Raw genomic sequence first — 72,089 nt, 5'->3', positions numbered from 1 at the left:
ACCCTTCCAATCATACTGATCTTACTGAAGAGCTTATCGGACTGTTGGCTAATTTTCCCTTTTAGGGTTATGTTTTACATGATTCATTACTTGTTATGAGAATGAACAGCTGATGAAACTTTCTGCGAAACGTGGCTTATAATCTAGACAACGCGTCCCTGCTGTTTCCTGCTTTGCGTGCTGTGGATTGTATTCCCAGCCATCTATCATTTGGACTGTGCAATTTTTCCTTGTCCTGAAAAGAGAAATTTATTATTATTATATACTATAAGAATGTTACAATTTTTCTCATTCTGACTTACCTTGGATAATTGTATTTTTGTCCTTTTGTGTGTTCTTGTTTGTTGTTCATGATATGTTGTTTGTGTATTAATTATCATCACCTTTTCACTTTGCACTTTTCATTATATTTATATTGCATTTATATTGTGTGTGCTGGTTTTTGATTTCTATCAGTACCTGGAGGTTGGCAGCCCTACTGTGGAGGTATTTGATTGTGCATTTAGTCTGCATTATGAGCTGTGCCAGTTTTGGGGGGCAGTGTGGGAAGTGTTGAGGCAGTCATTTTTTCCCTCTGCATAGGCCACTATGCGATTGAACTATGCCAGTGCTTCTGATAGTGCAGTTCTGTTCTGGTATTGGGGCGTATCTGAGGCTGGAAGGGTTTAGGAAAACTAAGCCAACTAAGCCAACTAACTCCACCTACAGCATACCCCTGACACAGTTCAGTTCTTTCCTGGCATAGCGGCCAGCACCGTTGGAGCTTACTGTCAGTATATAGGCTTACAGCGCATTCCTGAGTCGCTCCGGCAGCCAGGACAAAAGGCCTTTGGAGGCCGGCAAAGGCCTGGGCTGGTGGAAGGGCCCGCAGCGCCGCATCTGGGCGGCATACACCGGCATTTGTGGCCCCAGCGCCGGCGGGGCCGAAACCTCCTTTGGAGGCAACACCGGTGCGTTGCCTCCAAACAGCAGCGCAGGCATTCCGCTCAGGAATGCACGGTTAGTTACCATCCTGAGCCCTTTTGGGCCAGGGTTTAGGGTGGGGCTCGTACCTTTGTAATGTATATGACTTAAAATGTTGCTTAAGCACAGTGACTGAATTAGTAGAGGAGCTTTGGTCTTTCTAAAAAAATAATGTTGACAAGCTTAGATATAAACAACTTTTCTGCAGGCTGTGTATTTATCTTCTGATGGTTCACAAAGGTTCTTTAAAAACCAACACGTTTTGAAGTTTTGCCTTTAATAAGACCATTTGACAGATACTTATAAATTTCTTTCTCCATGAGTTGAGTTTTGTGATTTTTTTTTTAATGTCAAGCAGAGTGAATGAGTACCTTAGTTGGAGAAGGTCACTGACTTGCCTAACATGCCATATAAGCTTTCAAAACCATTATTCATGCCTTTTCGTATAGTGAGGTCACAGAAAGTAGCAATTTCTCATATAATTGATTTTTTTGGCAGACAGTTGAATGTCCATAAGTAAACAGGCACAAGTTCATGTACAGTTTATTAACAAAATGTTAATCAGAGAATTTCAGTGTGATCAAAACTCAGCCAAAAGAGAATGCAATTCATTCTATCCCGACAAGATTTCTAAAATATTTTTTGGTTAGAAATATTGTTCATGTAATTCATTTGCAGAAGTTACAGTGCACATAGCAGAAATTCTTTTAGACACTGGTTGCCACATTTGTCTATGAGGAATTCTAGCAGGAAAAGTAGGGTTGCCAGGTCCCTCTTCACCACTGGTGGGAGGTTTTTGGGGTGGAGCCTGAGGAGGGCGGGGTTTGGGGAGGGACTTCACTGCTATAGAGTCCAAATGCCAAAGCAGCCATTTTCTCCAGGTGAACGGATCTCTATCGGCTGGAGGTCAGTTGTAATAGCAGGAGATCTCCAGCTAGTACCTGGAGGTTGGCAACCCTAAGGAGAAGTAAATCTTGCCTGGTAATCCCCTAAATGAGGGAATGTGTGTGAACGATCCCAGTGCTGCTCTGAGTGCCGTTTGCCTTTAAAAAAAAATGCATGTGGCAGAATTTAGCAATGTTCATTGACATTTTTGGGGTGGTGCACTGAGTATATTACACTTGGTCCACTGTCTGAGGGCCAAATTGGATGTGAGGTTTTAAACATACCAGCTGTGGGGAAACTAATTTTTAAAGAACAACAGGGGCCAATTTGGATTGAGACCACAGAGCTGAACAAACATGTAGCACATTTAAGAAAGGAATATAGAAAACATAAGAAAAGTCATGCTGGATCAGACCAAGGCCCATCAAGTCCAGCAGCTGTGTTCACACAGTGGCCAACCAGGTGCCTCTAGGAAGCCCACAAGCAAGACGACTGCAGCACCATTATCCTGCCTGTGTTCCACAACACCTAATATAGTAGGCATGCTCCTCTGATACTGGAGAGAATAGGTATGCATCATGACCAGTATCCATTTTGACTAATAGCCACGGATAGCCCTCTCCTCCATAAACATGTCCACTCCCCTTTTAAAGCCTTCCAAGTTGGCAGCCATCACCACATCCTGGGGCAGGGAGTTCCACAATTTAACTCTTGTAAAAACTCAGAATATCAGCTTTTGATTCTATTTGGGGGGGGGGCACTTTCTGCCTGCTAGATGAACTCTGTACAGGTAGACCTTTGGACATTTAGGACCTTGGCAATACTTTTTTTATATATATTTGGAAGCTAGACTGGGTTGGTCCTGGTTAGTATTTGGATTGGAGACCACCAAAGAATTCCAGGGTCGCTATGCCGAGCCAGGCAATGACAAACCACCTCTGAATGTCTCTTGCCTGGAAAACCCTACAGGGTCACCATAAGTGGGCTGCAACTTGATGACACTTTACACTTTATATACATATATAGAAGTCTATTCAATTGACCACAACAATGGCTATTAGAATATTAGTCTACCAATACAACTGGTTGGATCCAAACTCTACTCCTGCAAGTGTGTGGATGAGGAAATTTGTGCCCAACCCTCCTCATTGCTTCAAGTCCTTCCCCTCTCATGTCACTTACTGTTTAGTTTGGGAGGATCCCTGATCCTTGCCAATGGTTTTTCAAAGGGTGTAGGGGGCTGCTGCAGCCCTGGTTAGTATTTGGATGGGAGACCACCAAGGAATACCAGGGTTGCTGTGCAGAGGAAGGCACTGGCAAACCACCTCTTGCCATGAAAACCCCATAAGGGGTCGCCATAAGTCAGCTGCGACTTGATGGCACTTTACACATACACAGTGGGCTGCTGAGGTAAGGGGAAGGTAGAAAAGATCTGCTTCTGTGAACTTTTCCCATTCACAGGAATCTGGATGCAAATTACAATTTTAAAGGAATAACTGGTATCTAGATATTCTTTTCTGTAGTTCTCTCTTTTTTCTTGAGATCTGAGGGGAAAGAACTACATTGTACCCTGTGTTCTCCGAAGTGAAATCTGGGAGAGCAAGGAACAGAGTTGTTTTTCCACTGCTGCACCCACACTGGGGGAAAAAAATTCCTCAAGGAGATCTTCCTGGATACTCTCTTCATGTCATTTTGCCAGGAACTAAACACTGCCTTGTTTTTAAAGACTTTTGTGGTGGCTGAGTAGAAATTCTGATGGATGGTTGGCTGCCGTAGTTGCTGTATAGGAGTGTTCTTGTTTACTCCTGATATTTCCATTGATTTTTATTGGATTTAATGTATTGTTTTTTTCATGTCTGCAATTTAGAGTGACTTGGAAGCCTTTCTCACCTGAATGGGGAAATACAGGACCCTGTTATTCTTGTAGGTGAGAAAGCAGATGGGAAGGAGGGAGTATGTTGATAAGAAAAATGGATTGAAGGGAATGGCGTAGGCTCTCCCGTTGCTCAGATCATCAGAGCCATAGCCTCCGCAACTGCATTGGGACAATATCCTCCCATGTCATTATATACATTACTGTCCTCACAATAACTTTCTTCCAGGGGTGGTTCTCAAACTTGTGGTGGGAGTGCCCAAGGGTAATAGAATTTTGGAATAAAATATTTAGTAAAATTAGAGAATTGTTTAAGATTAGACTTCAAGTAACTGTAGACCTGATGTTTATGGGAATTATGGGGTGTGAGAAGGTAGAAAAGAGTAAACAAGAGACGTTTAAAGCAATGATATTAGCGGCTCACGCAGTTATAGCTTTTGGATGGAAAGATAAAACAAAGTGGACTATGGACAGGTAGAATAACTATGTGTTTGAATGTGTGCAAACAGATGTGCTGGGATACTTAAAACAACAGACTATGGGAGAAACAGAAGAAATGGAGTTGAAGACTAAGCGGAACCCATACATTAATTGGGTGAAAAGTGGAGAAGCCAACAAAGAGACTTCAGTAAAACTAAAAAGGCTATGCTCATGGCTGAAAATATGATATTATGGATTGGTCCGTGGGGGGAGGGAAAGGGGGAAAATTTGTATTGGAAGAAGGAAAGTGTAAATTGTAATTATAAAGGTATGGAGATGTAAAATGACCTCCAATGCAATAATAATAATAAAAAATAACTCTCTTCCCACCCAGCCACCTCCACCTCTAGCGTTGCCAGCTCTGGATTGGGAAATACCTGGAGATTTTGGGGGTGGAGCCTGAGGAGGGTGGGGTTTGGGGAGGGGAGGGACTTCAATGCCATAGAGTCCAATTGCCAAAGCAGCCATTTACTCCAGGGGAACTGATCTCTATCGGCTGGAGATCAGTTGTAATAGCAGGAAATCTCCAGCCAATACCTGGAGGTTGGCAACCCTATCTATCTCATGGGGGGAAAATACTCTAAAACATTCTTTTGCCTTAAGGTATTTAGAAATCGGAACAAGCTACGCTTATTTAAATTACATAAATGTGTTTGATTAATCTAACTATACTATACCTAATTGACATAATTTATTCTGATCACACAATTTGGACTTCTCCGATACTATATTATTCATATTCTAATATAGCTGTGGGAAATGTTTTTCACTTACTCACATCCTTTACTAAAAAAATTAATGATCATACTGAACCCACAGTAGTTCTTGAGGGTAAAATATTAATAAATAGAGGACCATTTTCTACTCTAACAGAGCAATTGGTGTCTGCTGCATTACTTAAGGGACCTCTGTATAGCAAATCTGTAGCAATAACACCACAGATTGGAATCTTAATTGCACAGGTCTTTCTGATTTGACATGGCAAGCAGCAAGGCATGAAGAAAATTTGTGTCCCTTGCTTAAGTCAGTTAGGAAACTATTGACAAACATTAAATTCGAAACGCAGAGAAGGGCTTCAGTTGTGATAAATTAGAAATGGTATGTTTCTCTAAAAGCTTTTGAAGAGACAGAAATGTAGCATCTCCTAAAGCTACAGCAATGACATGGCAGCTGTAGGGATGAGAACTTTGAGAATAATTTTGTAGGGACTATGGTGAGGGTCCCCAAACTTTTTGAGCCTGAGGACACTTCTGTAATTCTGACACCGCGTGGTGGACACAGCCACAAATGGCTGCCATAAAATGGCTGCTGCAGAATGTGGAGCCAGCTACAAAATGGCTGCCCCAGCTTACCTTCAGTCACACAGTGAAGAAGGTCATAAAGGTGACAGCCATTCCTTGTTGTTTATTCCTAGAATAGATTACAGAGGGATATTACTTCTCTTGCATCAGGTATCATTTAGAATAATGGCTAATAAACCTAGTCTTTATTAATTTCTCTAATTCTTTTATACGATGCATCTAAGCCAGGGGTCGCAAAAGCGCGGCTCCTGAGCCGCAAGTGGCTCTTTGGGCCCCTGAGTGCGGCTGTTCCCACGTGCGGAAGCAGCGCCCTAGGCCGGCCAAAGCAGCGGGAGGGTCTCCGAGAGAGGAAGGAGTGGCCCTTCCTCCTTCTCGCCCCAGCGCCGTCCCCGCCTCCCACCATTGCGGCGGCGGCCGGAGAACGACAAGAGCCCCTCAGCTGCCACCCCCCGTCTTTTCTTGCAGCCTGGCTGCGCGCCTTGGTTTGGCAGAGAGGGGGCTCCTCCCTCCCTCCCTCCTCCCTTCCTTCTCTCCACTGTGAGGAGTGAGGTGTGGCTGTCTGGTCCTCGTTTCGGCCACCTCCGCCTTCCCTCCTCTGTCTCTATGGGTGACCAGAGCTGGGGGACCTCTCACCCCCCACCTCCTCCTCCTCCTGCTGGCTCTGCCTGGCCCCGGGTGAGGAAGGCAACAATGCTTCCTGGGCCAGGACCAAGCTCGCTTCGCCCTCCCCACGCCTCAGACTGAGAGTTTGGAGCTGGTCCGCCGCATCGCTTTCCCGCCCCCCACGCAGGCCGCGTCTTGCCCGGCCGGGATCTTGAGGGGGAACTTCCAGTGCGGGGGGCGGATTTTGCGCCTTAACCATCGGCCCACTTGGAAGGGGTAAACTCTCCTCCTCACCGCCTTCCTCCTCCTCTTCCCCCTCAGGCGGCTCCCAAAAGTCCAGCTCCAGGCTGCCTTTCTTCCCCAGTTCCTTCCTTCTCTTTCCTTTCCCAGTTCCTTCCTTTCTTTCTGTCCCTCCCTCACTCTTCCTTCCTTCCATCCTTCCTCCCTTTCATCCTTTCTTCCCCAGTTCCTTCCTTCTCTTTCCTTTCCCAGTTCCTTCCTTTCTTTCTGTCCCTCCCCCACTCTTCCTTCCTTCCATCCTTCCTCCCTTTCATCCTTTCTTCCCCAGTTCCTTCCTTCTCTTTCCTTTCACCCTTCCTTCCTTTCTTTCTCTCTGTCACTCCCCCCACTCTTCCTTCCTTCCTTCCTTCCTTCCTTCCTTCCTTCCTTCCTTCCTTCCTTCCTTCCTTCCTTCCTTCCTTCCTTCCTTCCTTCCTTCCTTCCTTCCTTCCTTCCTTCCTTCCTTCCTTCCTTCCTTCCTCCCTTCCTCCCTTTCATCCTTTCTTCCCCAGTTCCTTCCTTCTCTTTCCTTTCCCAGTTCCTTCCTTCTTCTTTCTTTCTCCATCCCTCCCCCCTTTCTTCCTTCCTTCTTTCCTTTCCCAGTTCCTTCCTTCCTTTCTCCATTCCTCCCCCCTCCCTTCCTCTACTAGCGTTTACTGTTCTTTCCCTTTTCGGTTCTACATATTCATGCAAACAATGTTTTTCAAGCATGAACCTTATCAAGAGTAAATTGAGAAGTCGTCTTATTGATGAGAACCTGGAATCATGCCTAAAATTTAAAACAACAACATACAAACCTGATTTACCCAAACTTTCCAAGGAGATGCAAGGCCATTGTTCACATTAAGTGTTTGTCAGTCATTGTCATGATTTAATTTTATGGATACCTTACTTACAATTTAATTTTTATCAATAAATAAGATCATTATTAAGTATGATATCAAGTTTTATTGAGTGTACCGATAGTTTAATTAAGGCTTAAAACTTTAATTAAAGTTTATTAAATTAATAAACAGTGTACCTACCTATATAGTTTAAGTTTAAGAAATTTGGCTCTCAAAAGAAATCTCAATGGTTGTACTGGCTCTCTTGACTAATGAGTTTGCCAACCACTGATCTAAGCATTTGACCATATTGTATCTTGACCATTATTGTATCTTGTGGTAGCCAGTTCCATACATTAGTTAGATGTTGTATAATCATCTTTATTGTGACCAACTCATATTATTATGAGACATGAAGCATGAAACAGTGGAAAAACATTATGCTGATAAACTCATCTGAGTTTTCAGCTCTGAAGTGGTAGGGTCACAAGGTATCTGTTGTGGGGAGAGGAAGAGAAGGCGATTGTAACCCGGTTTGAGACTCCTTAAAGGTAGAGAAAATCAGGGTATAAAAACCAACTCCTCCTCCTCCTCTTCCTCACCTTTGTCAGCAAGTACGAATACAAAGCCTTTATTGGCATTAGTTATACAACATCTATATAAACATGTTTATATAGATGTCAGCAAGTACATGGAACCCCGTTGCTGCCATTCTGATGATAATATCTTTCAATGTAGTGGGGTTGGATTGGAATGACTATTTTAAAACTAACAGTGGGTGAGATTCCACATCCCCAACTTACCCATATCAAAACTATTTCTTCTAACTGTGAAAATATTGGGCATGATATAGGCACTCGTAAGCCCAATTGATTGAGTTTAAAACATATGCTAAACTGTCCTGTTGGGAGCATGGAAATTTTGCTCGTCCCTACTTTCTGATACAATCAGTCACACAATCTTCATCATTTTTGGTAAGATAAATTTGGGTCTGAAGCAAACCTTTTAAAGGTTGAATCTCCTGTCTGAGAACTCATGTTGAGTGACATTTCTTTTATGCCTTTCACCTTTATCGCTAACAATATCCTATGCTAACAACTTGACTGTCCTCTTTATGCCTTGCTAGCCAGGTGGGCTTGAATACTGTAGGAATATGCTAGTTACCACAGTTTTACGGTCCAAGTTCAAGACCTAGGAAACATGGCTAGGTAAAGATTTCTTTATATAGCCATAAATAATGTATTATTAATTTCAAGAGGAAAAAAATGTTACATTATTCAGTAATACCCAGATAAACTGTGCATTGCCTTAATCAAATGCTATTCTGGTGAAGAACCAGAGGGTGTCATCACTAGGAGCATAAAAATTAACACAAGCTGTTTATTAGGAAGCCCATTATTTCTTGCATAGCATGTTTTCCAGTTAAAATTCAGATTTTCCTCTTTGGTACCTAAAATGAAGCAAATGCAAAGGATGAAATGTAATAGAATGGTAATACATTCATATCTATTTCAGGATGAATAAATTTCTGGGAGTTGCAATCTTGTATTTGTTGAAATCAGCAGTAAGGCATACATTCATACAGAAATTTTCTCAAATGTTTGAATCAAATGTCTTTTCTTGGAAGAAAGATCAAATTTAGCAGAAGTTTCTGGAGAGAATGATCAGGTAACCTGATAATATTGTGATTTCAAAGCTGAGACAGATTTGCATCACATATAGGTTTATGGCCTAACTACATGTTATGGATTTGCCAGGGACATCCCCAGAGTGGGTGGGGAAGTAACACGCTTCCCAGGTACATGTGGGGTTGATTGAGATTTGGACTATGTTGCACAGAAAAAAGGGGCTTAGACCTTTGCCCTCATACCATTTTTCCAACCTGAAATGCCCATGGGGGTGCTGTTTGCCCAGCTGTGGAAACTTAGCTTGTAGCTCATTGGTATATGTGGGGGCAAATAGCACCCCTCAGCAGTTTCAATTTGGGAAAATGGCATGTGGGAAAGGTCTAAACCCCCTGCTTCATGTGCCATGGCTCTGGTCCAAATTGGGCTTGTGTGTATCTGCAAAATGGAGAACATCCCCCATCCCAAAGATTTCCTCTGGGAAAACTGAACATATGGTTAACCTCTTAGTGACTACAGAATAGTTTTAGTTGGGCAGGAGATCCATTAATTCATTTCCCATTCCTTGAGAGATCCTCTGTCTTTCCAGCTAACTTTGGAGAATTATTCATTGCAGAAATGTATGCAAGTATTTTTCTGTACAATTTACTACATTTTAATGTAGTATAAATATCAGATGAGCATATGCATCTTTTAAAGCATACTAAACATATTACATAAGAACTGTTTGATATAAACATGACCACGTGATATGTACACATTAGCAAAATATTCTATAACTCTCCCCACCCTAATAGTATGTTCCCTGATGAAATGCCAACAAAAGTATCTAGATTTTTTTTTTAAAGAGAAATTATTTATGGGTGGAAAGAAAAGGAAAGAATTTGGAGACCGAAGTCTGTGTTATCTGTAAGTCATTCCAGAAAAGAATGCCAAGTTTAAATAAAGGTTGCATTTTTAACATCTAGCTATGATTATGCTATTGTTGTGCAAATCACACAAGACAGTTATTGCTATGCCCTCAGTCTGTGACTGAAAACCATCAATTGAAATAACCATAACCCACTACCTTCGGACCAGCCGACCCTATATGCAACACAGTCCAGTTCACAAAATATATGAAGGGCCACATTCTGATAGACTTTTGGAAAGTTGCGTGGCACTCACGGAGGTGTCACTACAGAGCTTTCTTTCCACCCATTCCTCCCAAAATGTGTACAAATGTATGCAAAAGTGTTCCACAACAGTCTCTCACACAATCAATCATCCCCTTCAATCAAACACAAAATCACTCACTCACTCTCACACGCCACCCACCATTTCCAAACCTTTTCCTGACAGAGGTCTCTGCGGTTTCCAGCCAAACCTGATGGCTGTAATAGGGCAGGACCGTAAAAGTTGATCAAACTTTTCTTCCTCTGATTGCAGAGGGCACCAGAACTGAACTAAAAAACCCTTTCCTGATTCTCACCTGCCTTCTGTGATCTCCTCTGGAGGTGCTGGGCTGGTTCTTGCGATCCTGTTGGGTTCCAACAACACCCTACCAGGGTGAGTGAGGCCAGGGTGTCCATGCGTAACTCTCTCAACCAAAAAAGGTCGTGCCGGCAGAAAGGACTCAAAGGCACCCTGGCCCAGCACCCCGAGCCGGGTGGGTAAGAGGGGGGCAACACCCCATCTCTCCCCCCTTCATGAGTCACGGCACCAGAAATGTTGTGGTAAACGGGGGTTCGTGGGGGGAGAGAGAGACCCGAGATCGTTATCAAGAAAAACAGTTTATTTGCAGCTGCTGACTCAGATGCCCTAGTGGGCAGAAATCTCTGAGTCCCTATCATACTGAGGAAGGGATATTTATCCAAATTCAAGATATGGCAACCCATCAACATTCAGGGTAAAGCTGATAGCACTACAGACATAGAGGCGGCTCAGTACAGTTGCAGTTTCATCCAGTTTCTCCTATCATTGTTTATAGTTCACTCTGACACTCCATGACTCTTAACCCACTTACTTAAAGCACACAGAGAGCAAGCCTGTATCTATGTAGACATTCCTTCCCCCAGCTTCCCTAGCAGTCTGGATGCCAATTATTACCAAGAAATCTTTTGGGCCACTGTTACACTATCATAGTTTTCTTGCCAGTGCTGCATATTCAGATAGCATTCCATGCTGGTGTGGAAAAGGCCTATGTGGCAATGGGAAGCATGTGGTGTCTGCCATCAGAAGTTATACAAGTGGTAGAACCCCACAGGGAAGTGTCTGAGGGCAGAGCAATCCTGGGAATTGCACCGGCCGGGGACTGCATGGCTACTGCGCCTACACAGACACTTCCCAGCCGCCCTGGTGGTGGGGGGGGGAAGGGTTTAAATACAAAAAGAACCTAAAATGGCAGGGGGGGAGGCCCTATTGCAAACAGTGATGCTGCGCCCCCCAAAATGAAAGTGCAGCAACGCAGTTGCGTCAGGGGCGTTCCCAGCACAAACAGGGTTAGGAAGCTGCCTAAAGGAAGCTCCGGGCCCCAGAATGCCCTGGGAATGCCTCCTGGGATGCCAGCATGGGGACTTGCACCACACCAGTGTCCAAGGGCCGTGCTGCAACCGCAGTTCAAGGGAGCCGCCATATTTGGCCTAATCTGACGTCCATGGCAGTTTACACAGTGCAAGTGGCACAGATGCTGGCTTAGGAGTCATGCCGGCTCCTAAGAGCATTGCCCCTTTCAGGACTTCACAATAAGGGTACTTTCACAAATCCTGAATAATGCACTTTCAATCTACTTTCAATGCACTTTAACTATTGTTTGCATGTGGATTTTGCCATTTCACACAGTGAAATGCAGCTACAAAGTGCATTGAGAGTGGTTTGAAAGTGCATTATTCAGGATGTATGAACGCTTCCTAATAGATTAGCATACAGACTGACTAAAATTCCTTCAAGTGCAGGGTGAAGATAGCAGGTCAGACAAAACTGGCATGCAGGAGGAGGGAAGGGAGAACTAGGCCTGAGAGAAGGAAGGCTTCTTCAGGGTTACTCTTAAGCCATTGTGGGAACTGGTCTGTTGACTGCTTTGTTGGGTGAAACAAATCATGGTTGGGATAGGGTTGCCAGGTTCCTCTTCACTACCGGTGGGACGTTTTTGGGGCGGAGCCTGAGTAGGGCATGGTTTGGGGAGGGGAGGGACTGCAAAGCCGTAGAGTCTAATGGCCAAAGCAGCCATTTTCTCCATGTCATCTGAACTCTATCGGCTGGACATCAGTTGTAATAGCAGGAGATTTCCAGCTATTACCTGGAGGTTGGCAACCCTAGGTTGGGATATAAACTATATGAACTGGATACTTACAGTGTCTATGCAGTAAGAAATGATGGGAGAGGATACTGCTGGTTTGAATGGCAGGATTTCCTGGAGCAATTCAGTGCATATCTCTGACGCACTGCCTCGCGGGCCCCTCCCTCCGGCGGGTCCACTTCGCCTTACGGCCCCAGCGGGCATCAGCTTCCCTGGCCTCAGAATCGGAGGTTAGAAGTGAGGATGCTTTCCCCACCTTCTTCTCCCAGCACTGGGTGTTTTTGGCTGCTGCCTAGCACACCCTACGTGCCCCCTGTTCCTCCTCGGCCTCAGCGTCAGCTGCCGCTTTATGGGCCCTCCTCCCCTCCAATCCTCCGTCAGCCCCGCCCCCTGCAGGCCTTCCGTTCAGCCCTCCCCATTTCCCACGGTCGTGCGGCTGTGCCTGACCGCCTATCCCTTCTCGAGGGCTTTTTCCCTTACCCCCGCCCTCTTCCTCCTTGTCCCCTCCTCCCTTCTCCGGTCCGCCCCGGGATCCACCTCCAGCCGCCCCGGGCCCCCACCCCCTCGCCGGAGCCTGACGCAGTGCTCCAGCTGCAGCCGGCGTCTCTGGCTGTGGGGTTCCCGCGGCTTGGGGAGGAACCGCCTCTGACGCGCTGCGCGGCCCCGCGCTCGCCGGACTGGGCCGGCGCAACCCCCTCCCCGTCGGGGAATTGGTCTCCTGTCTTCTCCTGCTCTTCCTGCCGGCCCCACCTCCCGGCGCGTCGCCCGGCCAACCGGCCGCCCGCACCTCCTCCTCTTCTCCCGCCGGTGAGTGGGGTTGATCCTCCGGGGCTCGGGCCGCTCCCGGCGGCCCGGGGAATCTGCGGGGTGGGGGCGCAGTCCCGAGAGCCGGCCCCAGGCCGCGGGCTCGGGACAATATCATATATAAGCAGAAAACTACAGATGGAAAAATTCCTAAGGCATGAATCAGAAAAGGCCTGACAATTTACAAGTAACAATGGGGAACCCTTAGGAAAAAATATGGTTTTTCCCCCCCCTGGGAGGTCTTTGTTAATCTGTAGGTTTTCAGGACAGGAACAAAGACTACAGTCCACAATAGCCATGCAGATTAGTTTTGGATTTCACAAATTAACAGATCACTTCAGGATACAATGGTTCTATATTAACATACCACACCCTCATTAGCACATTATCTTGATACTTACAGGACAATGATTAGCACATTACCTTTGATACTTTTTGCAGGACAATGATTCAGCTCAACCCAACCCCTTTCTGACTATATATTACTCTTCCTACACACTTGACACTGAGAGAGACTGTCCTTCAGTGTTACTCCTCTGAAGATGCCTGCCACAGCTGCTGGCGAAACGTCAGGAAAGAAAATACCAAGACCACGGTCACACAGCCCGGATAACCTACAAGAACCAATGAACTCTGACCGTGAAAGCCTTCGACAATAGCTTCTGAATATTTGGAGAAGGGGTGGGGGTAAAATGGGAGAGGCTGCTTGGCTGGCTGTTGCTGCCATCCTGTAGCAGTTCAAGGTAAGGGGAGGGGAAGGGAGTTCTTCTCTGATTCAGATATACTTTCATTAGGTATTTCTTATGTGACATCAGCACTGACAGAGAGAACATTAAGAGCCGACTTCAGCCCTGTATCATTGAGGGCAAAGTCACTTACGCTGCCATTTAGAATTCCAGAACCAAGATGAGATAATTCAATGCACTGGAACATCCATTAATCACATACCTTGGAAACATAAATTTGCCTACCCTAGAAATGGCCATAAATCTTATAGTTGTATGGTACTGAGAAATATTAAAGAGAATTTTAAAAGACAGAGCTGACAGTCCTTAAGCACCAACCACAAGTCCCAGTTTATGGCAAGAGTTAAGAGTTTATTCTAAGTGAGTTTTTCTAGTTGGGAAATGAGCATTACAGCATCCAGAAGAGGGTCTGTAAAGAAGGAAGAAGAGGGATGAGTCAGGGAAGGTGAAAGAGAAGTAGTCAGGTGAGATTTTGAAATCACAATACCATCGGCTCATGATATGGTGATAGGGTAGTTAGCACTCTCCAGGAAGAAAATTGTATTGATATAGATAAAGTTCTTTGTAGGAGGAATTAGCCATTGAAAGGTCCTCTTCTAGACTCCCCTCTAGTACTATCATTGTTTACACACATAGACCTACAGCTGGTGAGAGTTATAAAACAGCAGCTCACTCTTCTGTATCAGTGAAGAGTAGATAATATAGCCAAGTTGCACTATGAAATCTAAGATGGAGTTAAGGATTAATTCACTGAACTAAAAGTATAAACAGATAGACTAGCACAGTACAGAAGTCAACTCCAAATTAAGCTGTTATGCCCAACGATGATATGGCTTTTCTGGGAAAAACTGAATTGGAAAATTATCAGATGTCTTAAATAGAGCGTGGTCTGATGTAGTATGTCTGTTTTGACTTGTGTTTCTCTTTTTTTGCCATCAAGTCACAGCTGACTTATGGTGACCTGGTAGGGTTTTCAAGGCAAAGCAAACAAAAATTTAAAAGTACCACATGTTAATTTTGTGTCCCAAAAGCAACAAATGCCTGAACAAAAATGTATGATTAGTCGGGGAAGCGTGGTTGAAATGTTCAAACAAATTCAAAGCATTGCTTTGTGAAGAAATTATTTTTAATGGAATAACATGTGTAAAAATTTAAAGACAATATAGCATGTTTTTCCCTTGCATTGTTTAAATGTATAGAAAACTTGAAGGCATGGAAAGTTGTCTAAAGACCTGTGGCATGTTATGTGCCATGGATGTCTGCCCATCCATTTGGACAGAATTTAACTCTTCCATGGAGGTCACTGGGGCACTTCAATTTCACTGCCTCTCCCCACAGCATCACGTATTACTTGCAGGGTTGCCAGGTCCCTCTTTGCCACCAGTGGGAGGTTTTTGGGGCAGAGCCTGAGAAGGGCGGGGTTTGGGGAGGGGAGGGACTTCAATGCCATAGAGTCCAATTGCCAAAGCAGCCATTTTCTCCAGGTGAACTGATCTCTATTGGCTGGAGATCAGTCGTAATAGCAGGAGTTCTCCGGCTACTACCTGGTGGTTGGTAACCCTAACGACTTGTCCCTTGCATATCAGATGGGTGATTAAAATATCTCTTCCATATTGTGAGAGGAGACATAAATAAGAATGCTTGCTTTCTTTGTTTTTGTTTGACTCGCATAGCAGTAATTTTTAAAATTAGGATTATATGCATTAGTGATCCCTCCCCATTTAAAAACCAATAAAACATACATATACTTTGTCCTGAGACCCCCATACACATGGGCGTCTCCGGACTCTGCCACGCTCCCCCACCTCCTCCTCCACTCCGGGAGGAACAACGAGGAGAGCTGCTCGGGACGCCCCAACGTGCAGCAGCGGAGACCGGGCCGGCGGCGGAGTGGCCGTGCGGAGCGGATAGGGGCGGGGCGCACAGGGAGGGGGCCGACCATGACAACGCCTCACCTGCACACCCGATCTCCTCCACAGGCAGCCCCAAGCAACTCCGGGGGCTGGGTACCCCGGAGGACGGCGGAGGTGGCAGAGACGGGGATGGCCGGCGGCAAGGAGACGGCCCAGCTGACAAGCAGCGGGTGGGACGGCCCGCAGGACAGCTGCTAGTCGGGCGGGGGCACCGGGGAAAGGGGCAGGGATGCCCAACGCCGGAGGGGGAAGGGGCAGAATGGCGGCAGGAAGCTCTCCCGGGCGGCAGCTGAGGGGAAGAGCCAGGATTGGGAAGGGCGGAGGGCGGCACCTTGGGGAGGAGGATAAAAGGTCGGGGGAAGCAGAGGCCAGGGAGGAAGGAAGCCTGGTGGGTCGGCTGAGCAGGACGCGTAGAGATCCTGGCTTCTTCTGAAAGAGTGCAGTTCAGACTCGCCCTCAGAATGGTCTGAGGCCGAGGAGGCTCCCCTGACCCGACCTCCTCCTCTGCCGGTGGGAGGCGTCACAAGTCCGAGGGGGTCAGAGCGCCTCACATACTTTTACACAATTCTGAGGGATAATCACTTGAACATTAATTACAACTTTGAAGCAGACAAGGTTGCCTCATACTGCATTGGCAAAAGTATCCATTCATTGTTGTTAATTTTATAAAACAACAAATTTTACAAATGTAAAAATGTCTTTGTAAAAATAAAGCACTGGAAAATGTTTCTGCCCACCCATCCCTGATTAATGCCTACAGCTTCCATATATTGAAATACACACCTGTCTTCGCAGCCACACAGAAAGGATGCTGCCTTTCTTTTGGCCCTTATCCTGTATCTTTAATAGCAGCCAAACAGAAAAAAAGCAGATGAAATGAATGCATAGCGTACATTTTAAGTGGTGGGAAAAGCCTTACCTCCTTAATTTCTGAACAGGGCTAAGAGTAAAAATTGACAACTCTCCAACTCAGTTATGGGACTTCATGATGTGTACAACATAATTTTCGGGCAGGGAGAGGCTCTGTTCAAGAGTGAAAAGTTTTCACAAAGCGGTTGAGGCACTTTTAAATGTGCAGTTATTTATGGTTAGTCTTTTCTGGAAGAGGTTCCCTAAGAGACTCACACCACAACCACTGCAAGCCTGAATAGCTGTTCTTGCAAGTGTTTGAAGTTTCACCAGGGATTGCTATTTAAAGTCCACTGAGTCCAAGCTCAACATGTGTTTTAACTTTACAAATGCAAGTGGTCTGGTCAACCAGCCTCCACACAGCAGTGTGATCTGTAGAAGAGGCTGCTCACTGTTACTGTCAAGTTTGCATCCAGTTTTGCTGTCTTTAAGGACTATTCAAGTTCTGTTTTTCTTTGCTAATTTAAACTAACATTGTATTTTGTAGGTTTGCTTTATGAGTGAATGTACTTTTAGATAACAGCGTCATAAACTCTTGTAAATCATCACTGTAACAATCTTGCTGTTTTATGTGGGTAACTTCTCCCAATTATCTGGAATTGTCAGGACCATATTATACCTTCACAAGCATGGGACCCACAAGGACTTTCAGGAAGCATCTTGTTTAACCTTCCCCCTCTGACCCTTCCTTGGCAGCCCCCATAGCATCTCCCATTTTCCTGTTTTCTTCTCTCATTCCCACCCTCCAGCCAACCTACTTTATCTGCCCTCCTGTATTCTGTTTACCCTCCTTCCCTCTCTCTGGCAGCCTTTACCCCAGGAAACTCTGGCCAAGTTGCACAGTACCAGCTGAGCTGGGCCCAGTAGCATAGTGGGGATTCTGCAAGGACTTGCAGGGGCACCTTATTTTCCTCCTCAAGCTATTTCCTCTTTCCCTCCTCCTAGCATCCCCCATATTCTCACCTTTCTTTGCCTCCTTCTCTCCTTCCCACCCACCTCCCAACAGACCATTTATTTCCCCCTCATTTTCAGCTACATTTATTATTTCATTTAAACCCCACCTTTTTCTACAAGGGGGACCCAAAGCAGCTTACACCATTGTTTCATCCTCTGTTTTATCCTCAAAAACCTCTGAGGTAGGGTAGGTTGAGAGTGTGTAACTGGTCCAAGATCACCCAGTGAGCTTCTGCGGCAGAGTGTGGATTTGAACCTGAATCTTCCAAATCCTACTCTGAAACTCTAAACACCACACTGACTTTCATGGGGTGGCTGCTGTTAAACAGTAGCAAGCAGACGAGCCTGGGTTAGTCATACAAGTCAGCTGAAAGCAAGTCACCTGGTGGTGTTGCCATGCCTGGCCTCTCCCTCAAAAGTCAAAACAGCCCGGGAAAGGTCCCTGCCCCCCTTGTCTTTTACTGACAGAAATTAAGGCTTGAATGCGTGAAATATTGTTGTAGTTGCCTAGTAACAGCCACTGAAGACATTAATTTCCTAAATCCTTTATCATTTGGGGGGTTATGAACCCCCCAAGGGTTGGTAATATTGGTTTTATTTGTTTACTTATTGAATTATTAATTAAGTTTACTTACTGAATTATTAATTAAACATTTGTACACTGTCCCTTTTTTGCTCATGTTTGAAGCCTTCTTCCACCCTCTAAGGAGCCATCTTCAAATGAATAGCCTCATCCATTGGAGGAAGACTACTTGGAGGATGGTTAGATCTATCCCAGAAGCTCCAGTTCTGTGCGCACACAAAGCTCCAAGAGTTCTTTCCTGTATTCTTTACTAGATAAAAAGTTAATATCATGCTCAGATAACATCAGTTTTCTCTTGAACTCTTGAAATACCCCGTTTTTGCTATCTGAACTTTTCTCTGTAATCATTTAATGTGCTTCTTAGGGTGAGACAATATGTTTTATTGATCTCCAAAAATAAGGGACATTCAATTAACTCATCTCCAGAGGTGTTTCTAGTTTGCCGAGCAATTGCTAATGATCTTTCTGTTGCTGAGGTTAATAATTAATATGCACAGGCAGGAACTGGAAATGGAAAGGAATTTTATTTATGAGTAATTCCTAAGGTACCATATTATCACCACACTTTCCAGAGATTCATCTCTTTGTAAGAATCTCTAGGAGTTCGTGTAAATGTGGTCCTGCTTTCCCTTTCAGAAGGGCGTCCCTTAAGACTGTCTGTTGCTCCTCAAATGCTGTCAATTAGTATTTCCCTCCATAGCTTTCACTCAGACCACTGTTGCTGCTTTCTTTCTCAACAGCTTTCTTGTCCTAAAAGTTTTTTGCAAGATAATTTTAGCCTTTTGTACCACAATTGTTTGGGTTTGCCAGTTTCCCATACCTTTGTCCTCCCATATTTCTCCACTATCTTACTCCCAACAAGAATCCATTTCCTCTTTCATTTTAGCAAAGAAATCTCAACCAATGCTAACATTTCAGCCATTGGTAGTCCTTTGTTTTAAAAAACAATTAGTGTTTTGATAGAAATGCCAGGCAGCCATATTCATTCTGTCCCTTTTTTTTCTTTTTTCAGGTTTAACAACAAAACCTTCCAAACTGATGTTAAAAAGATGAAGATTTCCAAAGAGTTTTTCTGTCTTGGAAACTGCATGTAAAAGGAACTTATTTAAACCTCAAAAGACTATTCTTCTTAAATTTATTACATTTGGAACCATCCGAGGACAATGAATTCATTTTGTTTTGTATGTCTCTTTACTTGGTACAGTGAAATCCCATTCATTACATTTTGCTCAATGGGAAAAACCTGAACAGGATTTCATTTGTCTTTTTAACTTGCTCCCATTGAGCCAATTCTTACAAATATGTCCCGACTACATTTTATTTATACCTAAGACACAGCCACATATATTTTTTTTAAATCTGTTTTGGATGTCAGCGATCTTTTTACACGGCAATCGTCTTTATCTGACTGCGCGAGGTATTCATGATTATTTCTTTTGGAAATTACTTTCATCCGTCTGAACTTCTTTCCTGACTACTGCAAATGGCACATATCACCAGTATTTTAATGGTATGAAGCATTGCATGCGTTGTTGCATAGCACTGTTACCAAATGACTTGCACAAATGCTGTTCCAGGTGCCGAGGGCCAGGTCACAATAACAAAAATTGTCACCTTTGCAAAAGAGAAAATAAAGTTCTGTTGCGCTTGGATAGCAAACAGATGAACTTGCTTGCAGTTCTGGAAGTAAGGACTGATCACAGTGAGAGCTGGGCTGGACTGTTTCGACTGAAGAAAGGGAAGCTGTGCAGCTTAATGTTTGGATTGTTGATAATGATGCTAGTAATGGCGTCTTATATACTGACTGGAGCCAAACATGGCCTCTTGCTGATACTGCCCACATTCCATTATGGAGCTTTTGCTAGCAATTCAAACTTAATGGACAGTGAGACTCTCTGTGATGTGAAAGATCATTACCAAACATCTAAAATGAATATTTCATATGCCAAGGATTATCCAAGTATTAAAGTAATTATTGACAGTATTACATCAAATATTGAATTCATACCCAGACATTATCCACACTTAGAAGATCTGAAGAAACAAGAGTTACATGTGAGTATAAGAAAAGAAAGACTCTTTGACTTTGTTCGCGGTGTTGGCATTGATACTTCTTAACATTGATAGAGTCATGTCATTGTATGTATGAACTAGTGTCTGGTGGGTCTTATTATATGTTGAAAATAGGGTTGCCAACCTCCGGGTGGGGCCTAGAGATCTACTGATTACAGCTGATCTCCAGACAATAGACATCAGTTTCCCAGGGGAAAATGGCTGCTTAGTTGACTCTATGGCATTGTACCCTTCCCTCCCCACTTCTTCCCATTGAGAGCCAGCATGGTATAGTGGTTAAGAGCGGTGGTTTGGAGTGGTGGACTCTAATCTGGAGAACCAGGTTTGATTCCCCACTCCTCCACATGAGCGGCGGATGCTAATCTGGTGAACCGGGCTGGTTTCTCCGCTTTTCCACGTGAAGCCAGCTGGGTGACCTTGGGCTAGTCACAGCTCTCTTAGAGTTCTCTCAGAGCCACCTACCTCACAGGGTGTCTGTCATGGAAAGGGGAAGGGAAGGTGATTGTCAGCCAGTTTGATTCTCCTTTAAGTGGTAGAGAAAGTTGGCATATAAAAACCTGTCTTGGAAGTGTTACAATAAAATATGCAGATGATTTATCTTCCAAATTAAACCAGAACATTAATTTGATCTGCTTATTTTATCTCCATTTAAACCTATGTTTTCTAATTATTGTTCCTTGCAAGCTCATTTTCCAGATTTCTTAATTCAGTTGCATATTTCAGTACACTTCAGTTAGATTTTCTTGTGGGATTTGTTCATTGAGCTGCTGTGCATGTTCACTTGTTGAAATTTGAATGCTATATCCCTAATACTGTGAGAAAGAAATTTTTGGTTTGGTTGCATGGGAGTTTGAAGTGGTCTATACCTGGTTTTTATACTGAAGCCATTTACTCTGAAGTAGCCATAAGAGCTACCTGGTGCCTGAGAGTTTTGTTGAAACCTTTGTTTTTGAAAATTCGTCTTCATTTCCTCATAAGAGGCCTGTTGGATCATCTAGTCCACAATCTTTTTTTCTTTTAGTGGCTAGCTATATGTCTCTTGGAAATGTACTAGTAAGCAATTCAGTTATTTTTTATTTATTTATTTATTACTTTATATATACCCTGCCTTTCTCCCCAATGGGGATCCAAAGCAACTTACATCATCTCCTTTGCTTCATTTTATCTTTACAACAACCCTGTGAGGTAGGTTAGGCTGAGAATGTGACTGGCCCAGGGTCACCTGGCAAGCTTCCATGACAACGCTGGGATTTGAACCTGCATCTCCCAGATACTAGTCCAACACACTAACCACTGCATCATACCGGCTGTCAATGAAAGCAATCCCTTTCCTCCACTGTTGCTTCATTCACACCTCATTCCTTAACTTCTTTGTTAATCATAATGTTTTAATATTAATAGAATCATTGGTATGAGTTCTAAATTCTGATAATCTATGCCATTTGCAGTAGGATGCCTGCCTGTCCATATGCACAGAATAAAGTATAGACAGGGACCTCTGTGGAGTCCTCCCTAGAATGTTTCTAAAACATTTTGGCAGTAGAATTACTTGGTGACATCGCAAAACTCTTTGTAGTACTTTTGGATTTGTACATGGATTCATCTGTGCTGAAAACAGCAATGAATTATGTATTGCTTCCAGAATGGCTAACCTCCAGTGTAAACTAGTGGTAGACATGGAACGGCAGAGGCACTCTAAAAAGTAGAAGCTGTGTTGACCAGGCTGCTTTAATGTCTGGTAAACCGGACTGCATTGGGAATTATCCTCAACCTGAATTGCCCACTCTTCACCTCTACCATGCTTTCTCCACTGCATATTCAGTGGCTGCTAGCATGAAGACTTCTCATAGTCACAGAAGTTTCAAACTTGAGACCTTTGCAAGGGGGAAGGGTAGAATATAAATATTTTGATAAATATAATAGTATAAATTCTAATGTTAGGGTCCCTATATGGAGGGGTGGCCATGTAGAAGCATTTTGATTGTCCTCTTGTGTGGTGTGTCAGAATTGACATTCAGTGTTTTTTTCTGCTAGGGCTTAATAATTCTCTGTTGTATGGAGGATTCATGCTAAGAAAGGCTGTTTGAGTTTTACAATTAGACCTTCCTTTTCACTGTCGTTAGGAGCCCAGTGAAAAGGAAGCTAATTTTAAAACTCAAACAGTATTTCTTAGCATGAATCCTCCATACAACAAAGAGTTATGAGTTTTTTTTTAATTAGAGCGTCCTTTTCACTGTTGTTAGGAGCCCCGTGGCACAGAGTGGGAAGCTTCAGTACTGCAGTCCAAGCCGTGCTCACGACCTGAGTTCGATCCCAATGGAAGTTAGTTTCAGGTAGCTGGCTAAAGGTTGACTCAGTCTTCCATCCTTCCGAGGTCGGTAAAATTAGTACCCAGCTTGCTGGGGTAAAGGGAAGATGACTGGGGAAGGCACCGGCAAACCATCCCGTAAACGAAGTCTACCTAGTAAACGTCGGGATGTGACGTCACCCCATGGGTCAGGAATGACCCGGTGCTTGCACAGGGGACCTTTACTTTTACCATTTTTCACTGTCAGCTCTGCACATTCCCCAGGTGTTGTATCTGTATAGCAGCATGGAGCAGCTAAGCATTCAAAAGACTAGAATGTGCAAACACTGGGATTATTGTAACTGCAAATGGAAACATGTTTTTTGTTTGTTGCTCTTTACTAAAGTGTTTGTTCTCTGTATTGCAGATGTTCTCAATAATTCCTAACAAGTTTCTTCCAAACAGCAAGAGTCCTTGTTGGTATGAAGAATACAGTGGAAACATGACCACAGATCCCTATGCTACAAACTCCTATGCATTGTATTCCAAACGTTTTCGGGCAGTATTTGATTATCTCAGAAAGGTATTTTGGAACCATTTGTACCATTACAAGGACAAGCACTATCGGCTGCGCTGTCTTCCCCATTTCTACATCATAGGCCAGCCAAAGTGTGGAACAACAGATCTTTATGACAGGCTCAGGTTACATCCTGATGTGAGATTCTCAGCAATTAAGGAGCCTCACTGGTGGACAAGAAAGCGGTTTGGTGAGTAAACATGCAGACTGATGTTTCAGTGTTGTGTTTCCTGAACTGAATGCTTAACTCTCTAGAAAACAGTATCAGTTTTGAAGTGTTCAGTTCTCCAGGCGGCATTACAAGGAATGCTAGGAATCAAGAGATCAGGCTTCATTGTCTGGCTATGCTGTGGCTCCATCTTTAAATCACATAACAAATTCCCATAGCCAACAGCCTAACACAGAGAAACACTTCAGCTAGAAATGCTGTAGGTACATATTTGTATTGATTTGTATTATTTATAGTCTGCCTTTCTCACTGAGACTCAAGGCAGTTTATACAGTGTAAGTCAATGCAATCAATAGGATAGGATATCCACTAAGCAGGTAATAGGATTAGGACTGGCAAAATCTAAAACCAAGAAGAGAATCTAAAGCAAAGCTAAAGCAAAGCAGAAGTATTAACAGTACATGTTACAGATGCAGAAATTACATAATAGGATAAATACATACACTAATAAGTAGTACTTACTATATATAGTAGTCCCTTGATTTCCCTTTATTAAAGCATTTTCCTGAATCATTCCATTACAGTGTGGCTGTATTGTGTGTAAAGTGCTGTCAAGTCAAAGCCGACCTATGGCAACCCCTTAGGTGTTTCAAGGCAAGAGACCAACAAAGGTGGTTTCCCATTGCCTTCCTCTGCGCAGCGACCCTGGCATTCCTTGGTGGTCTCCCATCCAAATACTAACTAATGCCAGCCCTGCTTAGCTTCTGAAATCTCAGTAAAAATGCTCTCCTGAATAATTCAGTTTTGCATAGTTTGCAGAATGCCAGAAGAGTAGAAGACTTCCTGATTTCATAGGGCAGGCCATTCTGTAAGGTGGAAGCCACAATAGAGAATGCACACATACAGGCCTTTGTTGATGTTGCCCATTTGCAGGGTGGCACCTGCAGATCTTCTCAGATGAGAAAAGCTGGTGTGGTGGAGCATATGAGTAGAGGCAGTCTTGCAAAATATGAGGGTCCAAGGCCATGAAGGGGCTTTTATATGTGATAGCCAATACTTTGAATTGAACCCGGTAACTGATGGGCAGCCAATGGGAGTAATTTGCTTGCTCTGCCTAGCTCTTGATAATAACTGAGCTGCAGCATTCTGCATCAGCTGGAATCCCCAAGTTGACTTTGAGGGGAGACCTATGTACAGTGCATTATCTGTAGCCCAGGTAAAGATTGCCCCCAGAATCACTAAGAAATCCCCCATATTTGGCATGTTACCATCCACGGAGATGCCATCCAGCAGTCCAGTGCTACAGTCTTGGTGGCTAAACATTAGCGCTGACCAATGTTTAGGGCTCCGTATAAACAAACATCCATGCTGTGATGACTGATTTTTCTGATTTTCTCTGTATATCCCAGGACACAAGGGAACAGTAGAGCCCCTGTGAGTTTGAATGCCAGTATTTTTAGTTATTGTTAAAGCTGTAAATGTGCTAGGTGGCTAAGGTTTACACCACTAACAGGGACAGGCATAGATTTCCATTATGCATGCTTGTTTGTTTTTTATACAAAAATCAAAGCAAATATATGCTTGTTTGTCAAGCAGGAATTAAACAGAAAGTTGGCTTGAAACTGGTTTTTGCAGATTCAGTTCATCTTTAGTATTGCTGTTCAGCCGCTAATGAACTGTGGCAAACTGAACTGCACCTGAATTTTTGTTTGAAGGCAACTGAGGTAGCAAACTCAATAAAAGTGAGCTGAACTAAATTCAGTGGGATTTTAATTGGCATGCGGTGTTCTTCCCAGCATCTCTGCCTTCATCAATACTTTGAGTGTCTCTGATGTACATTAGGGTTCTATAGTTTACCCAGTAAACTATTTCTCAGATTTAAAATATATGTTAATTATAATGTGGTTTGTTGTTTGTTTTGTTTTTTTTAAAAAAAACATTTGCCACTCTGCCTTGAGGATAAAGCCAAAGAAGGGTCTGGAAGCACAGGGTGTACTTCCATCTTTCAAGCCCACAAAGTTTGGGCTTGTCCCCTGAATGGGAAATTGTCTGGGTCCCTAGGTGGGCTGCTCTGAGGGAAGGGTGAAATGCAGACAAAACAAGTCATAAGCAACAGTAGAAGAAGAATCCCCAGAACCTAACCTTACCCAAACTGTCTCCTGAAGGATGTAAAGATCATGCTTTATCAAAGGTTCTGTCAAATCGAAGAAGCCGTCATCTTCTGATAAAAGGCATAAGAGAGTTTATTGGAGAGAGGCATTGTTGGAACATTTCAGCTAAGGCTTTTGCTTCAGGTTCAGGTTCAGGGTTCAGGTTCACCCACAGAGCCAATTCGGATTCATCACAGGTTGATGTATGCACATCTGGAAGCAGTGTTCATTTTGCATCAGATTATGTGAGCAACTGTCCGTGTGGCAAGGCCCACAGCTTGGGTTAAGAATTTATATCAAGCCACACAAAATATTAGATAAAAATATTTATAAGGTTTATTTCCTGATGTGTGTTTTTTATAACTTTATGTATTTATGACCACTGAGGAAGGCCTATTCAGGCCGAAACGCATCTGTTCGAGCATTGGTCATTTACATTGTGTATCAACTGTGCATAAAATTTTTATAACTGGTTTTTTTATATGCAGCCTGCATCCCAGGCCCTGTGTTTTTAAACCATTTCACTGCGTACACCTTGCAATAAATGTAATTTTTTTGTTATATTGTATAATTTCTATATGTTAGCATACAACAGCTGTCAGACATGCTTTAGAATAGTATTAACTCCCAGTCTTTTTATTGTGGCTCCACAGAATTGTTCTGCAGAGTTGCAATTACATAGTAAGTAAGGTTGCCTTCACATTTTGAAGATATCCAGAATTTAGTTATGGGTTTTGAGTACCAATAGGGCAGAATGCGCTATGGAGTTTCGGGATGTTTCCCTGACTTTCAAGGCATGTTCTGTCTAAACCCAGTGGTGCACTTAAGTATGCCATATTCCACTAAGCTTGCCTGGAGCTGTAGCCTTTTGAGGTCTTGATGATGGCATTGTGTGTCAACACTTAGAAGCATGCTCTCAGATCATACATGCTCCTGCTGTGAGGTTGCAGCCTGCTCTAATTATATCAGGCGCTCTTCATCTCCTTCTCCCCTTGGATGACCCCAGAGCCAAATCCACACTATCTAGGCCACAGCAGGAGCAGCACCCACTAGGTCTTGCTGATGTCATCAGCATGTGCTAACACAGGTTACTTTAGCATGCCAGAGCAGCTAACAAATTGTAGTAAATTCTTGTAAAGATCCTGTTTCAGTAAAACTCTTGTGGCATCTTAAAGACTAACTTTTATTCTTGCATAAGTTTTTGTGGACTGGATCCCACTTCATCCAATGCAGGTAGTCCATGAAGGCTTATGTGAGAATAAGAACATCCTAGTCCTTAAAGCATCACAACATGCCTATGTTTCTGCTGCAACAAACTAACTCTGGTATTCCTTTGGAGCCATTTCAGCAAAGAATCCAGGGGGTTTTCCCTACAAAATTCTGTAGAATTGTCTTGAATGAATTCTCTTGGATGGATTCTCTTGAATGAATTCTCTTGGATGGATTCCCTGGATCTCTTCCCTCACAAATTTTCATAGGTCTCTGCAATCTATTAATGTTCCCCTTGCTCATTTCTACAGAATCAGGCTGTCCTAATTGTAGGGGATGCTAGGCGGTTTTCTTTGGCTCAGTTTTTTTCATGCCCTTTTCTGCCTAATGAAAGACACATTCTTCCAAGAAAAAGGTCCGCTTGTTTATTGGAGTATTCAAGTAAAATATTTTTATTGTGGCCTGCATGTTGTGTGTGTGTGTGAAGTGCTGTCAAGTCGCAGCCGACTTATGGCGACCCCTTTTGGGGTTTTAATGGCAAGAGACTAACAGAGGTGGTTTGCCAGTGCCATCCTCTGCACAGCAACCCTGGACTTCCTTGGTGGTCTCCCATCCAAATACTAACCAGGGCTGACCCTGCTTAGCTTCTGAGATCTGACAAGATCAAGCTAGCCTGGGCCATCCAGGTCAGGGCAGCCTGCATGTTACTGGCCTACTTTTATAAAGCAAACTTGGTGCTAACTAGCTCTCCTATATTTAGCTTATCCTACTACAGTCCTCTTGTTAAGCCATCACACCATTTAGATATATTAATAAGAGCTTCACTCTGCCAGTATCAAGGGGAAATCTGTTACCGTGTGACTAGTTTGTTCATCCACCATGACTTGAGTATCGCGATTGATTTAGTTAAATCTCAAGATGCTACTGGAGCACAATCTGGTCCTCGTTGCATGGATGAATTTCAGTTGGTAAGGCTTGAAGTGGACAAGCTGCTTAGATGTATGTGCCCCAGCACATATACACTCGACCCTTGCCCTTCATGGATGTTGGCATCAAACCAGTCTGGTTTGTTGGGACACATCTTTGCAAGGTTCCTGCAGCCTTGAAAGAGCCAGTCATGAGACCTCTGCCTGATGTCCTAAGCAACTACCATCTGGTGGCTAGACAACTTCAGGTGGTCTTGGAGGCAACTAACTATCTCACGCCATTTCAATTCAGATCCAGTCTTGGATGTGGGATGCGATCAGTCTTGATCACCCTGACTAATGATCTTTTCCTGGAGAATGAGAGGGGAATGCATACCTGTTACTTGTCCTGGACCTATTAGCAGCATTTGATGCCATCAACCATTGCATCCTTCTTGAGAAGCTGGCTGGAGTAGGGGCTACCATGTTTCAGCAGCACTGCTGTTACTTGACTGACCATATTGTCTAGTCCACCAGCTGAGATTCTCTTTTCAGGCCCTGCTCTCCATGCCCCCAGTTGCAGAGGTAAGGTGCGTGGCAACCAGAGACTTTTTCAGTGGAGGCACCTCATTTTTTGGAATGCCCTTACCCTTGAAGCTCTCCTGGCACCAACTTTATTCTCCTTTTAGGTGCCAAGCCAAAGCATTTCTCTTTATCCAGTCTTGTACCTAAGGGTTTCCATATTTTTAGATGGTGTACTCCTAGCTGTTAATTTGGTCCTCTGAAGCAGGAAGACCTAGACTCTTAACATGTTACTGATATGAATTAATCGGTTTATTAGAAGGCACTGAAGAGCTTCAGTCACTAGTCCAGCTGTTTCACCAGCCACTTCACCAGTAACAGGGACATCTGTAGCTGCAAAGATGGCTAAAAAACCTGATGCTACCCTGAACTCTTTACAAGAACTCTTGACCAAAACACTCCAGGAGGTGACATCAGTAAAAAAAGAGGTGGCAGAAGTTAAACAAGAAGTGGTCTCAGTTAAGCAAGAGAAGGAAAAATTTAAATATTAACTCCTGCCTCCCGAGCTAAGAGGAAAAGGAAACACCCATCTTGAAGATGCCCTTTGTCCCTCTGAGCAGAAGAAGCCTTCACGGTAAGTAGCCAAGGCTCTTTTCCCTTGGGGAAGGGCAGGACCATGGCGACCTACTCATCATAGTAGGAGACGGAGGCGTGGAATTAATTTCCCCCTGATTCATAGTTTGCTTTGGCACCCAGGGGACAGGAAAATCCCATACCCGTAACTTCTTCTTCCAGTAAACCAAAACAGTATGCTGGTCAGAGTGCGTATCAGTCATGGGACCGATCTTGTTTGTCAGAGCTCTGCAGCTGTGCACTTGTGACCTGGGGACTTCCAGCTTTCCCAGCAATCAGCGGTGTATTCTGGGGACTGTTCAAAGATGGAAGCTGTAACTTGTACGATCCAGGACAAAAAAATGTACTGGATTAATACTAGACTGAGGACAGTTTTGTCAATATCATTTTAGACTGGTCAGTTTTATGTGCTGTTACAGCCTGAATTGTTTTTACTGGCATGATTTTTTTTTTTTTTTAGTAACTCAGCTTGTTTTATTGATATGTGGTACTGGTATTTGTTTTTATGGCTTTCACTGTGTTTCACACACATATACACACACATGTATACATAGTTGTGAGCCACCTCAAACAGGTTTGCGGAGGAGAGAGATGGAGTTTCTAAATAAATCAAATACATAAGTCCCCCCGTCTCATATGTGTGCACACAATTCTGTATGCACAATAAATGACAGTGACATGGTCATGTGTAACGAGCATAGCTATCAGTATCACTTTGTCCACATATGCATGTTCAAACATGATTATGTAAACATGGATTGCATCCAGTTTCCTACATAGAACTGATAATGTAGAATTTTATCATGCAGATAGAATTTAGGCTGTATTTTAGTGTCTCAGGCGCTTTCACACACACTGAATAATGCACTTCCAATCCACTTTCATGGCACTTTGCAGCTGGATTTGACTGTGTGAAATGGCAAAATCCACTTGCAAACAATTGCTGTAGTACACTGAAAGTGAATTGTAAGTGCATTATTTACTGTGTGTGAAAGATTTATCATCATATTTGGACCACCATCTTCCATTTCAAATCAGTATTTCACCAAAACAACTGCGGACTGTTTTCAGGTTACTTACTACCCATTTTCCGTTTCATTCTTGTTTTCAGGGATAATTCGTCTGAGAGATGGATTCCATGATCGCTACCCAGTGGAAGACTACCTAGATCTGTTTGATTTGGCCGCCCATCAGATTCAGAGTGTGCTACAAGGTGATGCTGCAAAAGACTATAGCAACAAGATGAACAACATCATTATTGGTACAGAAACTTTTTCTTTCGGGGTACATGTTGATGGTATTAGATTTGCTATAATAATGTTTGTGGCTATTTGTGTCTAGATAAGAGGTCACTGATATCCACTTTGCAGTGCAAGCTCAGATAACAAAAATACGGATAAGATGGTAGCATTTACTGGAACAGTTTCTGCTGGTAAAATGGAAAGCAGGCTTTTCAGCCTCATAAAATCTTGTCTTTAGCCAGTAATTAAAAATTAAAAGATGTATGCTGGGAAGAACAGCTTAAGTATCCTTCAAGTTTGCATTTTATTATTTTTTTCTGTATCAATAAGTCCTATTAAAATTACCTACTTTATTTACACATTTGTTTATAAAATTTTATTAGCAATTTTTCAAACAATAAGCATTCTAAGTGATAATCTAGCAACCATTATACAAAACAATTTTAGGTAAATATGACAATGCTAACCAAATGAATTCTCTGAGCAGAATCTGGCAGTAGCTTTCAAAAATAAAAATAGCTTCATTTGCTGGTGGAAAAGGTCTACCCCATTTTGTCCCATCCTTCAAGCAAGTCTGAAGATTGAAACAAAATGTTATTCTTTCCCCTATGTTTCCTTTTCCATTTATTTCTGTACCTTATAAAAACCCAATAACAATTATTTAAAAAGCAAGTCTGGGTGCCTTACTTCTACCCGTTTTTATCCCATAACAACCCTGATGCTTTGAGACAATAACTTTTTGTTCTTCGTAACAAATAAATCAGTTTTTTTGGGAGGAGGTTCTGATCAAAATGACTGAAGGTGGGAATGGACTGAATGAGGGCCAATAAACTGATATTCTATCTAAATAATAAATAATCTATGCTCTGATCACATCTGGGTTATATTACCAAACATCTGTCAGCCTCAAAAGCTACAACTAATACGAAATTCAGCTGCCAGATTATTTATGGGTGTGGGTTAGAGTATGCATCACTCCATTTCAGTTCCAGTTTAGACTATTGGTTTTTGCCTTTAATGCCCTAAACAACCTAGGACCAGGGAACATGAAGAACTGTCTTCTCCCATATAAACATACCCACCAGTTAAGATTTGTCATTTCAAACCCTCAGCTATGTACCCAGGTCCTGTAAGAGACAGGGCTTTTTCACCTGTGGATTCTCATTTATGGAATGCTGTCCCCACATAGGGTCAACCAGCACCTAGTTTATTGTACTTTTGGAATGAGGAGAAGATAATTTTATTTGCTTTACCTTAGGTTTTATCATGTTCCAGTTTTCCTTTGTGTGCACATGCACTTTATTTCAGTGGGTCCCATTTTATGATCCATTATGCTTCTTGTGGGGTAGTTTTTGTGCTAAATACAGAAGACAGTCTCTAATGCTGTGCTGTTGTATGAAAGTATTTTAAGATGTTTTCTGTAATACTTGCTTGATTTTACTGCAGCTGTTGTTTTGATTTCTATTGTGGGTTATTTCAAGCAGATATATGAAGAGGCAGCTAATAATCTGAACAAATATATACATTTGAGTTTTTAGTAACAAGACCGCTTGAAACACAGGTTTGGTCTGTTTCATAGTTAGATATAGCTTCTTTGGGGAAACAGTAATTTAAATTGACAATGTGTGTGTTTTTCCCCAGCAGCTGCCTTCTGTCATAGTTTTTCAGGGAGGCAAAATTTTCACATGGGAAATGTTTACATTAGCTCCTCATCTCAGATTTCCAGGAGGAAAAAAAAATCTGGATTAATATGCTCATTATATGAAACTTGTTTATTACCTTGTTAAAAATACAATTTAGTCAAGAGAGCATCAAAAGGATATATGAAAACCCAAAATTCTCTTAGGGAGCCATTTTATTGAACTTCAGATGATTAAAATGGGAAGATATAATTAAAACTATAAACATTCCTCTAACTTTATCAGGCAGTGTAATTTTCCAATCAAAACCATCTCTGAATCAAATATTTTATTGGGTTATAATTATATTTTGTCAGATGGAGCAGTGGATGCTTTCAGAAGCTCTACCGAAGACACTGTGTTTATGGCTCCAGGCACTCTAGACAGGATGTATTTATTTATGATCATTACTATGATAAATTCCACAGACTGTTTTATGAAAACACAACATGATTTTTATTCCATTAATCTTGGGATAAGGACATTATACATCAGTCTGCTAATGAAGGAAGGCAGTTTAATCATATGTTATGTGCTTTTAGCTTATATTAAAAATTGGAATATGTTGAACTGTGCTGCTGTAATTTGATATATAAATGTAACAGTGGTTAATTTATTAAAAGTTGAATATGGCTTCATCCTAGCAAAGATGAAATCAAAATTGGGATGTCAAAAGGAAGATGCCAGGACCAGTCAGAAAAGTACTGCCATAGCTAAAGTATTAACATTTGGGGGAAGCTAGCAAAGAGCAGCATTAATCTAGTTGTAATAGTCCTCTTACATGAAAGAGTTGATGTCCAAACAAAAGCTATGGCAAAATAAATAGGGGAATGCCACTTTTCTGATAAGCTAGTGAAGGGAACACAATGCATGAACATATCCTTTGCCCATTGTGTATGTTGGAATCTGATTTTCCTCCTGGATGTTTCACTAGCGCACACAAATGGACTAGCCACACACACCCTCTGTTGTGCTAGTATAAATAGCACATATTCTGTACAAGTGATTTAACTGGGCAGAGAGTTGGAGAAGTTCACAGTATTAATCCTTCATTAATCCTTCCTCTTTTTTATAGACTATTAAATGGCATAAGTAGTAAAGAGATTCGACGGTATTGACTCTCCCAGCATTTTATGTGCAAAACAGACAATAATGAAAATTATTGCAATTTGATGCTGTTATGGTCTCTAAAATGTAGAAATTCTTTACGCAGACTCAAGGGGGAAAATCTAAAACTAATGGAATGAGAACTGTGTGCCTTACATTATCAGAACCAAGACTGCAGTGTTCTTTTATAGAAACCATGCAGATAAACAACTTCAGTTGCCGTTTTGTGCTAACACACACAAATCCCCCAAAATCTTGAAGTTGCCTAGTAAATGGCATTGAATATTCTGGTTCTGCATAGTCTTTATAACAATTCTCAGATCCAGCTACCTGGAATGAAGGATAACAACATATGTTTTTTGTTTTTTATTATTTCTAGGAGAAGCCAGTGCATCAACAATGTGGGACAACAATGCTTGGATTTTCTTCTATGACAACAGTACAGATGGAGAGCCTCCATTTTTAATACAGGACTTTATCCATGCCTTCCAGCCAAATGCGAAGCTGATTGTGATGCTTAGGGATCCTGTTGAGAGGTTAGCCAAAATATTTCAGGACAGTCAAAGAAGCACATAATGAAATTGGTTGCAGTTGTTTACTTTTCAAAAGTGCTAGTTTTTAATATCGATGACTCAGCCCTTTAAAACTAGTAAGTTTTTGGCATCAGTGTTAAATCTCCAGGAAGCTCTTGAATGTGTCTGTATTTATGGCCTTATTACTATTCTAGTAACAGTATTTGGAAGATGTATTTAAGTCGGTGACATTTTGAATATCTTTATTTCCTTGGCACAATCTTCTAATGAGTTGATTCAGTGTTTGGCGACAGAAAAAATTATAATATTGAGCATCTAGTATTGCATGCCAACATAACAGGAGCTTGCTTGGTTAGACCAGTGGTTCTCAACCTGGGGCCATATGGCCCCCTGGGGGGACCCAGGATATTCCAAGGGGGCCACAGGTGAAAATTGCTTAAATGGGGAGCCACGGCACGAGACTAGGGGGCCACAGAGGGAAGTGAGAAGTGAAGAAAACAGAGAAGTGACCAAGAAAACAGAAAACAGAAAGTGTTGGATGCAAAAAGCCAGGCCCCACTCACTGGTACAGATTTTCACCAAGAATGGGGCGACTCAGTTCTTTAGAAGCAAGAGGTAATTTATTATGCCGGCAGGGAGAGTGTGTCTCTTGTCATAAAACCACACCTCCAAATTTCCATACAAAATCTAGGAATATTTATACAATTTTGGAGTTCTTTGTTCAAGTTTCATCTTGACGCAATCTGTATATGCCCCGTGATGTATTCTGTGCCCGCCTCTTACTGTAGTCATCCCAATTAACTTAATTGATGCTACTCTTCGGCCTCTGGCCTTATCTCTACTATATCTTTATTTCTGTGCCAGTCTATACCTTAGAAATTTGCCAGATACCCAAACTTAGCTCCTCTTGCTTTTGATAGGCCTACCTTCCACTCTCAACTTGGCATACATCTTCCAATTAAGCTCTTGGCATACCTTTACCCTGTGTTCTAATTCTTGGAGTGAACTTCTGTCCTTCTAATGAACTCCTGTGTTTGTGCTGATTTTTACCTTTTGAACTTCTATCTACTCTTTTTCCCCCCCCTCTATGCAGCTAGCTAGATACATTCTGGCCTATGTGGATTTCTAAGGCTCATACATATATTCTTCTAAGTGTTTAACATATCTCAGTGAAATAATAATATCCATATGGTGATATCTTCATAATATATGTGTGCTCATAAAGTCATAAGGTTACCCTATGGTGAATAACTTGTCCTTTCTACAAACTAAGTTTTCAGTTTATGTGCTTATAAACTGCAGCTTGTGTGTTTATAAACTGGGATTCTTGCTTGTGCTTAATAGATTCTAGTCTATGTGTTTACTCAACTCATAACTATTGTGATACCCAGTGAAAGCCATACATATTGAGATTTTACACTTCCTTCAGAAGTAGAGCGAACAAAGAAGTGAACGTGCTTCCCAGTGGATAGATCGCCATGTGCACTTTGCGGCAACATTGCTTCCACTCTTTCTCCCTCCCACTTCCGCTCTCCACTGCTGCGCACACCAAGCTGTCCGCATCTCATTTGTCACGGGCAAGGTGCATGGCTGTAGCAGTATCAGTGTGTGGGGTGCTGTTTCTTCATGACTTTCTTCATTGCACTTCTATGCATCGTTTGCAACTGTGGATTTTTGTATTGCTGTAATCTTGTGCAACGGTGGTAGAGGCTTTGTACTCCCTTGCATGTGAACATTGTTGTTTATTAGCCTGTTGTATTCCCTTTTTGTGGGGTATTTTTTTTTGTAAATTTCAGTTTCCCAATAAGAACTGCATGTGTGCCTTTTGTGTGGCTGTTTATGCTTCTTTGTTCCTTGGCTATTTACAAACAAAACATTTAAATAGCTACCTTTCTACTGGTAGGACAGGGGGGCCACAGGAAGAAAACAAAGTCAGAAGGGGGCCACGGTCGGAAAAAGGTTGAGAACCACTGGGTTAGACCAAAGGTCCAGCATACTTTTTTACAGCTGGAAAAAAAAGAATTTAAAATGCCTTTTTACAAAAACCCTGTGAAACTCTCCCATTGAGTTTCACGGGACTGCGCCAGCTATTTTGCTGGAGTAGCATCACTGCAGCATAGAGGGGTTTAGGAATGCCCAGGAGAGCACCCCCTGGAGAGCCCCCCCCCCAATGCTGGCACTGCAGCAGCAGTATTGGAAGCCCATGTTGCTGCATCGCTCCTCAGCGCTGGCATAAGTGCCCCCCGGGCCAGCGTCCATGCCACTTATTGCGGCGAAGTGGCACGAACACTGGCGCAGGGTCACGCCAGCTCCTGTGGCACTTCGCTCCCCCCTTCAGGAAAGAGGACAAAAGCCTTTTTCTGCTGTTACCCTCCAGCAGCTGTCATTCAGTTGGATAGTGCCTCTATTTAGTCATCTTATTGATAGACATATCTGTCATGAATTTGTCTAATGCCCTTGTTAAGCTAAGCTAATTGCCATTTCTGCATCTTATGGAAGCAAACTCCATAAATTAGCTGTGCAGTATGTGAAGCAGTTCTTTTTTTTTTATTCTATCCAGAATCTATTCCTTATAATTTGATTGGATGAACCTTTGTTCTTGTAGTATGGGGAGGGGGGCAAAAATTCTTTCTATCCACTTTTCCATACCATGCATCATTTCTCTTTCAGGTGTAATCCATCTAGACCTAGTGGAATGATAAACTTTTAATGTGCCCATCACCTCTAGAATTTCATCTATTTACTTGTTTCTTCAGATGTGTGTGTGTAAAGTGCCTTCAAGTCACAGCCGACTTATGGTGACCCCTTTTGGGGTTTTCATGGCAAGAGACTAACAGAGGTGGTTTGCCAGTGCCTTCCTCTGAGCAGCAACCCTGGTATTCCTTGGTGGTCTCCCATCCAAATACTAACCAGGGCTGACCCTGCTTAGCTTCTGAGATCTGACGAGATCAGGCTAGCCTAGGCCTTCCAGGTCAGGGCATTTCATCAGATATCTTTTCTCAAATTACCCATTGTTTCAAGACAGTAACTTATGGCATCTAGAAATGTTGTCCTTAATCAATTTAATTATCTTATGTTGAGTAACATTAGCAAAAGCACAGAGATTCATTTATTGTAAGCTAAAACAGCTTACAGTGTGGCTTAGCTTAGACCTCATTATGTGGGGATACACACATCGACATCTCAGCATATGTAAAATCATTTTATTTACTTATTTTAAAAACATTTTTCTGCCACCTTTCTACCCTATCAGGGTCCACAGTGAACATAAAAAGCATTAAAACATTTGGGCAATTAAAAAAGCAGTTAAATTTACAAAATAATTCTGTTAAAACACATAACGCCAGAAAGAGGGCCAGTAACAGCTATTTGGGGGTATGCCAGATAATAGAAAAGTCTTCACCTGCTAGCGAAAGACACCTAGAGAGGGAGAGAGAGAGGGAGAGAGACCGATACAGGGAGACAGACCTGGGGAGGGAATACCAAAGTTTTGATGGAAATCATATTTTGCTTTCTTCACTAGATTAAATATAAAGATGAAAATCTGCTCTACAAAAAAACCCTGAGGGTTGTATCCCCTGCCTCAGTTCTGTTAATTGCAGCCCTTTCCTCTACTGTAATAATAATCTGGCTCCCAATTGTCTGTGTCACCTCTTGCCCCCCTGTATGTCAGGCAATGCGTTGCTGACTTGATAAATATATTTTGTGGTCTCCAAATGTGAACAGATGGTAATTGTATGCAAGAGAGCTGGATGAAGTGGCTTTCTTCTGCAAATGATCTGGAAATACTCTGTAGTGTGGTTTTAACGCTCACCAGCTGTAGTTCTAGTGCCTGTGTATTTAGGATATATTTTGCTCCCAAATCTGAAGGATCTGCTTTTGCCCAGTAGTCATGAATACAGTTTGCATTCTGTTTTTTTCACATAGGGGATAAATGCAGTACCGTTGCCCTGACGTGGTTGACCCATGCTAGTCCAATCTCATCAGATCTCGGAAGCTAAGCAGGGTCGGCCCTGGTTAGTATTTGGATGAGAGGCCAGCAAGGAAGTTCAGGGTTGTGACACAGAGGCAGGCAACAGCAAACCACCTCTGAATGTCTTGCCTTGAAAAACTTACATTATTGTCATAAGTCGGCTGTGACTTGACGGCACTTTCCACCACTATACTGTTAAACTATAAAGAGTAAATCCCCAGCATACATATGATATAGATGCATTCTATCTTACTAAGCATACATCTTTGACTGATGCAGTCAGGACCCACTAGTTCGATGTGTTATACCTTGATTGGCTATACCATCAGCACCATTTTTATTGCTTGTTTAGGGTTGTTTTACAGCAGAGTTCCCCAACCTTTTTGAGTCTGCGGGCATATTTGGAATTCTGGCACGGTATGGTGGGCAGGGCAACAAAATGACTGCCTTAGGAGGCGGAGCCAGCTACAAAATGATTGCCACAGCTCTTCTGTGGTCTTCTCTAGTCTCTCTAACTTTCTAGCTACATCAGTTCTTGTAGGTTTTCCGGGCGGTGTGACCGTGGTCTTGGTATTTTATTTCCTGACGTTTCGCCAGCAGCTGTGGCAGGCATCTTCAGAGGAGTAACACTGAAGGACAGTGTCTCTCAGTGTCAAAGTGAGACTATACATATAGTCAGAAGGGGGTTGGGTTTGAGCTGACTATATATATTACTCTTCCAACACACTTTGACACTGAGAGACACTGTCGTTCAGTGTTACTTCTCTGAAGATGCCTGCCACAGCTGCTGGCGAAAGGTCAGGATTCAGGAAAGAAAATACCAAGACCACGGTCACAGAGCCCGGATAACCTGCAAGAACTGATGAACTCTGACCGTGAAAGCCTTCAACAATATTTCTAGCTACATTTCAAAATGCTGGTATTGTCTTGTCAAATACTGAACAACTTGGGGCCTGCAAACGTAACACTTCTGTTTTGTAGAATATATTTTGATAAAGAATTATTTAAATAAATATTTGCAGGTGGGGAGCCTTAAGCAGCCTATGATTTAGGAAGTACAGTTAAATTGTGTCAACAGTGGCGGAGCATGCAAACGAAATAAACATCCTGGCTCCTCTTCGCAGCCCCTTCTATCCAGTCTATGGAACTGTCAGCATCGCTTTTCTTCACCACTCGCTCCATCTTCCTCGATGCTTTTCAAGAATCACTGAGCTGCCTGTAAATAAATACATTTTTTTGCAGAGGTGGGGAAAATATTGCAAAGTGCAGCATTTAATGAAATGGCTGGCTCCAGCCTTCCTGGTTCTCTCACGTCTTCCAGTTTCACAGCCAAGTATTTCACGCATAGTAAAACAGGCAGCTGTCTTAAGGCAGTAAAACATCAAGCACAGCCAAATATCCAGTGCCTGTTTATTGTCAGTGAAATCTAAGCCGGAGTGGCCCTTTTTTGTTTCGTTCACCCGCATCAGACCTGCAGCTGGATCCTTGCAGCATTCTCCCTCTTCGGCCACGCCTTGTAGAGCCAAGGTAGTAGGTAAGCAAGAAGCACTATCTCACATCTTTGGCTGGTCTGGTATCTCTGCTTTATAGCATTTCCTCCTCCTCTCTCTTCCATGAAAAGGCAGCCTATGGAAGGAGGAACACTCCTTGTCAAGACTGAAAGCAAGGCACTGTTAAAAGGACCCTTTAATTTGTCCTTTTGCTTAATATACTCCTTCAGATAAGAGTTGGCATTACGTTGGACGAAAGTGCATAAACACCCCGGAATCAAATAATTGATTTGCTTTAAGTTTATAATCTTTGTTTCCTTAAAGAAAATCATTGTGAAACTTAAATGGGTAGCTGTGGCTATATTTTCTAAGCAGTCCTCCATGCTATGTAAATTTTCTAAGCAGTCCTCCATGCTATGTGTATAAGGCTGCAGCTTAGTGAATGAGAAACAAAACGTGTGAGGTGTGATTTGATTTACTGGGTCAGTAAAGCCCCCAGACTTTCTACAGGCAAATCTCCTAACAGCAACCTAATGTTTGGCCTAAGAGGCAGTAATGTTATTCTAATTATTGGTTGCAGCATCTCCCAGTGGAGTATTCTATGTGTGGAGCCGTGGTTAGAGTGGACTAGGATCTGAGAAATCCAGGTTTGAATCCCCATTTTGCCATGGAAGCTCACTGGGTGACCTGGAGCTAGTCACTCTCTGTTAGGGTTGCCAGCTCTGGGTCGGGAATTACCTGGAGATTTTAGGGGTGGAGGGCGGGGTTTGGAGAAGGGAGGGACTTCAATGTCATAGAGTTCAATGGGCAAAGTGGTCATTTTCTCCAGGGGAACTGATCTCTGTCACCTGGAGATCAGTTGTAATAGCGGGAGATCTCCAGCCACCACCTGGAGGTTGGCAACCCTATTCTCTGTGAATAACCTGACTCACAGGGTTGGTGTGAGGATAAAGTGGATCTCCTCTGCTCTTGTTTCCGGACCATCCTTCCTTCTACCTCCCCTCTGGATCCACTTTCTGACTAAGCAAAACTGTCAGAATGATTTGTTTCAGCAAGGGAAGGAAATGTCAGTTTGGATTTGATATAATCTTCATACATACCCTAGAGACAGTTATAATTTTACAGCAGGCTCAGGCCTAGGAAGAGGGGTAAGGGGCACAGGGGGACCAGAAGAGGTTTAAGGGGTAAGGGGCAACAGGGAGACCTGAAGCCAGGTTTAGTGTAAACTTTTGGACTGAGGAAGTGGAGGCCGAGGAACCGGTAAGTAGAATGAAGGGAGGTTTGTAAACAAAAGCAGAGGGGATCCGGAGTTGAAGGGAGAGAAAAGCTAATGAGAAGGAAGAATAGAGAAGGGAGATCTGAAAGAGTGTTTCAGGTCTGTGAGCCGAGGGGCACAGGGACTCTGTATATAGGGTTTCTTCACCTTTAATGGGCACATAAAAGGGGAATTCTATCAAGAAAGAATAACTTCTGCTGTCAGTGGAGCTTTGTGGTCTAACAGTCCTAAGGGCCATCAAGAAGCGGTGTAGCATAGGAGCTGAATTTCACATATTGATCGGAAGTAACCAGCAATTGCTTTGGCTGCAGGCTTCTAGTAACATATCATGTTTCTCAATTGTCTTTCATGTACCGTTTATCCAAAGGTTAATTTTCACAATTTCCCTGTGAGGGTCTTGTTCTTGCATTAAACATTGCTACAGTAGGGTCCAAATGTGCAACGTTTCCGCAGACTGGCAAGTACAATTGTCACAGTTCCTTGTTAACATTTATTTAGTGCCATTAATTTGCTAGGTGCTATGCTGAATGGAGCTGACAGTTTACAAGACACAAACAAGACAAGCATGGAGGGAAAAAAGATAACGAATTCTCAAATGAGCAGTACGGGTGGAGTAAAGGATAGCCAGGCAGCAAGAGAAGAGAAACTGTGAGAGATACAAAAAAAGGGTTTTCTGTAAAAGTTCAATGGGTACGTAGCTTGAAAAATAGGATGAGTTTGAGATTAGGATAACACCATAGATTTGGGAGTCATCAGTATAAAGATGGTAGCAGACACGATGAGACTGAATGTACTGAAAAAGACCATATAGAGCAATGGTGTCAAACATAAGGCCCACGGGCCAGATTCGGCCCCCTGAGAGCTCTTATCCGGCCCGCAAGCCTGCTGAGGCAGCCACACACACTCTCAATCTGGGCTGGCAATGCATGGCCTGGCCCGACCAAGTAGCATTTATGTTATATCCGGCCCTCATAACAATTGAGTTCGACACGCTGGTATAGAGGAAGCAAAGTATGGGACCAAACACTGAACTTTTTGATAAGACAGTAAGGGCACTTTCACACAGCCCAAAGAATGCCCTTTCAATCCACTTTCAATGCACTTTGAAGGTGGATTTTACTGTGTGAACTGGCAACATCCACTTGCAAACGATCATTAAGGTGCACTGAAAGTGGATTGAAAGTGCATTATTGGGGCTGTGTGAAAGCGCATCTCCTCATTTTCTTTGGAACTGCATCTCCTGGTATACTCCTGTGCTTCAGTTACATTTCTCAGGCAGCCTTCTCCTGGTGGTACCCTTACCTAGGATCATCTGTTGGCAACATTTAGGTTACAGACATTCTCTGTGGCATTTGATAGGAAGGTAACGAGTTTTTTCCAGGTTTGGCTGTGTGTTTAGCTGTGTGTTTTTAACCATGTGTATTAATTGAGTATCAGTTTTGACTTTGTTGCTGGGTTCTTATGGTGTTTTTGTAACCTTGCGGCTTTGTTGTTTTGTCTGTAGGACAAGGTGGAACAAAATATTGTAATTAAGCGAAAGAAAGACAAGAATGATGAGTTAGCAAACAGACTAAGGAGAAAGTAGGATACAGTACAGAGAACCAAGATAGGACAGTGGCTGATCAGCATGGCTGTATACTGCAAATTGATTGGTGAAAAAACTCTGCTCAGTTTTTGATAATCAGTACTGGCTCTCCATTCTACTAGCATTTTAAATGGAAAAAGATGTATCCTTTAAAAATACACATTTCCCCTTTCAAAATGCTGATAACAAAGCTGGGAGCCCAGATTCAGTTATCAAAACCAAATCCCTTTTCTACATGGCCCCGAAGTAAATCAAGGCTGCATGAGCTTGCATTTTATAGAACTGTTTTGTCCAGGGGTCAGGTTTAAATGCTCACTGATTTATGAAGCTTACTGGGTGAACTTAGGCCAGTCACTATTTTTCACCCTGGGACTGCTTGTGAAAGTAAAATGGAAGAACCACCATGTATGTTTCCCTCAGTTCTTTGATGAAATTTTGACAGCCAAATGTAGCACTCAGTGCTGAAGGGAAGGAGGGAATCAGAATGGTTAATTTTAAGGGCACAACAGCACAGTGGTCCAGGCATGCATTTTATCAGTTTTGAGTTATACACATTGTCAATGCAGCGCGGTGTCGATTCAATCCACATGTTCCATGTAACAGAGGTTGGTCAGGTGAGGAAAAAGGTTTTGTTTTTTTTAATGACCAAACGGGTCCTGCATAGTTATCTTTGTACCTTGTTTAAACAGTACAAGAAGTTTTTTTTAAAAAAAAATTGACTTATATCCTGCCCTCTCTCCCCAGCCGAAGTTGTAAAGATGTACCAAAAGAGAGGAGGATTTCTATAGTTGTTGGACAGTGGAATCAGCTGCCTAGGGAGGTGGTGAGCTCCCCCTCACTGGCAGTCGTTAAGCAGAGGCTGGACAAAAACATGCCAGGGATGCTCTAGGCTGATCCTGTATTAAGCAGGGGGTTGGACTAGATGACCTGTATGGCCCCTTCCAACTCTATGATTCTATGATTTTGTAGTGGTTATTATCGCTTCTCAGCTTTTTGGCTAAGATCAAGTGTAGTGGTTATTACAGCTGTGCAATATCATCACGCTTGAATCCTATAGCAATTTTAGGGATGCAGTCAGTCTATTCAAAGAAACCCTGGAAGCAATGTGAAAGGGAAAAGGAAATGTTTGAAAATGGATTCTACCAGTGAAAGTCTTTTGTGGATCCTTTTCTAATATGGTAACTTGGACCAGTTTGACCATTGCTCTTAGTTTCTGTGCACTGAGTCTTGCCTGTCTGAGCTGCCTTTCATCCTCCACTTGCCTGATAGTCTCCAGATAATTTCTCTTGCCAGGGGTTTTGCTAGAGAAAAACAAATCAGAAATGGATGACAGTAGGGTTTGTTCGTATTTTTTGTAAATGGGCCTTTTCTGCCCATTTTGTTTCTTCCCCAGAAAAAAGAATCTGTCAGTTTATGATCTTTATTTTTATGGCACATGGCTTGACTGAAATTACATTCCACTTGGTCCTGTGTGGTTCCTTTTACAGATTGTATTCGGACTATCTCTACTTTGCAAGTGCTAACAAATCTATAGAGGACTTCCATGAAAAAGTGACCGAGTCACTGCAGCTGTTTGAAAACTGCCTGGTGGATTATTCCCTGAGAGCTTGTGTATACAACAACACTCTTAATAATGCCATGCCTGTGAGTATGCTTTGGTTCACATTCAGTCTGATGCATAGGCAATGGAATATGTAGCCAGTTTTATCCAATGTGCTGAGACATCTGGGAAACCTATCAAATCAAACATGAGCCTCCTCACGGATATGGTTAACCTTTGCCTGGGCCGCACCACTCCAGACTGCATATGGGGGTATCACATGATTAAATGCCATTTTAAATTCCCTGCAAGTAAAAAAACAACTAGCACGTGAGGCGGAAAAAGTCTAAGCCTTGTCCCTTATATACAGTTTCTGTGTGCAGGGGTGTTTTGTGTGTGTGTGCTTGTTTTGTATAAAGGAGCATCCAGTCTGAGTGAAGTGGTATGGCCTAGATATAGGCTTGCAATTTCAGTGACAACAGGACTATAGACAAAAGGTTGTGAAACTAACTGGGGTGTATTCATGTAACTATATTGTTGCTCTGGTCATTGAAATATTGATATTGTTGCTCTGGCCATTGAGCCCGGCTTGGGCTGGGGATTGAGAGCAGGATTAACGTCCAGACAAACAAACAAATAACAAATTCATACTTCATAAGAGCTATATTAACTAAGGTTCAATCTATGAGCAAACTAAAGGCCAAATTACACTTCACTGTCTACCACATGGTCACCATGGGGACTTGCTGCCATACACAGCAGCAAGTTCATCATGGGACCTCAATTCAGAAACACTGAAGAGGCCTACTTTGGATTGAGACTGCAGTATGGGGGAGAGGAGGGACTCCTTGCCTTCCTCCATGCCATTTTCCCAACCACAAATGGCCCAGGGGCATTATTTGCCCCATCGGAAGGTACGTATACTGAATGGTTGCATGTCCAGTCCCCCCCATGGGGAAAATAATGCCCCCTGGCCATTTTGGGTTGGGAAAACAGCCCCTGCCCCCCCCCCATAGGCCCAGTCCAAATTGGGCTGCTGCAGTGCTTCTGAATTTACTTCCCACAGGGAACTCACAGTTGGCATCTTGTGTTAGATATAATATGTAGATTTAATGGCCATTTCTCATACTGTGCAAAGGTAAACCCTAATTTGCTATGGCGAGTCTCCTCTTCTAGGCTCACTCTGTCCCTCTTCCATCCTGTTCTCATTACCCACCTACAAGATAAACATGACCCCTTTTGGGCTCCACCCAACGGTTTGGGAACCACTGAGATTTTTAAGAGCTGGAATTCATTGATTTTACAAAACTTAATTTAATTTTGTTTTCATTCTTGTAGGTACGGCTTCAGGTTGGTCTATATGTTGTTTTTCTCCTGGACTGGCTCACAGTTTTTAATAAAGATCAATTGCTAGTTCTCCGTTTAGAAGATCATGCGTCCAACGTTAAGTATACTATGCACATGGTGTTCCGGTTTTTGGATCTAGGTGGGCACTTTTCTGAGCACATTATTGCTGGTTTCATTGCATTGCTATCTTACATTCTAATAGTGAGGTCAGCCAGATCTTTGGTTATTTAAATCTGGTGACTGGAGCTGTGAACAGGCAAGGCAGATCTTTCTACAAACCTGAAAAGGGCCCAGGGTTTGCAGAACAATGGGAAATCTTTAAAAAAAATACATTGGGGGGGGGCATTAAAAAACCCAAAAATGATAAACAGAGCACCTGTAGCTTTAAGCAACAGATTCCTTCAGTGGCTGTTGCTAGGCAATCACAGATACCAGGCTTCAGTTTCTGTGATTAAAAGGCAGGGGGAGAAGGCAGGACCCTTTCCTATTTTAGCCTTTGATGGAAGATTCACTGGGGCCAGGCTTAGTGTTGCCAGATGCAGGTTGGGAAATTCCTGGAGATTTTGTGGTGAAGTCTGAGGAGGGCAGGATTTGGGGAGCAAAGAGGCCTCAGCAGGGTGTAATGCCATAGGGAATGGCATTCTGTGAATTGGCTAGCCAGCAGAGAACAAAATGAGGTGTTCTGATAAAGATGAATGTTTCAGTCTTGAAGGTCATTCAAAAAAGTATAATGTTCTTGACATTTCCCACCAAAAATAGACAGGTATCAGTTTTCAAGTTTAATGCCTGTCCTTGCTTGCTAAGTGAAATTAGGTGATTCTAAATATTGTCGAAGGCTTTCACGGTCAGAGTTCATTGGTTCTTGTAGGTTATCCAGGCTGTGTGACCGTGGTCTTGGTATTTTCTTTCCTGACGTTTCGCCAGCAGCTGTGGCAGGCATCTTCAGAGGATTAACACTGAAGGACAGTGTCTCTCAGTGTCAAGTGTGTAGGAAGAGTAATATATAGTCAGAAAGGGGTTGGGTTTGAGCTGAATCATTGTCCTGCAAAAAGTATCAAAGGTAATGTGCTAATCATTGTCCTGTAAGTATCAAGATAATGTGCTAATGAGGGTGTGGTATGTTAATATGGAACCATTGTATCCTGAAGTGATCTGTTAATGTGTGAAATCCAAAGCTAATCTGCATGGCTATTGTGGACTGTAGTCTTTGTTAGTCTGGAGGTTTTCAGGACAGGAAGCCAAACCTTATTCATTCTTAAACTCTCTTCTTTTCTGTTAAAGTTGTGCTGATGTTTATGAATTTCAATGGCTTCTCTGTGTAATCTGACAAAATAGTTGGTAGAATTGTCCAGTCTTTCAGTGTCTTGGAATAAGACCCTGTGTCCTGTTTGTGTCAGTCCATGTTCAGCCACTGCTGATTTCTCAGGTTGGCCAAGTCTGCAGTATCTTTCATGTTCTTTTATCCTTGTTCATATGCTGCGTTTTGTTGTCCCGATGTAAACGTGTATACAACTGCAAGGTATACGGTATACTTCTGCAGAGGTGAGGGGGTCTCTTTTGTCTTTTGCTGATCGTAGCATCTGTTGTATTTTCTTGGTGGGTTTAAACACTGATAGGATGGAGTCACTGATAGGATGGAGAAACTTTTGAAAAAACATAACCTACAAACAGTGTTTAAATACCAAGACCACGGTCACACAGCCCGGATAACCTACAAGAACCAATTAGGTGATTGTGTTGTAACCCTGCCAAAAATGCAAATAGAAGGAAACAATTATTACATTAGAATGTATTTCAGTATTAGTTTATGCTGCTGAGTTTTTCCAAGAACAGTCAAGTTATGAAGATTGATGTTGCTTACCATGCAGATTACTAATTGATACACAAAAAGCTGCTTGACTTCATATGTTGTTAAATGCAATTAATTTTTAAATACCTGGAAGCTATTTAAGTAGTGTGGAACATATCCTTGAGCAGAACAGTTGCATGAAACTTTTCTTGATGCATGCACTCTCCTTGTCTTCAGACGCTACAACTTGTAAGAAAAAGTCCCCTCTTCCTTCCTTCCTTTGGAAGCAGAGCTCCTGTGCCTTGCCTTTGCAGTGAAATTCATGAGAAGTCTCTGAATTTGTCCAGGCAAAGGTGTGGGTTCTGGTTCAAAGATTGGAAAGAAGGTATAAAACACAATTTGCTCAGGCACCTTGTGTAGAACACAAACTGTTTAGGACATGTTATGTTCTCTAACTTGGAATTGTCTCAGAAAATTCATAAAGAAAATTTTACATACGTATTTTTGGGTTGCTTACTACAGGTGCCCTAAGTGAAAAAGAAGAAGCTCTAATTACGAAGAGTCCTGCATCAAACACTAGAAGGCCTGAGGATCGCAATCTAGGCCCTATGTTACCTCTTACAAAGGAAATTCTAGAAGATTTTTATCGGCCATTCAATGCAAAACTGGCTCAAGTTCTTTGTGATGAAGCCTTTTTATGGAAAAAGCCTTGATCTGTTCAGTGCCACAAAACAAATAGTGCTTGGGTGGGGGGGACACTTTTAAAATCCTTTTATCTGGTGCAAGTAATTACATTTTACCCACTCTGCTGTCAAGAAAGCCCAATGCCTTCCACCCTATAGTTTAGCATACAAAGAAACAAGAATTCCAGGGTTATGAAATTCTGTTGCTGTCTCCACAAAAGAACAGTGTGCAAATGGTATGAAACAGTCGTACATTCTCTGGTTATGATTATGAAGTATAATCTCTTAAAGCAATTTCAATGCAGCAGTTAGCACTAGCCACCTAAAAATGTACATTCATTCTCATTTTTAAGATATGCCTTGCATTCTTTTGAAACTATTCAAAATAGCTTTTAATCATTAAAAATTAATTGTTTTTAATTCAGAAGTCTGTTTTTTTTTTATTTCAACACTCTTTGGTACAGAATTTATTCCTCCATAATAAGCCTATTAAGTCTGCCATGACTATGTAACTCAGAGCAGTAAAAGCATGGTTAAGAGTGGTGGACTCTAATCTGAAGAACAGTGTTTGATTCCCCACCCCTCCACATGAGCGGCCAGCTCTAATCTGGTGAACTGGGTTGGTTTCCCCACTCCTTCACATCAAGCCTGCTGGGTGACCTTGGGCTAGTCACAGTTCTCTCCGAACTCTCTCAGTCCTACCTATCTCACAAGGTGTCTGTTGTGGGGAGATGAGGGGAAGGTGATTGTAAGCGGCTTTGAGCCTTCTTAAAGGTAGAGAAAATCCAGGTATAAAAACCAACTCTTCTTCAAAACCAAATGACTTATTTAATAGATTGTTGTTTCAATAGGCCCCAAGTATCATGAGAGAAATTTTCTCAAGATGGGCAGCGCACTCCTGAAGGGGGGCATAGTTAATTGATGGCCGGAAGTGGCGCAGATGCTCTAGCTCCTCTGAGGCTTCCTGGCTGGAAAATACCCAAAATAAAATATTTAAAAATAGAAACCCATGAAATTCCTCCATGGAGTTTCATGAGGCTGCTCCAGCTATTTTTCTGGTGTAGCTACACTGCAGCATAGAGGGGCGTTCCCAGGCTGAAAGGGATTTGGAAGCTGGCTAATGTCAGCTCTGCCCCTGGGCACGCCCCTGATGCCAGCACAGGCACCCGCATCCAGGTTTTGCTGCCTGCGTGGCAGCACCGGTGGCTAAGGCACACACTACTGCATCGCTCCGTGGTGCATGCCCCCATGCCAGTGTCCCTGCCACTTTATCACGGCGCAAAGTGGCACAGACACCAGCACGGGGTGGCAAGGCTATCAGACTAACACAAAGAGGTGCCAGATCAGGGTAAATACAGCATAACAAAGAAGGAACAGCTTTTATTTTGGCTTCAGTTTGTTTAATTGCAGCTTCAATCCCTATCTTTCGCAGAATTAAAAGGCTACAGAAGACATTGGGAGTACTTTTTAATGTGAGCAATATTCACTGTAGAAAAAGCTGCACAATCCTGATTGGTTTATTGCTATACTGGACAATGTAACTGTACATCCAGAAAGAACTGAAACATGAGACAAGTCTGTTCTTGAAACTGCCTCTCTGATTAACTTGGGGAACCTGCTTGATTTTGTGATTTAAGCCTTCCCCCTCAGTTATAAGATGTTTTTAGGGTGGCAAGTGTAAAAGTTTTGGGTCACTGCTGCAAGGTAAGTTTTGTATTGAGCATGAAGAGTATAGAGATCACTGAAGCGGGTTATGTGGTGAATTCTCTTTAAAGCTTGCAGTTACCAGATTTGCTCATCGCCAGAGACTGGTCTCCCAACTCTATCCTCTCTTAGAGGTAGAGTTAAACAACACAGCCACACTTCCAGGCGGAGCTGCAGGTGAAGTGGCCTACTTCCTTGCTGAGACAATCCCCCTTTTCAGTCTGCACTTTCCCCCCAGGCAGCCCTGCTCAGATGTCAAAGTGGCTGTTTTACTGCTCAGGGGCAGGACAACCTCCTGTTTGTCACAACGTCTTGATGTCCAGTTAAAATTACAGCCATTATTGCAGAGCATACACCAGTTTAATTCGCTTGTGTTCTCCAAGCAGAATCAAAAACATAATAGTAGTAGAAAAACAGAGCTAACATAGCAACACCAAACCCCCTAGCAACCCTGTTGCCACCCATCCATCAGCATCTATTCTGATGACACCATCTTATGCGCCATGTGTGGAAAGTAGCAGCCAGCATGTGATGGCAGAAATCCTGGGATTATGTCACATAAACCCCTTTGTATCCCCTTGTGCATGCACAGTACAAGAAACCAGACAAGATGAACCTACAACATCTCCAGCAATAGAACAAACATGGTCTCAAAGGCACCAGTGACTGCTCTGGTCACTATGGGTGCTGTTTTAGGCCTCTTATGTTCTTTGTGGCACAGGGGGGGGGGAAATAACTTTTGTCTGTATGTGTTGAGTGGCTATGGGGAGACGAGATACATAAGGATATTAAATGGATATCAGTTGCTACAAATAACTCCTGTAACTACTCTGTGATAATGCCTGAGTGCTAGTTTTGCAGTCAAAGATCATCATTTTCCCATACTTCTTTGCTCCTTCACCCTAATGTTCTCAAGAGCAAGGAAACAGAAGTAATCTACCGACTGTAATCTGTTGTAATCTGGTTTGGTCAGAACTCAGTAAAATAAATACAAGATAACAGCAGTATCATCCAAACTTCATGTGACTATCTTGGAAGGGCACTTTGGTTTAAAATACAAACACTCTTTGCATCAGGAGTTTGAATTGTTGCCAAGAGTACAGCTTGAGCTTCAAAATACAAAATAATTATGCCTTATCTTTTAGTTCCACTGATCTTTCTTCAATCGCAGCAGTCAAGAAAAGCCAGCATTACTAAAGAAGGGTGGATTTCAAAACATCCTTTAACCTCTGTTTGGAGCTTTCAGAAGCGAATGGGGAATGTGTTTTCTGTAAAGCTTGCTGCTTTAAACTCGTGACTCTTAGATATTTGGTAGAAGAACCTGAATACAAGCATACCAAAAAGAGCCTCGCACCAAAACAAACACTTTTATATTAATATAGAAAAAGGACATTGTTGCCTGCTGACCCCAGTGTTCAGGCCTATCGTTATCAAATGTAACAACCTCAACATAAAGAAGTTACTTCAGCTTTGGATCTGTGATCCTGCCAAGAATTAGTCAAGTTTCCAAACTAAGCCAGAGGCATTCCTATATGTGGGTGTGTATTGTTGTCAATCACATCTGACTTAATGGTGGGGTTTTCAAGGCAAGAGACCATTGGGAGGTGGTTTGCCATTGCCTGCCTCGGCGTCACAACCCTGGTATTCCTTGGAGGTCTCACATCCAAATACTTAATCAGGGGTTAAATAGATTCCATACCCAGAAAGATTATGTTCAAGGTCACTGGGGGAGGTGGAAACAACTGAGCATATGATTCTGAGATGCCCACGTCACAACGAGGCCAGATTAAGATATATTCAACCTATGTTAGATGGACTTCTTGATGAATCTGAAGAAATTAAATTGGAAATTCTATTGTCTGATAAAAATCACTGGGTATCCAGACAAGTTGCCAAATTTTGCTTCGGTATATGCAAGATTTGTGGAAACGATAGTAAAGCTGATGTAAAACTGTAGACTCATATGGTTAGTTTAACTGATCAAGTTGCTACACCTACTTTTCTGTTGTATTGAATCATTATTTAAATGATGTTTTAAATCTGGAACTCTTGTTAACTGTGGTTATACTGGTCAAAGACCACAATAAAATTTTATTATTATTGTTATACTAACCAGGGCCAACCCTGCTTAGCTTCTGAGATCTGATGAGATCAGGGCACTCCTGTATATAAGCAGATGTTAAACTCTTTGCTGGAAAGCAATTTGCATTGGATACCTCATGCAGATTGGATAAGAAATGTGTGCAATGTCACTGTGGAAAGGCTTTCCTCTAGTCCAGTGGTTCCCAAACTTTTTGAGTCATGGAGCACTTTTCAGGAGAGAAATTCATCACGGAGCACTAATTTTCACCTAGCACCTATATACTAAACCGAATAACAGTAGTGTTTTTCTTTCAATTTCTTCACGGAGGACTAGGAGTTGTTTCGCGGAGCACTAAGTGCTCCATGGAGCACAGTTTGGGAACCGCTGCTCTAGTCCTTTAAAAACACTTGATAGAGGAACAGCTTATGTGGTGCCGCCACCTTGTGTGCATCATGGAGATTGTTCTTTGGACAGTAAATTTGTAAAATTGAACAAGTAGCACTTTTTTGTTGTTGTTTGCCCCACAACTTAGGAGCATAATTTCTACCAACACTGCACCTGTAAAGTGGGACAGAGGTTTATATATATGAATAACTCTCTCACCAGCATATGTCAGTTAACAGAAATCTTCAGATTGGTTTATTCTGTTCAGGAAATCTGTGGAAGAAATCTTTTTTCGGGGTCATAGATGTTGAACCCTTACTCTAGGGACTGAGAAACAGTTGGTAGAGTGTGTGTGTGGAGGAGGGCACTCCAGAAAGGTTAGATTTCAGTTCTGAGCACTGCAGTTCAAGTTGGATGCTTAAAAACAAGAAGGATTGGGCTGAGAGCTATGGAAGTATCAAAGGGTCTAGAAGCAAAATCCCACGAGTCAAGGCTGAAGTAAAAAGATGGTGCTTAGCTAGAAAAAAGCTTAGAGAAGACTTGCTACTGGGACACGTTTTCTGTATACTGCCTGGGCCAGAAATTAATTGACGGTGTAACGACTTGTAGTATGTGACTGGTATGTCTCATGTAGCCCAGAAGATCACATATAAGTCAGGTCCAACCTAAAGAAAAAGAGAGACATCCCCAACTCAGGGCTGTTTAGTTTGGAAAGAAGGTGGTTAAGGGGAGACACAATAGAGGTCTATAAAATTATGCATGGTATGGAAAGAGTGGACAGGGAGAAGCTTTTCTCCCTCTCTCATAATAGTAGAATGCGGGGTCATCTGCTGAAGCTGGAGGGTGAAAGATTCAAAACAGATAAAAGGAAGTATTTCTTCACACAATGCATAGTTAAATTGTGGAACTCACTGCCTCAGGGTGTGGTGATGGCTGCCAACTTGGAAGGCTTTAAGAGGGGAGTTGACATGTTCATGGAGAGAGGGGTATTCATGGTTACTAGTAAAAATGGACACTAGCCATGATGTATACCTATTATCTCCTGGATCAGAGGAGCATGCCTATTATATTAGGTGCTTTGGAACACAGGCAGGATAATGCTGCTGCAGTTGTCTTGTTTGTGGGCTTTGAAAAGTCACCTGGTTGGCCACTGTGTGATGGTAATTACAAATGCGTCATGAGGGAACGTGGCATGGTATAACCCAATTTAATCAGATCTCGGAAGCTAAGCAGGGTTGGTAGTTGGATGGGATACCACCAAGGAAGACTGCAGAGGAAGGCAATGGCAAACCGCCTCTGCTTCTCACTTGCCTTAAAAGCCACCTGCCTGGGTCACCGTAAGTCTGTTGCGAATTGACAGAACTTACATATGCAGTTGTGACTGTGTCCCTCTGCAAACCATGGAGTGAGTGCCACTGCTTTCAATGTAAGGAGGGCAAGGCAGTAGTCGTTAGTAGTCACAGGGTTTTCCCAGCTCTTTGAATCCTGTGTTCTCATCACTTTTTTAAAAAGTAGGTTTCTAGAAGGAGGAGGAGGAGGGTTGGCTTTTATATGCTGACTTTCTCCACCACTTAAAGAAGACTCAAACCAGCTTACAATCACCTTCCTTTCCCCTCTCCACAATAGGCATCCTGTGAGGTAGGTGGGACTGAGAGTGTGTGAGTAGCCCAAGGTCACCCAGCTGGCTTCAGGTGTAGGAGCAGGGAAACAAATCCAGTTCACCAGATTAGCCTCCACCACTCATGAGGAGGAGTGGGGAATCAAACCTTTGTTGCATTTTAAAGAAGAAGATAAATGGGGGGGGGGGGATATTAGTCTGCCTTGTTAGTCTGTGGCAGCCAAAATGACAAAAGGTCTTCTGATACCTTAGAGACTCACACATTTATTGTAGCATAAGCTTTTTTGAGCCAGAGCCATTACCAAATGCATGAAGTTACAGTCACAGGCAGAAAAATGTCTACTCAAAGGTAAAAACAGCAGAAGGTCAGCAGGGGTGGGGGAGGTATTACAAGCAGAGGCCAGAAAATGCAGTTTCCCAGCATGGCATCGAAAAAATTTCTTGTTCTATAAAACAGTCAAGAGTCTACTGAAACAGATACATGAGATGCCCAGTGGTAGCACTGGTTTCTGTATACACACAAATATGTACGGTTGTGGGGGGAGAGGGAAATTGATTTGCACGGTTTCCCTTTTTTTTAAGGGAACAGGTATTGAACAGCCTCATCATGATCGATCTTTTTGTCTGAGTATCGTGACCTCAAAATGGAAGGTGATGGAAGGTGAGAATGTTCTACAACAGTCTCCTCTGTTACTACTGTGAGAGTGAGGCAGTGCATGTTTCACTGGGCAGGCCAGTTGCCTCTCCCTCCCTCCTTGGGGGGGGGCACTTTTCCAGGGTCATTTTTCCACACCAGTTCGCCCCTGTGCAAGTCAAGACTGTTTCAGCTGAGGAACAACTCTGTGTTGTGATCCGTAGTATGCACTCTTGCATAGGAACATAAGAAGTCTCTCAGGGTTTCAAACCGTCTAATTTGTGACACTGTGCTTTTTGCCAACAGCCTGCTCAAAGTCAGACCAACCTGGCTTGCAATGCCCATTTTGGTTCTTGAGTCAAGCATTCTATATGATCATAGAAAGCCAGCGCGGTGTAGTGGTTAGGAGTGGTAGACTGTAATCTGGACAACCGGGTTTGTTTCCCCACTCCTCCACATGAAGCCAGCTGGGTGTCTGTTGTGGGGAGGGGAAGGGAAAGAGATTGTAAGCCGGTTTGATTCTTCTTAAAAGGTAGAGAAAATCGGCATATAAAAACCAACTCTTCTTCTTCATTGATTTGATGTTCAAAATGCAAAATGTATAGTATTTTGAATGTTTTTATATATGCAAAGGTAGCAGCATTCTCCATGGCAGCTGGCTGAGTAGCCACTCTTGGTAGATGTTTACCGGTTACTGGCTTGCTTGGATTCTATATGGCCCAGTGTCATTGAAATCAGCAATATTTTGAGTATATATGCCACTTTATTTAAAATATTTTATAAACCTGCCTTTTCCACAGAAATCTGGGACCCAAAGTGGGTAACAAGAAGAATATAAATCACACAAAGGCTTAAAACATCCAATGGTCAAAGCTGACTGCAGAGACCTTATAAATATCATCCATAAGAAATCCTAGCTCCTAAGAGCCAAACTGCACACACCGTCAGGAGACTGCAAAAGCTCTCTGAAAAACTTCCATTGTAAATCCCTTAAAAATTATAAGAGACTGTTTTTCTAATTTCTTCTGAAAGACTGTTCTATAGGGGTAGAGAAAGCCTGTGAGCAAGCAGCAATGGGACACACCCAGTGCCGGATTTACGTATAAGCTAAACAAGCTATAGCTTAGGGCCCCACTCTCATGGGGACCCCCAAAACATTTAAAGGAAAAAAAAACCTGGATGTACATTTCCAAAATATAAGATAAAAAAACAAATAAAATAAAACCTACATAGGCTCCTATGATGTAAGTAATAGGCCCTGATAAAATACATATTTTGTTATGTGCAAATGGCTTTAGATACCTATTAGGTCCATAAATTACCATATAGCATATATTCAACACAAAAAACAGTGACAATTTGTTGTTGACAAAGGACAGCTGGACATATAAAGGGCCCCATTCCCTTCAAGAGCTTAGGGCCTCATCAAACCTAGATCCGGCCCTGGACACACCTGTGCAGGGTTTGGGATAACCAGCAGGTGCTGCTGTGCTGATGAAGTTGCTTCAGGAAAGATGTCAGGAGAGATGTGGGTCCCAAGCCAACAAGAGCTTACAAGGTAAGCACAAGCACTTTGCTTTGGTTGCTATTAGTTTCCAAGTCCAATTCAAACATTGCTAAATAAGTGCGGTATGATCCCTGCAGCCACCCACCATCAGGCTGCCACGTTTTCCATCAGCTGCAGCCCTATGTAGACCATGTTGCAACAGTGAAGCCAATGTGGTGTAGTGGTCAAGAGTGATGGTTTGGAGTGGTTGACTATGATCTGGAGAAATGGGTTTGATTCCCCACTCCTCCACATGAGTGGCAGAGGCTAATCTGGAACTGGGTTTGTTTCCCCACTCCTACACATGAAGCCAGCTGGGTGACCTTGGGATAGTCACAGTTCTCTCTGAACTCTCTCAGTCCCACCTACCTCACAGGATGTCTGTTGTGGGGAGGGGAAGGGAAGGTGATTGTACGCTGGTTCGATTCTTCCTTAAATGGTAGAGAAAGTCGGCATATAAAAACCTCCTCCTCTTCTTTAACCCACTGTGTTTATATATTTATTTAAAACATTTTATGTCGCCTTTCCACCCTATCAGGGTCCCCAAGGCAGCACACATAAAACATTAAGACATTTGAGCAATTAAAAACATTTAAAATATAAAATAATTCAGTAAAAACAAGCACAAACACAAAGAGAATTAACCAGGTTACACTCCCCCTGTCCATCTCCTGGCACATGTCTACCAGGGCAACCAAGGCCTGTTTCAGTACCATAACCAGGCCTGAAACCAGAATTGTTCATAGAGTGGACAAGAGAGTAGAAAGGGACAACCACAGCAAAGTAGTATTGGGATATGCCTTCACAAAGGAGTTTGCAGTCAGTTCAGAACAATTTATAATGCTTGATAAAAAAAAACTTTTTTTGAGTGCTGTACAATAGTACAGGCTGCAATCTGAGATTCAATCTGATTCAACCAGTGGAATGTTTGTCTGTGATTATTCCTTGTTTTCTCTCTCCCTGTGTGTGTTGCAAGAATCTTAGCAACCAGCAGATACCATAAGACTTACCAGAAACTGGTGAGGAGTCTACCTTTACTCAGATAATAAGCCATTAATATTGTCTGATATCAAGCATTTAGTAGTTCTTTTTATCCACCCAGCAGACTGGAATGTTCAGCTGGCCGAAGGTCAGACCAGAACCAACAGGTTGAAATTAAATCAAAAGAGTTTCTGTCTAGCCATTAGGAAGAATTTTCTGACACAATCTCATTGATTAACCAGATTTTTCCAGAAGATATAACAGCCTTATTTCACCATTGTTTGACAACAAGTTATTTCCTATGGGATCAAGAATTTTATGAACAGATTGATGGAGTAGCTATGGGAAGTCCACTCAGTCCAGTAATAGCAAACTTTTACATGGAATATTTTGAAAAGACAGCATTAGAATCGGCACCTTACAAACCTACAGTCTGGTTCAGGTTTGTAGATGATACATTTACTATTTGGAGCCATGGTGAAGAAAAATTAATGGATTTTCTAAACCATCTTAATAATATCCATCCAAACATTCAGTTTACCATGGAAAAGGAAATTGAGGGTAAACTCCCATTTCTTGATACCCTTGTCATCCGTAAAACAAACTCTCAGTTAGGTCACAAGGTCTACCGGAAACCAACTCACACAGATCGCTACTTACACAAAAACTCCAACCACCACCCCCGACAGAAAAGAGGAATAATCAAAACATTAATGGACCGTGCAAGACGGATCTGTGAACCACAGTTTCTCAAGGAAGAAACTAATCATCTAAATCACGCACTGCTAGCAAACGGCTATTCCAAGAATGAAATCAGAAGGGCCATTAAACCAAACAAAAATCAGAAAACTCAGGAAAAACAGTCTCCCATAGGAAAGGTATTCTTGCCATTTATTAAAGGAGTCACTGATAGGATGGAGAAACTTTTGAAAAAACATAACCTACAAACAGTGTTTAAACCCACCAAGAAAATACAACAAATGCTACGATCAGCAAAAGACAAAAGAGACCCCCTCACCTCTGCAGGAGTATATCGTATACCTTGCAGTTGTGGACACGTTTACATCGGGACCACAAAACGCAGCATACAAACAAGGATAAAAGAACATGAAAGATACTGCAGACTTGGCCAACCTGAGAAATCAGCAGTGGCTGAACATGGACTGACACAAACAGGACACAGGGTCTTATTCCAAGACACTGAAAGACTGGACAATTCTACCAACTATTTTGTCAGATTGCACAGAGAAGCCATTGAAATTCATAAACATCAGCACAACTTTAACAGAAAAGAAGAGAGTTTAAGAATGAATAAGGCTTGGCTTCCTGTCCTAAAAACCTCCAGACTAACAAAGACTATAGTCAACAATAGCCATGGAGATTAGCTTTGGACTTCACACATTAACAGATCACTTCAGGATACAATGGTTCCATATTAACATACCACACCGTCATTAGCACATTATCTTGATACTTACAGGACAATGATTAGCACATTACTTTTGCAGGACAATGATTCAGCTCAAACCCTACCCCTTTCTGACTATATCTTCCTACACACTTGACACTGAGAGACACTGTCCTTCAGTGTTACTACTCTGAAGATGCCTGCCACAGTTGCTGGCGAAACGTCAGGAAAGAAAATACCAAGACCACGGTTACACAGCCCGGATAACCTACAAGAACCAATTTTCTGACAGTTGGGTTCCTCAGTGGAACAGGCTTCCTCGGGAGGTGGTAAGCTCTCCTTCTCTGAAGGTTTTTAAGAAGAGGTTAGATGGCCATCTGTTAGTAATGCTGATTCTATGACCTTAAGCAGATGATGAAAGGGAGGGCATCTTGGCCATCTTCTGGGCATGGAGTAGGGGTCACCGGGGATGTGGGGGGGTAGTTGTGAGTTTCCTGCATTGTGCAGGGGGTTGGACTGGATGACCCTGGTGGTCCCTTCCAACTCTATGATTCTATGATTGTGTCTCTTCTCTGGCATGGTAACAAAATAGGCAATATTTCAGTGGCTCCTTCATCTGATAATATGGGTCCTGGGGGCAAACCTTCCCCTCCTCAGGCTGATGGTGACTGCTAGTTTCAATAGTGGCTAAGTCCTACTGCCCCTTCTATGCTTGCCTTTAAGACATTAACTTTTCATGGAATTGCTACAGCCTTCCAGCCTTCTGGTCTCTGTGCTGTATCAACACAATGGTGCTTGGAATTATTCATCTTCAAGCCATCTTAGTAGGGGGTTTAACAGACTGCTGAGCTGCAAACTGCAAGGAACCAGTGGGATCCTGCAGTGCGTAAGATCAGAACTTGATAAACAAAGGACGTGTGTGGATATTGTGGTGTTGGGTTGTTTGTGAAAATATAGGGGCATTTGTTGTTTTCTGTGGATGCAATAAAAAGAAGCTTCAGTGAAAACCACAACTGTAAATCCTAATATGAAGATGTAATAAACAAATGTTTCCTAGAACAGGGGTCTGCAAACTGCGGCTCCCGAGCCGCATGCGGCTCTTTGGCCCATTGAGTGAGGCTCTCCGAACTTGGTTCGGAGCACCTGCTCTTGCGCCTGCTCGCTCTGGCAGCCGGGCTGTGGAACCAGCGAGCCTGAGAGAGAGAGAAAGAGAGAGAGAGAGCAGGCGAGCGGGCACGCTGTCTCTCCCCCTCGCCATGGAGAATGGCCAGGTCCCCCTTTCCCTTGCCCTCTGGAAAACCTGCTCTGAAACTGAAGGTCGCCCTGAGTAGAGGCTTCATTTCACCACCTCATGACCATCTCTTGAAATCAGATTTTTGATGACCACATTAAAGGACTGTTCACAGGATGTCATTTGACACCAAAAGTGCCTTGCTTTTCTTGCATTTAAGCTGTTTTCCTCAGTTTGGAAGCATGGACATCATGCTATGCCCCTGACTTTGAGGCGCCAGCCTGTCAATCAGCTTTTTCTGTCAGACCTCAGCAACGCTGAACTTCTGAACTTGAAAACCAATGGACAGCTATGCTGAAATATGGGGACTCTACCTCCAAAAATGTCCCCAGGAGCTTCAAAAATTCCATTCTATAATGGAGCCCCGTGGCGCAGAGTGGTAAGCTGCAGTACTGCAGTCAAAAGCTCTGCTCACGACCTGAGTTCGATCCCAACGGAAGTTGGTTTCAGGTAGCCAGCTCAAGGTTGATTCAGCCTTCCATCCTTCAGAGGTCGGTCAAATGAGTACCCAGCTTGCTGGGGATAAAGGGAAGATGACTGGAAAAGGCACTGGCAAACCACCCTGTTAACAAAGACTGCCTAGGAAACATCGGGATGTGAGGTCACCCCATGGGTCAGGAATGACCCGGTGCTTGCACAGGGGACCTTTACCTTTTTTTATAATGGTCCCAAATTTTTCGGGCCAAATACCAAAATATACCAATATGGGTATTCAGCTTATTCCGGGTTTACCGAAAAAATTGGGCCCAATAAACCTGAAATTTACCAAAAACTTTTTGCACAATCCTAGTAACCAATATGAAAAGCATCATTTAAAAATGAGCCTAACTTCAACCAGTTATACAGAAGCATAATCTGAAAAAGTCTGGCATATATGGGAGCAGGCAGCCATAGAGATATTGTGATCCCAGACAATGTAGAACTTTAAAGGTTCTGACTGGCACTGTGAATTGACTCTAGAAATTGACAAACAGTGTGGATTGAACAGAAGTAATTTGCTCCCTTACCAGCAATCTGGTAGCTGCATTTCTAGCCAGTTGTAGCTTTTGTGCACTCTTCACAAGGTAGCTCCATATATAACACATCACAATAGTTCTACCTGGGTGCCAAGAAGACATGAATACCAGAAGCCAGATCTTTCCTGTCCAACAGCAGACTAACCAAGGTGTTGGCTACTGCTGCCATTTTATTTGCAAAATGCCTTGCAGGGCTCCTCTGATTCTCACATAAGCATTAAAGGCACCAAAGCACCCAAGACAGCAGGATGGCTTTGTGCAGATACAAATGTAGCAGAAAAGAGTACTTCCCTTGCCACCATCAATGCCATTCAGTAGCCTCTAAATCTCTAGCCAATCTCCAGCCGTTGTTTCTTGTTACCATCACCCTAGCCGTCATCCTTGCCTAGCTCCTCAATAACCTGGATCCAAATGGGCTCTACTAAGTGGGACAGGACATCTCAACAAGAGCCCAGGTCAAAGCCCTAACTCAAGGATTGACCAAGGCATCGACAGGATTGCAGCTGTGCCAGTATGAAACCCCCATCAGGAAACATAGCTGGAGCCACTATTCTCCAGTAGCGGAACATCTTAATTGCCCTCATCTCATCTTAATTGCCCTCATTCCTGCAGAGCTATGGGAGCCTTTTAAATAAACACCATCAGGTCATCTATGGTAAAGAAATGGCCATGATTTACATAGATCTTTTAGCAAAGTGCTTCTGAATTTATCAAAGTGCTTCTGAATTTATCCTCATTCAAATGTCTCCCTTTTTGGAATCCCAAATATCCTGGTCTAGTTTCCAAAGTCGCTGCCACTATGGGAGCCAGGGTGGTGTAGTGGTTAAGAGCTGTGGACTCTAATCTGGAAAACTGGGTTTGATTCCCCACTCCTCCACATGAGCAGTGAACTCTAATCTGGTGAACCAGGTGTGATTCCCTACTCCTACACATGAGGCCTGCTGCGTGATCTTGGGCTAGTCACAGTTCTCTTCAAACTCTCTCAGCCCCACCTACCTCACAAGGTGTCTGTTGTGGGGAGAGGAAGGGAAGGGGATTGTAAACTGGTTTGAGACTCCTTAAAGGTAGAGAAAATTGGTGTATAAAAAACAACTCTTATTCTTCTATGGCAGCCTTTAGATTGTGTCTCATGGAACTGCTTGAACTATGGCCAATCATTTGCTTAGAAAGAATGGGAATTTAATTCGCATGACTGGCTCATGGCAAGTTTACTTCAAGTAAAAATGTTTGCAACAAACCTTGTCAAATATTTAAGTATGTGTACAAATGAACTTAAAAAAAAAGGAATTGGCTGTAAGCATACTAGAAAAGGTATAGTGCCATGAATATAACATTACCTTGCTATTGGCTCTGTAACAAACATGTAAATTCTGACCCAGGACTCTTTATGGTCAAAGACTTTTGATCCTCAAAACTTTATAACATGGTTTACTCAACTCCTCTGCAAGCCACTTGAGGGCACCATTGCCTACTTTTTCTTGACTCACTTCACCAACTAAATTGAAACTGTTCTAAGCCCAGAGTTTTAGGCACTTACCAGAAACTTCTTAAAGCAAGCTTTGACCATTTTTCTTTGGCTTTATGAGACACTCCAAAAATTCAGGAGCCAGACTCATTTTTTTGGGCCTTTGAGGGGTTTTATATTTTAATCACCATACTTCCTCATTATTGTTACTACAAAACCTAATCCTAAACTCTGCAAAAATTGTCATTTTGAAAGCTATAACAAAAGTGTTGTAGTGTATAGATTATGGGGTAACTCTAGCTGTCATCACAACAGAAAGCTAACCTCTGTCCCTTACCTAAATAAGCTTTGTATTTCTACTGAGAGGAAATGACAATAAATGACTGATGAAAGTACTAAGTGCCACGATTAAATTTCTAGGTGTTCTGGCACCCTGGCACCTGGGATTTGACAAGCTCTGTCTTAAAGTTAGAGGCAAATAAAGCAAGACATTTGTGACTGGCTCTCCAGTCTTTAAAAATCTCTATAAATAGCAGCTGCAGGAGTGGTGCGCAGTTTGAACGGGGACAGAGGTACTGTGAGGGTCTCTGTGTCTGTGTCTCTGCTTCCCATCACCTGCTATCAGTGAACTCATAAAAGCAGTTCACACCTTCTGGTCTCAGGCGCCAGGCCTGATTGCCCCATGTATCTTCCCCCCCGCTGTTCTTCCTGTCAGTACTCCCTCAGGCCGATGCGGCCTTGGAAGTGTGATAGCTTCACCAGACTTCCTGGGACTCGTCTGATGTTTTGTATTATGCCTAGCTTGTAACTTCCCATAACAATAAGTGTGAACCCCAGTGCCCCAGTGCCCTGGAGTCAATATATTCTGTAAACCCGATTAGCCCCTCACTTGCAACTTGCTATCTGTGCCTGTCTCAGCTCCTGATGTCTTCAATAAATCCTTTGTTTCTTTATCAACGTCTGAACATTTGATTTTGAGAAGTAAACTCAGAGAGAGGGGATCTCTCACATTAAGTTGCAAGTCTTTGCCTCTCGAACTGCTGCTGTACCTTTTGGGACAGAATGTCAGGCGATGAGGAAAACACCCCTACTACCCCTGATGCACCGGACGGACCGGTGGTACCGGAGAAGCCGGATCCCAAGGAGGAGGGTGCCAAGCCAAAGAACCCTAGGGGTCCCATCCCCGACCAAGGCCGTGGACTTTTTAACAATTGGCTGGACTCCCCCAAGGGTTGGTCTCTCTCCCGAACCGCGGCGAAGGATCGCCGTTTGGCCTTCCCCAGCACGGGACTTGAAGGGGACCCGGCTCGCAAGGAGGCCCTGATGGAAGAGGAACGCAGGCAGTGGCTGGAGGATCGCCAAGCCATGCAGGAACAGATGGAGTCCATGCGGCGGGTGATGGGTGAGATGGCCGCGGCCCTGGACGCCTTGAAAGTGCAACCGCCTGCCGGCAACCCCCCGGACGGAACACCGGCAGCCCCCCCCCGCGCCTCCTAGCCTCCCGTCCCGTCGGGACCTGAAAGTCACCTATGACGGTTCGGGTGACCAATTGACCTTTTTCATGGTCCAAGTGGACATTTTTATGCGGGAACAGGGCCGGACCTTCACTTCCGAGGAGTCCCGGGTACAGTACGTGGCTTCCCTGCTGCAAGGGGAGGCGGCCGCCTGGATGGTGTTGCAGTATGAACTCCGCTCGCCGGTGCTACGAACCCTGGATGAGTTTATGGTAGCACTCCGAAACCGCTTCGAGGACCCGACCCTGGGTGAGCGAGCTAAAGCCTCCCTGATGCAACTGCGCCAAGGGACTAAGTCGGTGGCGCAGTATGCAAGTGAGTTTCAATCACTGGCCAGCCGAATCCTGGACTGGAGTGAAGCCACTTTGGTACAGTGCTTCAGGGAGGGCCTCAACCCGGACCTCCAGCATTGGGCTTTTATGCAAGGGAACCCCCCGGATGTGGAAGGTTGGGTTCGCCACGCTGCCGACATTGAGAATCGCAAACAACTCCTGACCTTGTCCAAACAACGCGTTGGACGAGACCCGAGACCCCGGAGTGACCGGGGCCGAGACTTCCGACCGGGAGGGAGCGGGGGTCCCTCGGCCGCTGAACGCCGTAAACGTTTTGAGACCGGAGTCTGCCTGACCTGTGGAGGAAAGGGGCACTTTGCGTCGCAATGCCCCTCTCGTGCGGGTCGTCCAAACCCCCCTCGCCAAGCCCCGACCGAACCGCAGAAGACGGCCGCTGAGGAGCAGCCCCGCCGCAGGAGCGGGCCACCGGGCCGGCGTTCCGGCGCACCCTCCGCTCTCCATGCGCGCCCCCAGGATGTGATCTCCACCTCTACAGGCCCAACGGGGTCCCGGATTACAAATACTACTTTTGATTCGGACGGATCCCCGATTGCCACCACCCCATCCCCCTCTTCCAGTGAGGAGGAAGAGTGGGAACAGCCGGCAAAAAACGCCGTCGGTCTGCTGTAGAGGGGGCTCCGCAGCAGACCGCCCCTGTCGTTGTGCAAGGAGCTCCACCGATGGTAAGCGCCCAAGAGGACAATGTGTATGTACGTGTTCACCTGTCCCTACCCAAAGGGGGTCCCAAGTTAGAATTCCCCGCTTTGGTTGACTCGGGGTGTGCCCGCACTATGATTAGTGAGGAAGCCGCCAAGAAACTGGGAGTCCGGCGCAAGCGGCTTCCGGGACCCCTCCGCTTTTTTCAAATGGACGGGAGCGATTTTAAACGGGGCCCAGTGACCCACCGAACTGCTGCCGTGATTATGTCGGTGGGGGAACATTGGGAACGCCTGTATTTTACCATCGCCCCTATTGTAACCCCAGTGGTGTTAGGGATGAACTGGCTACGGGGACATAACCCCTCCATCGACTGGGTTAAACGGGTGCTCTCATTCCCCGACAGCCCCTGTGGGTTGCATGACAAGGAACGGGTACTCAGGACTCCGGCCGCCGCATTGGTAGGGTCCCCCAATCCGATCTCCATTCCTCCTCAACTTCCCACAGAATACTCGCAGTTTGCGGATGTCTTTGATGTCAAAGAGTGTGACGAACTACCTCCCCACAGAGAGACGGACTGTGCCATTGAAATCGTGGGGGAAGGCAAACTGTCTAAAGGGAAGGTCTACCCCATGAGCCCTAGTGAGAAGGCGGTGTTGCGGGACTATTTGGACGCTAACTTGGCGAGGGGTTTCATACGCCCTTCCAAAGCTCCTTATTCGGCCCCGGCCTTCTTTGTGAAGAAAAAGACGGGAGATTTAAGACTGTGTATTGACTTTCGTAGGCTAAACGCGGTCACCCAGTCTAACGCTTACCCTCTCCCTCTTATTCCCGACCTTCTAGCACAATTAAAGGAGGGCCGAATCTTCACCAAACTGGACTTAGTGGAAGCATACCACCGCATCCGCATTAAAGAAGGAGACGAACCCAAAACGGCCTTTTCCAGCTGTTTTGGAATGTTTGAATACCTAGTCATGCCGTTCGGACTTTCGGGGGCCCCCAGTGTGTTCATGCAATTGATTAATGAGGTTTTACATGATTTACTGTTTCGGGGGGTGGTGGTATTTCTCGATGACATACTTATTTACTCTGAAACCATGGAAGAACATGTGCGCCTAGTGCGAGAAGTGCTCCAGCGGCTGCGGGAGCACAAACTGTATGCTAAGGTATCCAAATGTGAGTTCCACCAACCTTCCATTACATTTCTTGGGTACGTGATTTCCCACCAAGGTTTAGAAATGGACCCCGCCAAGGTCCAGGCGGTGCGAGATTGGGAACCCCCCACTACCCGCCGCCAGCTTCAGCAATTCTTGGGATTCGCTAACTTTTACCGCAACTTCATTCCCAACTTTGCCCAAGTTGCGCTTCCTCTCACCAATCTGTTGCGTACCAAAGACAAGGGGGCTAGTGCCGCGCTTCCCTCAGCCCGTTTGCAATGGTCCCCCCAGTGCCAGCAGGCTTTTGAGTGTTTAAAAATACTCTTTTCATCCGAACCCGTTTTGGCTCACCCAGATTGCACCAAGCCTTTCGTGGTGCAGGTGGATGCTTCGGATGTGGCCATGGGTGGAGCCCTATTGCAGAGAGATGAGGGGGGGCGGTTGAGACCATGCGCCTACTTCTCCAAAAAGTTTTCCCAGTCCGAAATTAACTGGGCTATTTGGGAGAAGGAGGCGGCGGCGGTCAAACATGCCCTCACCATATGGAGGCACTTTTTAGAAGGTGCCGAACAGCCGTTTGAAGTGTGTACCGATCACAAGAATCTCGAGGCTCTCAAGGGAGCTAGAAAGCTCAACGCCAAACAAATTCGGTGGGCCCAATTCTTCGCCAAATTCCGGTTCACTCTCAAACATGTCCCGGGGAAGGACAATGCCCTGGCAGACGCTCTGTCTCGACTCCCCCAGTATCGCAACGAGTTCGATCGCCCGGTCGACTCCCTGTTCACGCCCGAGCAGCGTGGGGAGGTTCCCGGCTTAGCCGTCACCACCCGCTCCCAAGCCCATCGACCAGAAACCCCCCCTACGCTCAAGGGTATCCCGGAAGCCTTCCAACAGCGACTCCGGGACGCTTCCTTACAGGAGGAGGAGCACCATCTCCTCCCTACTGGCCTGGAACGAACCAACACTTGGTGGATGCAAGGGGGAAAACTGTATGTCCCGTCCTCCCTTCGCAAGGAGGTATTGGGACTTGTACATGGTGCCAGATTGGCGGGTCATTTTGGCTTCATTAAAACACTTCACCTGGTACGGAGGCAGTTCTGGTGGCCCGGTATGAGAGCCGACGTGGAGCTGTATGTGCGCAGCTGCCCCACTTGCGCCACAGCTAAGAAACGGATGGGGAAACCCCCCGGGCTTCTTAAACCGCTGGAGAACCCCTCCCGCCCATGGGAAGTCATAGCCATGGATTTTATCACCGACCTACCTCCTAGTCGGGGAAAAACGGTTCTCTGGGTAATCACGGACCTTTTTTCCAAACAGGTCCATTTTGTTCCATGTGCAGGTCTTCCTTCAGCCCAGGGTTTGGCTAAACTATTTGTTACACATGTCCTCAGGCTACACTCGGTACCGAGGAAGGTCCTCTCCGACCGGGGGGTCCAGTTTGTTGCCAAATTCTGGCGAGCGTTTCTAAAACTCATGGGGGTGGAGGAACAGGGTTTGTCTTCCGCCTATCACCCCCAAACGGATGGTCAAACGGAACGAGTAAACGCAGTGGTAGAATGTTATTTGCGTTGCTATGTCAATTTCCACCAGGATGACTGGGTCGACCTGCTGCCATTCGCCGAATATGCGTACAACAATGCGCCTCATTCCTCTAGTCCCTTCCAAGTAATATACGGGACGGAATTCGGTCCTTTCGGTTCCGCCCCCGTCACGCCTGAGCTCCAAACCACCCCTGATCTTCAGGAGTGGATCCAGGCAGTTAAATCTACCTGGCCGTGGCTGCTCAAAAATCTTGAGAAGGCAAAAAGCAAGTACAAGGAACAAGCAGACAAACACCGGTCTCCGGGATGGGAGCTAAAGGTGGGGGAGCAAGTGTATCTGTCCACCAAAAACCTCCGCTCCCTGCGGCCCTGCAAAAAACTGAGCGACCGTTATGTGGGACCTTTCCCCATTACCAGAGTGATCAATGAGGTTACCGTGGAACTGAAGCTCCCAAAGACTCTCAAGGGAGTCCATCCGGTTTTTCATATTAGTCTTCTCAAACCGTATGTGGCGGCCCCCCAGTTCCACCCCCCTCCCGACCGTGAAATTCCTACTGTGGTAGGAGGGGATACCCATCTGGAAATATCCAAGGTCTTAGATTCCAAATGGAAGAAGGGGAAACTGTTTTACTTTGTTCGTTGGAAAAACCTTGGGTCCGCTCACGACGAGTGGGTGGCCGCACCCCACATGGCGGCCCCTCGCTTGCTCCGAGAATTCCACCTCGCTTATCCCGATAAACCTCGCCCTCTCGAGGATCCCGGAGGGGGGCCTTAAGGGGGGCAGAATGTGAGGGTCTCTGTGTCTGTGTCTCTGCTTCCCATCACCTGCTATCAGTGAACTCATAAAAGCAGTTCACACCTTCTGGTCTCAGGCGCCAGGCCTGATTGCCCCATGTATCTTCCCCCCCGCTGTTCTTCCTGTCAGTACTCCCTCAGGCCGATGCGGCCTTGGAAGTGTGATAGCTTCACCAGACTTCCTGGGACTCGTCTGATGTTTTGTATTATGCCTAGCTTGTAACTTCCCATAACAATAAGTGTGAACCCCAGTGCCCCAGTGCCCTGGAGTCAATATATTCTGTAAACCCGATTAGCCCCTCACTTGCAACTTGCTATCTGTGCCTGTCTCAGCTCCTGATGTCTTCAATAAATCCTTTGTTTCTTTATCAACGTCTGAACATTTGATTTTGAGAAGTAAACTCAGAGAGAGGGGATCTCTCACAGGTACTGCATGAGGGGAGATTTTAACTTCCTCCCTGCTTTGCTTTGCCCAGCATAATGTCTCTCCCTCCCACCTACCAAACTTGTTCACCATGAAGTTCTCAGCATCCCTACTTTCTTTCCTGTGGTCGATGATGGCCCTTGACTGGCTGACATTTTAGAATCCAACAGACCCTCTGATGTCTACAGAAATATATCTCTTGATTTAGCAATCTTGAAAACACTTTGGGTGAAAGAAAAATATTTCCTTTACTTTGAAGTTGATTTCCAGATATCTTAACACTGGAGCATAATAGCTGGGGACGCAGTGTAATTCCTGGGTGATCTTTGCACATGGCAGCGGTAGTTTCTGGTCAGATGTCCAAGCAAGGGACAGAAAATGAACCTAATTAAACAAGAACAGGGTGAACTCTCTTGCGTTTTAATGGGATGCTGCCACAGAACTGCTTTGAAAGGGAATTCATTGGCTGTGGCTAAATAATAAATGCACTTACTTTAATTTAAAATGCATTTTCAATTCAGTCTGGTTTTCAAGTTCCATCTCTTTGGTTGGAAGGCTGGATCCCTTTATGGTTGCCCCCCCCCCCCCGAAGTATCTACACATGGCAAACAAGGCACAGACCATGGGTCACAAGCACATTTTGTTGTTTTCTAAGGCTCCTTGACTGATTTTTCTCCTCTGCCTATAGTACAATTACCCACTGGTTATCCATTGCAGGCATAAAGAAATGGATGAAAGCTCATGCACAATAAATACTCCAAGAGCTCTCAGCTTGCTTCTTGTTACCAAAGTAGCCGTTGCCATGGTAAATGCGGAACACATGCTATTGGAAGCATCACAACGCTCCACTGTACAGAAAAACTTTTACCAGACAAGTCAAGCCAAGTTCTTCCTGTGCGTCTGCACTTTTCTTAGAATCATGGGAACATCTGCTCTCTAATCGCACTTCATCCCTTTAAATAGAATATGCCGTCGATGTGACGCGAGTTTTAAAATTAGGGTTGCTTTTTAAAACTGTAAGACGTTTTAAAACTGTAAGACCACCGCACGTTACATTTTGGGGTCATCTATTTTAAATGCCTCCTTGCAAACAGAAAGTTTGGATGCAACAGACGTGTTTGCAAACGTGCGTGTCACAAGACACCAGGGAGCCTGATTTGGCACTGGAGACTGGGTGACAAATCCAGGTTTGTCTCAGCGTAGTATATGAAATGAAAAATAGATGTTTTAATTCCATGCATCTTGGTCCATGCAAAACTGCATAGGGAATGCCACATTCTTTCCTTGCACTTACAGGTGCTAACATGCTGTTCCTGTTGCCGCCACTGAACATGTAAGGCCCAAGTCCTTGCCTCCATTTTGTGGGCAAGCAGAAACCCTTGAGTGGTTTCCAAACTTTGTTACTAAACTGCTAATTCTGTCAGTGGGGAACCCAGTGTGCGAAGGGAACTTTTTCTCCCTTCTCCAATAATATAAATCACATTTTTATCCTGCTCTTCCTCGGAGGAGGGCAGAGTGGTGAACACGGTCCTCTCTCCTCCATTTTATTCTCACAACAACCCTGTGAGGTATGTTAGTTTGAAAGAAGACAGGTCGCCCAGTGAGCGCTTGGCAGAGTGGGGATTTGAACCCAGATCTCTCTGGACTACTCTTATACTCTAACTACTGCACAACACTGACTTGCAGTATTGGTAGAAGAACTAGAAGTCACCCAGGGAAATTACTGCATTGTACATTCATGGCAAGTAACATTTCTCTGTATACTGCAAAAATATTTTATAGAATTGCTTCCAGAATATATGATGGTGACCACTAGCTTCAATGGCTTCCAAGTGGGACTATAAAATCAATAGAAGATAGGACTATCAATGGCTATTAAACTTGATGGCTAAACAGAACCTGGATGACAGGCAGTTTTACTCCTGAATATTAGTTGCAAGGGCAACACCCTTTATTACTTCCTTGAAGATGTCCCAGAAAATCCAACTGACCACTAGGAAACACAATGCTAGATTAGATGGACCTTTGTGGTGTAGTGGTTAAGAGCGGTGGTTTGGAGTGTTAGACTCTGATCTGGAGAACCGGGTTAGTTTCCCCACTCCTCCACATGAAGCCAGCTGGGTGTCCTTGGGCTAGTCACAGCTCTCTTAGAGCTCTCTCAGCCCCACCTACCTCCCAGGGTGTCTGTTGTGGGAAGGGGAAGGGAAGGTGATTGTAAGCTAGTTTGATTCTCCCTTAAGTGGTAGAGAAAGTCGGCATATAAATACCAACTCTCCTCCTCCTCCTCCTTCAGGGCTCTTCTTACATTCTTTTTGACCTTGATTCCACAGGAATCCCAAGAATTGATGCAGGAACAGTAGAGATCAAAGATGAAAGGAAGTCCTTTTAGAAAAAGTGATCATAGTGTTTAAACAATCCTTCGTATCATGAGAGGTTTGGAAATTTCATTAATTTGGAAAAGGGTGGGAGGGAGTATATTATGATGTAGTGGTTAAAGTGTTGGACTAGGATCTCAGAGACCCAGGTTCAGGTCCCCGCTCCTCCATGGAAGCTTGCTGAATGACCTTGGGACAGTCATATACTCTTAGCCTAACCTACCTAAACGGTTTGTTGTAAGAATAAAATGGAGGAAAGGAGAACAATGTAAGTCACTTTATGTGCATTCCTGAAAGCGAGTGTGGTGGTGGTGGTGGTGGGGGAGAGTGAACAGTGGAAATAAAACCAGGGTGAACTGATCTCTATGGGCTGGAGATCAGTTGTAATAGCAGGAGATCTCCAGCTAATACCTGGAGGTTGGCAACCCTAATCACGCCAGCTCCTAAGAGCATTCGGGCCCTTTCCTTCAGTAATGCAATGTCTGAGTCTCAATTGTGTGGAAAGGCAAGGTATCGTGAAGTAAATAAATAACTAAATCAGATAATAAATCATCCAAGGCGGAATGACTGGCTTTTGTGCCTTCTCTAAACAGAATCAGTTGGGACACCGAGCAATTGTTTCTACATGGTTAACAAGAGGTTGCTGCAGTTACTAATTAGTATATACAAATGGTGTTTCACCATTTGGTTAATTATAGAAATTTCTGTAATCGTCACAGATAAAACAACGCCTACAGCACTTATATTGTGCCTTAGCCGTCAGAATAAAACGAATGCTCTGCAGTGCTCACCATGATCAGGAGGGGCCTAGTAAGTTTCAGGGGGCGGGTTTCTGAGTAAGGGTGATGCTATCACTCCTTAAGGCTGTTGAAGGTAGCAAGGATAGGCTTGCTGTGTGGCTGATAATGGAAAGAAAGATGGAAGGCTGCATTGAGAGGAAAGAAGTCTGCTGCTGCTGCTGCTTGTCTGATCACTGTTAAACTAAAATACTGCATGGGGACTCCTATCAATACGTCGTTGCTTCTTACCTGGTAGCACTGCTGTTATGGAAGAGATTCTCCTTCTGTGTGGTCACTGCTGAAATGACTGACTGGAGAAAGAAGCTGCCTTCCTGTAGATCTCATTACTGGGAAGGAGCACAAATCTTCTGTCTTACTCCCACCTGTCACAATAGGGTTGCCAACCTCCAGGTGGTAGCTGGAGATCTCCCGCTGTTACAACTGTTCTCCAGGCAACAGAGATTAGTTTCCCCTGGAGAAAATGGCCACTTCCAGACCCCCCCCCCAGCCCTGCTGGGACTCCCGGCAAGGCTGGCGGGGGGCTGGCAGGACCCTCTGCGGGGGGCTTTAAATAGATCTGTGCCTCCTATTTAAAGGGCCCGCCGCGCGCCTCCAGGGAAGCTCAGGCTTGTAGATAGGCTAAAGTGCCTTTTAAGAATACATTTCCATTTTGCTGTTTTTGGAATGCTGATAGAGACTTGATATTTGAACTCTGCACACAGAGAATAGGGTATAGAATGGCTCTTTATAAGAATGTTTCATAGCAAGAAATTGAAGGATAAAATTAAGAAATACAGGATAATGATGTTTTTCAGGAGAGAAACCTACAGTACTCCCAGTAGGAATGTAAGTCTCTAACTTCTGTTTAATGTCTTGCTTAAATTAAATAAAATTCCACACAAAAGACTTCCAAGGTTATGCTTAAGAGAGCAGTCTCAAATAAATCCTTCCATATCAAATACTTGGTGTTATAACAAAATTGCTAAATTGATGCAATTGTAGGGTATTTTTTAGGAATTACTTTGTCGGAATACTGGTCAGCATTTAAGTCAGGATTGTGGGACAAATTTATGCCAAACTATTCTCTTTGGTCAATGTTAAATCAGCTTTTGGGTGTGCAAGGCCATAACCTGGAAACTTGCCTACATTCAATTTGGAGACCGCCTTAATTTTGCTGAGATTGCATGGGGTAGGAGCCCTTGTAGATCTAGAGGGGTGGCTTCAAAACGTACCCTTTCACTTAACATGTCTGTGATGGATAGGGTTTCCAACTGCCCAGGTGTGGTGGGCAATTGCTTGCCAATCAACTGGGCTGCCCGCTGAAGAGCTGATGGTCAGTGGGGGGGAAGCAGGACAGGGAGAACGATCCCCCCCCACACGCACGCTCCCAGTGCGATACTGCTACTTCCAGTGCGATACTGCTACTAATTAAATTTGCTATTAATTAAATTTGTGCAAACTGTTGCCACCATCACTTTGGTGGCAGCAAAAGAACACTGTCCTGTTATCCTACCTCTCCGCCCAGCAAAGTTTAAAGTCTTATTTTATTTATTTATTTAGAAGATCGATATCCCTCCTTTCAGCCCAATCAGGGCCAC

The 72,089-nt window shown here is 43.7% G+C and overlaps 1 protein-coding gene across 1 annotated transcript; it reads left to right on the top strand.

The window, feature by feature from the left end:
* The first annotated feature begins 19,442 nt into the window (after positions 1-19,442).
* On the top strand, positions 19,443-46,836 carry CHST15 (carbohydrate sulfotransferase 15). Its single transcript, XM_056850183.1, has 7 exons — positions 19,443-20,074; positions 22,807-23,146; positions 29,656-29,805; positions 32,951-33,107; positions 42,916-43,072; positions 44,307-44,454; positions 46,627-46,836. Exons 1-7 carry the CDS (start codon positions 19,532-19,534, stop codon positions 46,815-46,817), a joined length of 1,686 nt encoding a protein of 561 aa, XP_056706161.1. The 5' UTR covers positions 19,443-19,531; the 3' UTR covers positions 46,818-46,836.
* The last annotated feature ends 25,253 nt before the right edge of the window (positions 46,837-72,089 follow it).

Source organism: Euleptes europaea, chromosome 5, assembly GCF_029931775.1.
Source record: "Euleptes europaea isolate rEulEur1 chromosome 5, rEulEur1.hap1, whole genome shotgun sequence".
NCBI classification, from domain to species: domain Eukaryota; kingdom Metazoa; phylum Chordata; class Lepidosauria; order Squamata; family Sphaerodactylidae; genus Euleptes; species Euleptes europaea.
Note: the sequence above shows the minus strand (reverse complement) of the source record. Positions and strands in the feature narration are given on the sequence as shown.

Coding starts and splice junctions, on each gene's coding strand:
- CHST15 (XM_056850183.1), top strand. CDS start 19,532: ATGAAGCATTGCATGCGTTGTTGCATAGCACTGTTACCAAATGACTTG. Junction 23,147..29,655: donor GTGGACAAGAAAGCGGTTTG/GTGAGTAAACAT, acceptor TCTTGTTTTCAG/GGATAATTCGTCTGAGAGAT. Junction 29,806..32,950: donor GATGAACAACATCATTATTG/GTACAGAAACTT, acceptor TATTATTTCTAG/GAGAAGCCAGTGCATCAACA.